The 69,418-nt window shown below is 52.9% G+C and overlaps 3 protein-coding genes and 1 long non-coding RNA gene across 6 annotated transcripts; 1 reads left to right on the top strand and 3 right to left on the bottom strand.

The window, feature by feature from the left end:
* Positions 1-6,220: 6,220 nt before the first annotated feature.
* LOC121480842 lies at positions 6,221-13,564 on the top strand. Of its 3 annotated transcripts, none has more exons than XR_005985111.1 (3): positions 6,221-6,498; positions 7,645-7,801; positions 9,477-13,564. It is a non-coding gene; the product is annotated as an uncharacterized LOC121480842 (long non-coding RNA). The 3 variants fall into 3 exon arrangements; XR_005985110.1 differs by having other exon boundaries at positions 6,221-6,815; XR_005985112.1 differs by having other exon boundaries at positions 6,221-6,862.
* Positions 13,565-19,998: 6,434 nt separating this feature from the next.
* On the bottom strand, positions 19,999-32,080 carry WNT10A (Wnt family member 10A). Its single transcript, XM_041737764.1, has 4 exons — positions 31,718-32,080; positions 30,439-30,701; positions 23,430-23,809; positions 19,999-21,040 (listed from the first exon to the last, which is right to left on the bottom strand). The coding sequence occupies exons 1-4, from the start codon at positions 31,828-31,830 to the stop codon at positions 20,543-20,545; spliced, it is 1,254 nt and encodes a 417-aa protein (XP_041593698.1). The 5' UTR covers positions 31,831-32,080; the 3' UTR covers positions 19,999-20,542.
* A 6,124-nt stretch (positions 32,081-38,204) lies between these two features.
* On the bottom strand, positions 38,205-51,302 carry WNT6 (Wnt family member 6). The gene is made up of 4 exons (XM_041737559.1): positions 51,127-51,302; positions 41,048-41,268; positions 40,448-40,782; positions 38,205-38,969 (listed from the first exon to the last, which is right to left on the bottom strand). Exons 1-4 carry the CDS (start codon positions 51,204-51,206, stop codon positions 38,508-38,510), a joined length of 1,098 nt encoding a protein of 365 aa, XP_041593493.1. The 5' UTR covers positions 51,207-51,302; the 3' UTR covers positions 38,205-38,507.
* Positions 51,303-65,090: 13,788 nt separating this feature from the next.
* On the bottom strand, positions 65,091-69,153 carry LOC121480566 (receptor activity-modifying protein 2-like). Its single transcript, XM_041737188.1, has 2 exons — positions 69,149-69,153; positions 65,091-65,538 (listed from the first exon to the last, which is right to left on the bottom strand). The coding sequence occupies exons 1-2, from the start codon at positions 69,151-69,153 to the stop codon at positions 65,091-65,093; spliced, it is 453 nt and encodes a 150-aa protein (XP_041593122.1).
* Positions 69,154-69,418: the final 265 nt, after the last annotated feature.

Below are 69,418 nucleotides of genomic sequence, written 5' to 3'. Positions count from 1 at the left end.
CAGGCACTGCAATGGGGACACAATGGGAAGAGAAAAAGCAGACTTAGACCCTCCTATCCTGAGGTTCACTGTCTAATGGGGATGTCAATCAAATAACTCCACCAACAAATTTGTAATTACCAAGATGGTTTTGTGAGAGCATATATCAAAGGAATGCAATCTTCCTGATGAAGTGACATTTGAGCAAGATCAAGACAGGCAGGCACTAGATAAAACATCACAAGCAACCAAAGAACAAAATAGGTAAACTGGACTTCATCAAAATTAAAAATTCTTGTGCTTCAAAGGACACCATCAAGATAGTGAAAAAAAAAAAAAAAAAGAAAAAAGTGAAAACACACCCTGAGCACAGGAAAAAATGTCTGCAAAACATGTATCTGAAAAGAGATTTCCATCTAGAATATATTAATTTAAAAAAACATTTTATTCACTAGTTGAAAGAGTGAGTGTGCACATGAGTGTGGGGAGGAGAAGAGGAAGAGGCAAAGAATCTCAAGCAGACTCCATGCTGAGTACAGAGCCAGACGCAAGGCTCTGATGCCACAACACTGAGATCATGACCTGAGCCAAAATCAAGAGTTGGAGGTTTAACCAACTGAGCCACGTAGGCACCCCTAGAAGACATTTAAGAACTCAATAATAAAAAGACAAATAACTCGGGCAATCCAGGTGGCTCAGCGGTTTGGCGCCTGCCTTCGGCCCAGGACGTGCGTGATCCTGGAGTCCCGGGATCAAGTCCCGCGTTGGGCTGAGTGGAGCCTACTTCTCCCTCTGCCTGTGTCTCTGCTCTCCCTCTCCCTCTCTCTCTCTCTGTGTCTCTCATTAATAAATAAAATCTTAAAAAAAAAAAGACAAATAACTCAATTTAAAAGTGAGCAAAGGATTTGAATAGACATTTATCCAAGGTATACAAATGGCTACTAAGCAAGTATGCTCCAAATCATTTGCACTAAGGAAATGCCTATCAAATCTATAATGAGATACTGCCTCACACCTGAAAGGATGGTCATGATAACCTTTAAACTGGAAAATAACAAGTATTGGTGACTATATTAGTTTGCTAAAGCGGCCATAACAAAGTACCATGAACTGAGTGGCTTAAGCAACAAAAATTTACTACCTTACAGTTTTAGATGTTAAAAGATAAACTGAGGCACCTTAAAAATTTTGAGTTTATTTGAGCAAAAATTGATTTGAATCAATTGGATCTGCAGCATCCAATCTAGCAGATAGAATGGACCCTCTGAGGAGCTGTACAAAATGAAAGGCCCTCATAGACAGAATGCAATGGGAAGAAGGAAGTTACAGCAGCAAAAAGCAGATTGGTTCTAGCAAGGTTCTTTTCCTTTGGGGGATGGCGGAGGTCTATCTAGTGCTGATCAGGTGAGTCCTGATTGGTTTAAGGTTCCATTTCTGCGAGAGCTGAAACTGTAATTAAGTTAAGCCTGTTTGGTTGACATGGGGCTCAGTATAAGTGACTCCACTGTGGGTCTTGCTTTTAACAGAAGCTAGAAGTTCAAGATCAAGGGGTCAGCAGGGCAGCCATGCTCCCTCTAAAGGGGCTGGGAAGGATAGGTCCCAGGCCTCTCTATAGTTTCTGGTAGTTGCTTGGTCTGTGGCAGCCTGACTCCAATCTTCACATGGCATTCTCCTTGTGTGCGAGTCTGTGTAACCAGATTTCTCCTTTTCATAAAAGACTCCTGTCAGGGATCCCTGGGTGGCGCAGCGGTTTGGTGCCTGTCTTTGGCCCAGGGCGCGATCCTGGAGACCCGGGATCGAGTCCCGCGTTGGGCTCCCGGTGCATGGAGCCTGCTTCTCCCTCTGCCTGTGTCTCTGCCTCTCTCTCTCTCTCACTGTGTGCCTATCATAAAAAAAAAAAAAAAAAAAAGACTTCTGTCATATTGGACAAGGGGTCCAATTTACTCCAATATGACCTCATCTTTACTAATTACATATGCAATAACCCTATTTCCAAAGAAGTTCACGTTTTATGAGGGACTCTGGGATTAGGACTTCGGCATACGAATTTTGGAGGGACATAATTCAACCCGTAACACCAAGGATGAGGAGAAATTGGACACTCATACAGTGCTTCTGGGAATGTAAAACGGTACAGCCACTTTGAAAAACAGTCTGGCAGTTTTTCAACATGTTAAACAGAAAGTTACCATATGATCTAGCAATTCCACTCCTAGGTACATATCCAAGGAAATGAAAACATATGTCCATACAAAAAATTATATACAAATATTCATAACAACATAACTCATAAAAGCCAAAAGGTGGAAACAATCCAAATGTCCTTCAATTGATGAATGGATAAACAAAATGTAGTATTATTACATCACAGAATATTATTTGGCAATAAAACAAATGAAGTACTTAAACTTACATGATATGTCAATTATATCTCAATAAAAAAGTTAAATGAGTACTGACACATGACTCAGCATGACAGCATGGATGAACATTGAAAACGTTAAGTGAAAGATGCAGTCATAAGCAACCACATAATGTATGATTCCGTTTATAAGAAATGTCCAGACTTGGCAAATTTGCAGAGGCAGAAAGTACACTGGGTGCTCAGGACTGGGGAATTGTGGAAAGTAGGGGGAAGCGACTTTTAATGGATACAAGGTTTCTTTCTGGAGTAATGAAAATGTTCTGAAATTGTGGTGATGGTTGTTCAACTATACACAATAATTGTGTACAGAATACACAAAGTTTAACTGTGTACTTTCAATGGGTGAATTTTATAGTATGTGATTTTTGTTTATAAAGCTGTTACCAGGGGCACCTGGGTGGCTCAGACGGTTAAGCACCTGCCTTCAGGTCAGGTCACAATATTGGGGTCCTGGGATTGAGCCCCCCAGTCAGGTTCCCTGCTCAGCAAGGAGTCTGCTTCTCCCTCTCCCTCTGCCCCTCACCCTCCACTTGTGCTCATGAGCATGGTCTCTCTCAAATAAAATCTTAGAACAAAAAGCTGTTATTAAAAAAAAAAAAAAAAGAATAAATAAACTTCTCACCATGAAAGAAAAGGAAGAAAGGGGAAGAGCATTCCAGTAAAAAACAATCACCAGAAGGTGAGTTCCAGAATGGCAGCAATTTTTGCCAGTTTTGTTCACTACTGTACTCCCAGTACCAAAACAATGTCTGGTAAATAGGTATAGTATGTATACTCACATATTATTTATAGTATATAGTATAATATAGTTACAAGTGCAAAAGTCTTGCGGCTGGCTCAGTCACTAGAGCATGCAACTCTTGATCTTGGGGTCATGAGTTCAAGTCCCATGTTGGGAGTAGAGCTTACTTTATAAAATAAAAAATAAAAAGCCCTGTATCCGGAAAAGAGCACTGGCCTCTGGAGAAAAAGATCAGTGTGTATATGACTGCAATGACACTGAAGAGGACAGTTGGACCGTGTAGGTCAGAGATTTAGACTCCAATCCTAAAAGCAATGGGGAGCCACTGAAGGATTTTAAGTGGAGGTGGAGCAGATTTACATTTTAAAAGACCCTACCAGTAGCCAGGGAGAGTCGTTTAAGGTAAAGACTGAAAAGTTGGATTTAGCAACACAGAAGTTGTTGGTGACCTTGGACAAAATCAATCCAGGTAGAGACGGGGTGACTAATTTTGGGAACTGGAAAGGAAGTAGAGCTGGCAAAATTATACTACACTTGGTAAGACCTCTCCATATTCACAAGTCTCCAAGGAAACCGACCAAAAATACACTTGGCTTGGGAAATAACAAAAGACATGTTCACATGAATATTCACACACAGCCGGTTCGCCAGCTGATTCTGTTTCTGTTCAAGGATTCCACACTTCTCACCCTGACCCAGAGGAGAACCCATGGCCACAGTTCTTCGTTCTCTCCCACCAGATGCTGGCTCTTCGTTGCTGGGAGTGATGGATATAAGACCACAGAGAAAGCTGCTGTCATCTGAGACTTGGGGGCATTTCAGAGACATAACTTGTCCCCTTTTAGCTTCACTGGGCCTCTCACCCAGACTATGTACAACCCAGAACCCAAGGGCAAGCCAAGTAGACACACTCACAGCCTGTTCACTAAAGACTAAAGGTGACACTTTTGGAATAGGGCACTTGTCCATAGTGGCCAGATGTCTGAACTGAGAACCAAAGAGGCTGGGTTCTAGGTCTCGCTCTGCCAGTCACCAGAGCAAAGCCTTGGGAAAGCAATATAATCTCTCTGGGCTTCCACGTGCTCCTCTCAAATATTAAGAGAATAAACACATGCCCTGCCCTGACCAGAGTGGTTAGGAGATGAGAACTGTGCAAGGGCATATCTAGATTTTGTGGGGCCTGAAGTTTCTATCATTTCGCGGGACCCCTTTAAGAATATAAAATTATAAGAACAAAATTAGGTACGCATCTGAATATATATTTAGAATGAGAAATTACATCAAACTGTAACTGTTAAAAAGGTAATACAAAAAAAAATCAAAAACATTTTTTTAAATTACATATTTGGGGACGCCTGGGTGACTCCTCGTCTGCCTTTGGCTCAGGGTGCAATCCCTGGTCCAGGGGATCGAGATAGAGTCCCACATCAGGTTCCCTGCAGGAAGCCTGCTTCTCCCTCTGCCCGTGTCTCTGCTTCTCTGTGTCTCTCATGAATAAATAAATAAAATCTTAAAAAATAAAATAAAATAAAATCACATATTTGTCAGCGCACCTGGTGGCTCAGTCTGTTGAGCCTTAGACTCTTGGTTTCTGCTCAGGTCATGATCTCAGGTCGTGGGGTCAAGCCTGTGTGGGGCTCACTTTCAGCACAATGTCTGTCTGAGGTCCTCTCCCTTTCCCTCTCCCTCCCCCTCCCCATCTGTCCCTCTCTACCACTCTGTCTCTCAAATAATTTTTTAAAAAAATCACATATCTATCTGTCAAATTAATTGCCTGGTATATCACCATCCATTTTTTCCCCCACTACATTTTTTTTGGGGGGGTTACATATTCTTTAACGGTTTCCTCAAAGATAACAATTTTGTAATGTTCTCTATGGAGAGAACAGGAAAATAATTCAGTCTTTCTCTCTCAGGGTTGATCAAAATTTATTATTGCCAGTTCAAAAAAAAAAAAAAAAAAAAAAAACTTTCAGCATCTCAACTCATTATTTTACAACGGTTCTCAAATTTGGGGAAATCTCTATCAAGTTTCTTTTCTTTATGAGCTAAAGGATTTCAAGGAATTTCACATTTTCTTGTGCATTTACATCTCCTCATTCTTCTGGTGCTGGACACCTAGGAACCAAGGACTTCTGGTACCTTCAGGCCACCATGCTTGTAGGGGGTTAGGAGTGGGGGTTAGGAGTATTCTAGAAGCCGCTCCCACACCAGAAAGGCTAGCAATAACTATATGCACAAACTGAATATATGGATCCCACTTAACTCAAATTAGGAGTATTCTCTACTCCAGGGGCACCTGGGTGGCTCAGTGGTTGAACATCTGCCTTCGGCTCAGGTCGTGACCCCAAGGTCCTGGGATCGAGTCCCGCATCGGGCTCCCTGCAGGGAGCCTGCTTCTCCCTCTGCCTGTGTCTCTGCCTCTCTCTCTCTCTCTCATGAATAAATAAATAAAATCTTAAAGGAAAAAAAAAAAGTATTCTTTACTCCAAAATGCCTAAAAATGCTCATGGCTACTTCAGCGCCCCCAGATAGGGAAGCCGTAGTGAAAAGAGACCACTAGTGGTCTTAACAGATTTGGATTAAAATAGCCTACTGCTTCTAATTTTATAAAAACACGACTTTTTCCATGGCCTTAGAGGGGGCCTGGGTGCGTGAAGGCCCAGGGAGTGGAGGTGCTTTAGCGTCGGGGACAAACGAGCTCCGGGGTCACAGAGTCTCTCCAAAAGGCGGAGCCAGAGGCAGGGAACGTTACTCACGTTTGCAGGGAAGCTCAGCGGCCAGGCCCGCGTGGCTCGCAGCTCGTGGCCGGCCCAGGCTGCGGCCACTGCCAGCCAAACCGCATGCGGAGGTCCCTGCGGACCCACCCGCCCTCCGCGCCCGCTCTGCGGCCCCCACTCGAGGCCCAGAACGGCCGGGACCTCCAGCCCAGCATCCCGCTCCGCCGCGCGCCCGCCGCCGGTTTCAAAACGAGCGCGCTCCCTCGGGCCCGCCCCTCACTTCCGGCCGGGAAGCCCTTTGGTCCCACCGGGTCTCGCGATATCGCGACTCCTCATCCCCGCCCCCCACAGCCCCGGAGAGCGGCGCCCGCCCGTGCCCAGTGCCCCGTGCCCCGCAGGTGACTCTCCCTGGCTGGTGTCTGGGACCAGGGCTCTTCGCCCGGCACGTTTCCCAGCAGCACGGACCCGGCAGTTAAGGCGCACTTAGGTCCATCAGGCCCCCAGCGGAGATCAGGAGCGGAGGGGGGAGGGGGGTCCGCCTTCCCCCCGCTGGGATCAGGAGCCGAGGGGGGTCCGCCCTCCACCTGACCCTGCTCTGGGTCCGCGCATGCGCGGGACGAGGACTCTAAAATGTGAGCGACTGCGGCCCCTGGGCTGCACTGCGCACGCGGTCTGGTTTAGCCCCCACCCCAACCCCGGGAGGAAGGCGTGCTCTCCACCCTCGTTGTAGCGATGGGGAACCTGCAAGGATGTGACCAGTCTGACCGTAAGGCTTCAGTCCTTGGGGAAGCAGTTTGGCAACAGGTTCCTCCGACCCCCGGATGACAGTGCAGCTCAGTGAGAAGGATTCCACCTTTGGGGTCACACCGACTTCGTGTTTGCATGAAAATCGACACCCCTTCCGTGCTGTGGGACCTGGAGCAACTGGCTTAACCTTTCTGACACTCAGGTGATAGATGGGGATAATAATACCTCATGGGATCATGAGGATCGGAGGTATATTCGGTGCCTACTCCCAAATAAGCACTCAATAAATGGAAACTATTGTCCTTGATAATCTTTTTATCCCCTTACGCGTCCTGCAGTGCTCAACGTGTAGGAGATGCTTAATAAACCATTAGTGAATGAGTGAACGAGTGAATGAATGGAGGGAGAAAGGAGTAAGCCAGGCCAGACACCAGGTGGTCCCGGCCTCCAGCCCACTAATCTCCTACCCCCTCCCCCCCTGTGGCTACACCTCAAAGGGCTTGAAGTGGGAAATAACTGTTCATCCTCCTTTTCCCAAACCGTTGTGTGTATGTTCACTTGTTATTAAAGTAGCATACAGAAAAGTGCACAGATCTTAAGTGCGCTTAAGTTCTTATGGTATAGCCAGCTCCCTGATGAAGAAGCAAAACATTACCGGCCCCCAGAATGCCCTTCATGTTTCCTTCTTGTTTTCTTTTTTAATTTTGTTAAGATTTTATTTATTTATTCCTGAGAGACACACAGAGAGAGGCAGAGACAAAGGCAGAGGGAGAAGCAGGCTCCCTGCGGGGAGCCCGATGCGGGACTCGATCCCAGGACCCTGGGATCAGGACCTCCTGAGCCAAAGGCAGACACCCAACCGCTGAGCCGCCCCATGTTTCCTTCTAAGCATATATCCGCCCTAGAGTAACAGTTATCTTGCCTTCTACTAGCAGACATTAGTTTTGCTTGTTTTTGCATGGGATGCACCTGGAATCAGATAGCATGTGTTAATCTGCACCTCTCAGATTTCCATGTCTCCTCACTTCCAGTGGGAGTCCAGGAAGAAGCCGGATGGGGTTGAGTCCCGTGTGATCAGGGCTCCTGCCTGCTGTCACCCATCTCGACATCATGGCTAGCCTCTCTACCTGTTCACTGGCCCAGGATCCCTGTGCCCATGGACTCCTGGCATACCTCTCCCTTTCTGAGGTAAGAAAGCATCTTCTGCTTCCTCTCAGCTCTTTCATAAGGGTTCCCATGGTAGAAATGTGTGTGTCCCTAGTGCCCCCATCTTTGCCATTATACCCCAGATCTTTCCTACTCCATCAGGAAGGCCCTGGGAAAGTGGAGGATGGGAGTGGAGGATGTGGCTCCATACAATATGGAGCCACAATATGGTCATGCCCAGCTTCACACCACTCCGAGTAACACTCCTTCCTCTGCTTTGTTCAGTGTGCCCCTTCCCCCTCCATTTCTCATTCAGGGTGATAAGCTCTCGAGGTCTTTGCTGTTCCTCCCTGCAGTCTAGCATCTGTCACATTCCCTCAGCCCACTAGACATGTTTGTTCCTTCCCTAATCCCAACTGAGGGCATGGTGTTTGTCCTCTTACAAAGGATTCCTGATGCCATTCAGATTGAGGAAGGTGGTTTATGGGTTCTGGGCGTTCTGCCTCGAGGGGGCAGTGTCTCCTAACACCACAAGACAGCCCAGTCCTTAGTCCAGTCAAGAAGCCCCATTACACAGATATTATTATGAAACCCATGTTACATATGAGGAGGGTAAGGTTCAGAGAAGTTTAAGGGATTTGTCCAAAACCATATAGTTCATAACTGATGACAAGTAGACCTCAGGAGTGCCATTTGATGTAGGTCTAGAAGGCTTGGTATCTGCTACCACTCAATGAAACTAAAATGAGACATTTGGATATTTTACATAATTCATATCTAGTCCTTAAAAAACTCCAGGAGAAAGGTTTTTTTTAATTTCCATACGCCAGATATAGAAGCTGAGGTCCAGAGAAATTAATTATTCTGCCCAAGGTCACAGGGATAGAGACAGACTAAGCTAGGATTCAGCCCATCCCATCCCACAAACTGACCTCAAAGCCCGGCTCTTTCCTCTGTGCTCCACCACACTCATCAAAGGGATTCTGGCAAATGCAGATATGAATGGATACATGGATAATATAGAACAGTGGGGACTAGGTATTTACCCAAAGAATACAAAAAATATTAATTCAAAGGGATACATGCACCCTGATGTTTACAGCAGCATTATTTACAACAGCCAATTATGGAAACAGCCCAAGTGTCCATCAACTGAAAAATAGATAAAGAAGATGTCGTGCGCGGAATATTATTCAATCAAAAAAAATAATGAAATCTTGCCATATGTAACAACATAGATGGAGCTGAAAAGTATAATGCTAAGTGAAATAAGTCAGAGAAGGACATATACCATATGATTTCACTTATATGTGGAATTTAAGAAACAAAACAAATGAGCAAAGGGGAAAAAAAGGAGAGAGAGGCAAACCAAGAAACAGACTCTTAACTATAGAGAACAAACTGCTGGTTATCAGAGAGGAGGTGGGTGGGGGAATAGAGGAAGTAAGTGTTGGGGATTAAGGGGCACGCTTGTCATGATGAGCACCAGGTGTTGTATGGAAGTGTTGAATCACTGTATTATACACCTGGAACAAATATTACACTGTATGTTAACTAGCTGGAATTTAAATAAAAGTCTAAAAAAAATAAGACAGTGGGAAAGCATTCCAGAGAGAACAAAACACATACCACAAAGGGACAGTTTTGCTTCTCTATTAATGTGTAACCCCCCACAACTTAGTGGCTTAAAATCACAATTTATTTTTATCTTTCACAGTCCTGTGGTTGACTCCACTCAGCTGGGCGGCTCTCACTGGGAGCCTGCCATGCAGTTGCAGTCAGATGGAAGCAGCAGTCATCTGAAGGCTCATCTGGGCTGGATGTCCAAGGTGGCTTTTTAAAAACAGAAATCTGACACCTCATCTGAACTGGTTGGACCAGATGGGGACTGGCCAGACATTCCTCTCTCTCTAGATAGTCTTTCCATCTGGCTTGCTGAAGTTTTCCTTGTAGATGGTGATCTCAGGTATGCAAACCTCATACATGAGTGGTGGCTGACTTTCCCCACCATGAACATTCCGACAGGCGACCTCCCTTTGGAATTCATGCAGCATCACTTCCACAGCATGCTATGAGTGAAAATAGATCACAGGGATGGCCCAGATTCAAAGGGAGGGGACAATTCATAGGTGAGAGTACAGGAAGCATGCCTGGTTCAATGGGGACCATCTTTGGAGATCAGCTAGTACAGAGGGCCAAGGCGGGAATGATCAACTCAGGAACTGCATGTATTCCTGTCTCAGCAGAAACCGGGGTGCAAAGGAGCAAAACTGGAAGTGATGGCTTGTGACATACCATGGAGGGGTTCAATGACATGCTCCAGAACCTCTGGGGTCTTTAGCTCCCTAGCACCTAAGCCTCCTTCCTTTTTTGGAGGATCCTCCTTAGTGAAGGTGTTAGTGGGAGGTCAGGATCCCCACCCTTGACCCCTGATAGGAAAGTCACAGAACTGTGACGTCAGAAGTATGCCAAATCAATGATCCCACTTGCGACTCTGATCAGTAAGTGACCCAAGGAAGCAGAGGACTGTTTATAATTCATTCTAGTGGCAGCAACAGCCAGTTCTCAGAGTAGAGGCTGTGCAAGAGAGGACCTCCAGAGCCCAGGGGCGGGAGTCCCCTAATCAGACTGCCCTTAAGGCAAGACCTGACAGAGGTTCTGGCTGCTTAGTTCCTCTTGATTCCTGCCTACTTCCTGACACGGATTCTGGAGGCTTCCTGTCAATTTTGTGAGTTTTCTGATATCATTCCAGTAAATTCCTCTTCTACTTAAGTAAACCAGAGTCCATTTCTGTTGTTTGCAATTAAGAACCCTAATCGGCACAAAGACCCATTGAAATCTTTAGCCAGAGGAAATGACATGATCAGAGCACTTTATGGAAGAGAAAAACAGAAAAATCTGATAAGGATGGATTGAAGAGAGAGAAACAGGGATGAGAGAGGCCAGTTGGGAGACCGTTGTGATGTTTGGGGGTGTATGGTGGATTACAATATTGCCAGTGCCAAGGAAGTGGGAGAAATGCAGCTTTTGGCCACTGACTGAATATGGAAAAAAGGAGAGAGGGGAAAATCCACGCTGACAGAGTTTTGAGTCTTAGCAACAAGGAAAATAATAATGTCATAAAGAGAAACAAGCAAGTCAGGGAGAACTAATTTGGAGGGGGAAATATTTCACTCATTTTTTTTTATATATTTCACTCATTTATTCAGTAAATATTAATTGCCTGCTCCATGCCAGGCACTGTTCTAGGCAGTGAGAAGACAGTAGGGAGCAAAACAAAGCTTCAGTCCTAAATTAACAAATAAGTACATGAGATAATGAAACTGCTTTAATAAAGCTTTAGTTTGCGGTGCCATGGACACACAGCAAAACATGTCTAACTGGTAGCAGGACTTTAAGAAAAATCCTAAGAAGCAAGGCTGGGCCTAAAGACAAATTGGTCATCATTCCCATAGACATTCATTCATTCATTCATTTACTTACTTTTATTTATTGAGTACCTCCTATGTACTCGGTACCATTCTTGCCATAGGAAAAACAAAAATAAAAATAAAAGAGGATCTCAGCTCTCGTGGAGTTTCCATTATGGAGTACAAGGCAGATGGTAGACAAGTACACAAATACGTCAAATATGTGATGTGTACTATGAAGGGAAGGGAAAAGTAAGAGGAAGTTTGCTAATTTAGATAGTTTGTTCTAAGCAAAGGCCCCTCTTGTAAGGAGATATTAGAGTGAAGTCTTGAATGAAGAGAGGCAACATCCACATGGTTACCATGGGAAATCTATTTCAGGCAGAGGGAATAATAAGTGCAAAGGCCCTGAGGCAGGACAATTTGGTTTCTTCAAAGAATTGCCAGGAGACCAGTGTGGCTAAACTAAATAGATGAGGGCAGAAGTAGGAGGAGAACAGGTGAACGTGGGAGTGGGAGTGGGAGCCAGATCTTGTAGGGCCTTGCCAGTCATTGCAAATACTTTGGCTCTTGTTCTGAATGAGATAGGAAGACTTTGGAGAATTTTGAGCAGAGGAAGCACGCTACATGACTAACACTTTAAAAGGATTATTCTGGTGGCTGTGTATAGAATAGACTGGGGGTGTGTGAGGGCAGAAGCAGGAAGACCAACTAGGAGACAACTGCAGTCATTCAAGGCAAGAGACCATGGTGGCATGGAGCAGGATGGTAATGATGGAGGAGGGGACAGGATCTACTGATAGATTGGATGTGAGATGTCAGAGAACTAAAGGACTCCAGTGACTCCAGCGCTTTTAATAGGAATCGGTAGAAGAGCAGTTGCCATTTACTGAACAGAGAGGATTGAGAATTATATCTAGAGCTTCAAGATTGCCTCCAGCCAGCCTGCCTGCCTGCCTGCCTGCCTGAATAATTTGCTCCAAAGCCATGATGGGGAGCCAAAGTAAATCACCCATGTGCAGGGAGCTGGGGGAGGACATTCAGCTAGCATAGGTTTTCGAGGCCAAGATGAGAGAAGGTGGAAGTCTACAAGGGGGCAGCAGCAACGGCAAGGAATAAATTATCTACAGAGGGATTAAACAACCCTTCCAACAAGAAGAGAGAAGGAAGTCACAGAAATAGAAAGGGGGTAAATTAGAATAAATCTTGTGATGTTGCATTGGAATTGAAGGTATGGTGTGCGCTCATAGTTTTCTACATAGAGAGATTGAGAGATTGATCGATCAATAGACAGATAGAAATGTATGTGTAAAATTATATATATATTTCCTAGCACTGTCCGTTGAGCAGCCCGAAAGCAGTGATACCCCAAGAGAAATGAGCATACCTAGCACCTAGATCTTAATTTCTGAATATCCCTCCCCATTAAAAAGAACAAAAGTGCCTCAGAGAAATGACTGGTTGCAGGGCTGGAGCAGAGAAAATACAAGATTGGAGCTTCGAACATCTTGTGCCAGAAAATAAGGAAGTGATCAAAGAACCATGGTGGTAGAAGCCAGCTTGGCAGCTGGCCCAATCTGGGAAATTTTTTCAGCACCAAAATAAATAATGATGCAACAAGTAAAACACTCATATCTATAATAATGTTGCCAAAGATGCATAGCCCAAATCTAATGATGAGGAAACAACAGATAAACCCAAACTGAGGGACATTCTGCAGTATAATCGGTCTGCAGTCTTTTCAGTTGTCCCGGTCATTAAAGTAAAGGAAATCTTTGCACTGTGTCAGACTGAAGGACACTGGAAAGACGTGATAACCAAATGTAATGAATAATTCTGGACTGTATCCTTTCATCATTAGGCCAAGTAATGAAAGTCCAATAAGGTCTGGGGGTTAGATGATATGAATGTATCGATGTTAATTTCCTGATCACAAGCATTGTACTGTTATTTAGGATAATGTCCCTTTTTTGTAAGAAATTTGTGATTGGGCATCATGTAGGCAACTTACTCTCAAGTGGCTCAAAGAAGGGGAAAGTTCCTTGTATGTTGTAATTTTTCTGTTATATCAAATAAGAAGAAAAAAGACAAGGAAAGAATGGAGGAAGTCCTTGAGACAGTGGAGAGGGACAGGAGGACCAGCCAGTGCACCAAATGGTAAAATATTTCTAAGGAGAGGACAATTGATGTGCAGTGTTGCAAAGAGATGAGAGAAGATCAAGACTGAGATAAAGGTATTAAACTTACGAAATTTGTTCTGTGTTGTCAATCATGGCAAAGTCTGTCTACGTATGCAGTAGAATGGATTATAAATCCGTTATTTATCGTGAGATTACTGGATGTGCATATGGATTTTTAACAACTTCTTGGCTTCCCTGGGCCTTGGGATTCAGAGGTTGGAAACCTGCTTTCACTACAAACTGTCACAACTTTAAGAAGAAAATCCTAATGACATAATCATATTAGCTCTGGTCAGGAGGCCAGGTCTCCATAATTCCTAGTTTTAGAAACATTCTTTCTTTAGTATATTTCAATGATATAATTGGATCCTCAAAAATATTCTGTATATGGAACTATTATTGTGTTCAAGTAATACATGTTCATTATAAACAAATGAAAATGTAGATGAAAAAGAACAAGTTTTAAACCACCTATAATCCCATCATCCCAAAATAGTTTCCGCTAGCAATTTGCTGCTTGTTTTAGAGGTTTAAAAAAAAAAAAAGATTTTATTTATTCATGACAGAGAAGGAGAGAGGGAGAAGCAGGCTCCATGTAGGGAGCCCGCTGGGGGACTCAATCCTAGGTCTCCGCCTGGGCCGAAGGCGGCGCTAAACCGCTGGGCCACCGGGGCTGCCCTATTTTAGACTTTTAAAATGCAAATCACATCTATAAATCTTTGTTGCACTAAAGGAGGGATCCTGCCCTAGGCTACTTTGTATCTTGCACACACACACACACACACACACGCACACCCATATAGAGCAAACACTGTCTCAGTCACTAAATATGCTTCAACCACCTCAGTTTTAAGGACTGCGAAGAATTCCCCTGAGCAGATGGACGATGATTTATGTAATCATGTCCCTATTTGCGGACTTTACATTGGGCGCAGAGAGAGCGCGCCGCAGAACTTGCCCACGAAGCAAGGACAACTGGACTAGATGGGAAGGCTGGGGGACACCCGGGTCACCGAACAAGGTTTGAAGTACACAGGGACCGAGGAAAGGTCATCGAGGCTGCGGCCGGCAGGAAGCAAAAGCCAAAGGAGTCAGGTTGTGCCCCAGGACAAGGGGCGTGGAATAGGCCGACTCCGAAACCCACGGAGATGAAGCGAGACCCCGGACCCCCGGTCCCCAACCCCCGGCGGCGGCGGCGGCGGCGGCGGCGGCGGCGGCTGAGGCCGGTGCGGGCCCGAAAACTGTGCATCGCCGCTCGTCGCCAACAGAGGGCGCCGGGGCCACAGCAGTGCGCAGTGGGCGGGGCCCAGCTGCCGGCCAGATGTGGGCAGCTGGACCGCGGGAGACGCGAGCTACACCCCGGCCCCTGCAGGCCCGCAGGCAGGGGGGAAAGCGAAGATGGGATGCAGGGGCGAGGGTGGTGGCGGACACCCCACTGTCGCAGGGGGGCCCCAGATTGCCCTCCCCTGTGGGGCAGAAGTGTTGGGGGGAGCCTCCCGCCCAGAAGGGGCGCCGTTCTCTGATTCCCACCGACGTGCGGTACGGGCTGGCAGCCACCCTGGGGCTGGCTCAGCAAGACAGAGCCAGGTCCACTGGGTGGGGCTCCGGGCCAGGGGAGACCCACGCGACTGTCTGCGGCGGGAAGGAGAGCCGGCCTTGAGGGCTTGAGCTTCTTGAGGACGCAGCCCTCGAGTCCAGACGCCCCAACGCGCGCGCACACACACACACACACACACACACCCTCCCTGCGCTCTTTCTGCCCTGAGTGCAGTGTGCATTCAAGAAGAGAGCACCTGGGGGATCCCTGGGTGGCTCGGCGGTTTAGCGCCTGCCTTTGGCCCGGGGCGCGATCCTGGAGTCCCGGGATCGAGTCCCATGTTGGGCTCCCCGCATGGAGCCTGCTTCTCCCTCTGCCTGTATCTCTCTCTCTCTCTCTAATAAATAAAAAATCTTTTAAAAAGAGAGAGAGAGAGCAACTGAGGCACAGCAGGACGGAGCACTGAGTAGACCCCTCCTCCCCGTACTGTCCGGCGCGGAGAAGTCGGGCTGGAGGGCCGCAGTCCCAAGTTCCAGTTAAGGATCCCAGGCTGGGGACAACCCCGAGGACCCCGCCCCCCGGGCCAGCCTGCGGTCCCCACCCGGCCGCTTCCCTGACTCCGGAGTAATCAGCTGCTGCGCGCGGCTGTAATTGACGGTGCAGGCCCGTCTGGCAGAGAGCCGGCGGCCGGCGCAGGGGCGGGCGGGGGGCTTAATTGCAGGCCTTCAGGTCGCAGTCTGGGCTGCAGCTCCGCTCGCGGGGAAAGGGACAGACACTACGCTAGAGCCTGGCCTCAGAGGAGGCTAAAAGACCTCCGAGTCGGTAGTTGGGGATCCCTACCCCGGAAACCGGGGATTTGAGGGGCTTGAACCCCAGGGAGGGTGCGGGGGGGGGGGGAGTGGGACGTCTCCGGGGAGCCAGGCGGAGGGGGCCAGATTCCAAACTCCCCACCCCAACCCCAAGGAGCCCTGGTTCATGTCGTCCGAGACTCCTCCCTCGTTCTGACCCTCCCTCCACCACCACCCCCCGCTCCCCTTTCTGCCGCCCCCGTCACCCCCCCTCTCGTATCCCCAGGGCGCTCCCACCCTGGGGAAGAATGTGCCCTCCTAGCGCACCCTTGCCATGGTAACGGCACACCCCCACCCCCGCGCACCGCAGCGGCCGGGCCTGGCCCGGAGGGCGGCGAGAAAAGGGGGAGTGGGCGCCTCCCAGCCCCGCGGACACACCTCGACTGCCCTGGTTGCCACAGTAACCGGGGGCGTTTCGAAGTGCGCAGCCGCAAAGTGGCACAGGGCTCTCCTCTCGATCCTTCACCCCTCCGAGCCGCCCGCCGAGGACCCCGGCTCCTGGCAGAGGCCGCCGCCCACCCTCCTCCACCCCGCGCGACTTCAAGGACAAAGTCCAGAGAGGGATCGCGGGGCGTTCCAGCTTCCACGCGCCGCGAGCCGAGGGAGCACAGGCGGCCGGAGGACCCAGAGAGCCTGAAACCTGAATTGGGATCCCCTGTCCCCGTCCGTCCCCCTCCCCCAGCGGAGCCTGAGGGGGGGCGCTGGCAGCAGGAAGCCGGGAAGGGCCCCGGAGGCGCGCAGGCCCCACAGTGGAGCGGTGATTACAGGGACCTGTCCCTCCCGCCCCCGGCTCCCACTCTCATTAAGTCATTTTTTCCCCTGTTGGAAAGTCCCCGTGCCTTGAGCACAGGGGTTGGGGCGACCGCAGGCAGCTGCCGGCAACCACATGAGAAGGGGGGGCTCAGAGGGGAGGAGGGGGCCCCGACTCCGGCCTGGACAAACTCCAATGTGGAAGGCCCCCTGCCGGGGGCTAGCTGGGGACGCACTAATTTGGGAGGAGCAGGGCCTGGATGCCGCTGACCTTGCTTCTCGCTCACCAGGGTCCTCCTCCAGCTGCCAGGGCCCCTACCTTTGCCTCTGTCCTTTTCTCAGCCCTGGGACCTTGGGTGACTGGTAAGCAGGATGTCTGGGTTCTGATCCCCACCCGGGTCTGGCTGCCTCTCCCTGACCCTTAATCCTAAGCCTGCCTGCAGATCTGTCCTCATTCTCTGTTAGTGCTCTCCCTCCCTCTTGTTGAGGCCATCCAGGCTCCAGTAGACCATACTATTGTTTCCTCCTGCAAGGACACCTCCAGGGGCCATCAAGGCCAAAGGTGTTGAGAACCAGGACTGTTCCTTGCCCCTCTGATCTATGGCTCACCATGTTTTTATTCCCAGATTGCAACCGTGGTCCTCCCCAAGCACTTTGACAAGTTCTTCCTCCCATCTACCTCCACCACCCCCTATTTCCAATCGGTGCATTGATTCCCACCTCACCCTTCAGCCAGTATGCCTAAGCCTGATGCCCCTCGGGCCCTATCTTCCTGACCTTCATCACTTCCACATGTCCCTTTAGGGCCCTTGCCAAATCCCACATTCCTCTTTTCAACTGACTTCAGACTCCAGTCAGCCTCTGGCCCAGAGAGAGGATGTGGAGCGGGCAACACCTGGTTTGTCCCTTTCCCAACTTTCCCTCTCTTCCTTTATAGGTCAGGCCAGCATAGATTAGTTCGCCTGCTCTTGAGTGGAACATGGCCCTCCCCCTCCACGCAGTGTCCAGCCCCTGCCCCACCCTACCACCCACCCCTCCCTCTGGAGGCAGCATGCTCTGCAATATTCCTGCTCCTACCTCATTATCCCAACCCTGATCCTGTATCTCTCCTCTTCAGTCTCTCCTCCCCCAGCTCTGTCCTCCTTAAGCCTGGAAGGCACAAGAGGATGACACCAAAGCATTAGCAGTGGTGGACCCTGCTGGAGTGGGAGTGACCCCCCAGGCCTTCACTCCCTCCCCCATACACACACCTCTTCTCTCCTCCTCCCTGGGATGGGAGGGAGCAAGGGGGCAGGGAACCCAGCCCCCACAGCTCTCTCCTGGGTGAACAAGAGGAAAGGAATGAGGCAGGTGTGTCTGGCTGCTCCTGCTTACCCCTCCTCCCTGGGGGACTCTTACCCGCCTGCCTGTGGGCCTGTCTTTTGGGGGTTGGGGAGAGAAACCCTGTCCTCCACAGAAGCAGCAGAGCTGAGCACGTGGAAGGCCCTGCTGTCCTAGGCATGTCCAGGAGCTGCTGGGATGCAGGCAGTGGAGAGAGGGAGGCTGAAAGCAAGCCTAGCAGGGGCAAAGCTCCCAACTGTTGAGCATGCAGGAGTATATCATCATGAGAGCCTCCTTTCCTTCTCGCCCCTACCCAGAGGGCTAGGGAAATACGGGGATTTGTGTAGGCTGACAATTGGGAAAAGGAATAAGACTTCATCCATCAAGAAGGTTGCCATTCTGGGTAAACTGAGGTAGGCAGCAGGATCCTGTGAGCAGCAGGAGGTCTGGATGAAGAAGGTGAAGTGTTCTTTCTCTGAGATCCTGACCCTACCTCCGTCTGTACCACCCTCCTGAGGGTCTACTCCAGAAAAACATCAGATCTGAGAGCCAAGGAGAATGCAACCCTGGACCCAGACTGCCAGCTCAGCAGTGTTTTGGGGGTATGGAGAAGGAGGCTTGCTGACTTGCCAAAGGGCACCTGAGCTGGGAATCTGGGGGCACAAGAGGCCTAAGAAGGCTGTCTCTCCACCTCTGGCCTTACCTACATACCCCACCTCCCCTGCATGGACTCAGAGAGACCAAAATCCAGACAGTGAGTCTCCTGGCCCTCCCCCGCCACCCTCCTCCTGGCCGCACCTCCTAGCCCCACCTGCTCCCCGGGGCGCTGGGCTGGCTGGGTTGAGCTGGGTCTTGCCCAGGATTACTCCTCTCAGAGTGCCTGTCTCTGCCGAAGGGTGCTGCTGGGCACCGCCACTCGCCCTGGCTTGTGGCAGAGGGCTTAGGTACAAGGTGGACAGCTAGAGCTCTGGCATCAAGAGCTCCTGAGCCAGCTTCTTGTCAACATCTCATGGCTTCTATCCAGAAAGCACCTTCTCTGGATTGGAAGATGGACTGGCCCCCTACTGTCAGTTTGTCCCCTCTTCATTCAGTTCCCTGTATAGCAATCCATGTGGGAATCAGACCATGACACTCATCTGCTTAAGAGTCTCTGAAGTTTCTCATTCCTCTTAAAGCCCATAACCGCTTACACTGGCCCAGGGGCCATGTGACGTGACTCTTGCCTGCCCTCTGAGTGCCTCTTCTGTGAACCTGCCCTTTGAGTCCTTCACTCCAATCACACTGGCCTCTTTGCTGTTCCTCCAGAGGAGATCTTTCTCACCACGGAGCTTTTGCATTCACACGGTCTCTGCTGGTAAGTCCTTACCCTCAGTCTGTGCATGGCAGTCCCCATTGCCCCAGTTTCAACATGAGTAACACAACTCAGAGAGGTCTTCCCAGACCAACGGCTTTATCTAACAGGGCCACACTCCTACCTATGTGTCTATGAATAAATGAATGGATAAAAAAGATGTAGGCTCTGTGTGTATATATACACAAACATATACACATGCATGCAATGGAATATTATGCAGCTGCAACAAAGGATGAGATCTTGCCATTTGCAACTACACGATGACCCTTGAGGGTATTATGCTAAGTGAAATAAGACTGGGAAAGACAAGCACCATGGGAGTTCACTCATAGGTGGAATCTAAAAAACAAGACAAATGAATATACAAACAAAAAGCAGAATTGGAACTATAAATACAGAGTTCAGAACTGACGGTTGCCTGAGGGAAGGGGGTATGAGGATGGACATATTGGGTGAAGGGGGAGTGGGAGATCCAGGCTCCCAGTTATGGAACGAATTAGTCACAGGAATACAAGGCACAGCATCGGGAATGCAGTCAATGGTATTGTAACAGCATCCGGAGGTGACAGGTGGCAGCTATTATTCGTGGTGAGCACAGCATAATGCATAGACTCGTAGAATCACCATGTCACACACCTGAAACTAATGTAACATTGTGCGTCAACTCAAAAGTTCTTTTTAATGCAAACAAAAAAATAAAGGGGCCCCACTCCCCACAAATCACTCTACATCCAGCACCAGGCTTTATTTTCGTCATGGCACAGAGCATTGTCTGAGAACTTGTTTGTGTATTTATTTGTTTGTTATCCATCTCCCCCAAGCAGAATGTAAACTCCAAGAGGGCAGGTGCTGTGTCTCTCTTATTCACATCTGTAATCCCCAGCACCCATCGTCCCGGCAGGGTGCCAGGCCAGAAGGAGTGCAAAATAAATATTTGTTAAATGAATGAGGAGGGGCACAGGCCCTTGGGTGGGGCACGCGACTGAGGCCTCTACAGAGCCACTTCAGCTCAATTATGTCCGTTTCTTCTTTTCTAATCATCCTCCCCCTGCCCATCGGCTTCCAGGCTTCCACGCACTCCCTCTCTCCGCGGGAAGCGGTGAAGGCAGGAAAGGAGACAGGCCCAGAGGCTGCCTTACCCGCCCTCCGGTATGGGGCAATCCCCAGCCCAACTGAGCTGTCTGCGCCTGGGGCAAGGAGCGGGGAGGCAAATCTGTCCTGGAGCCCACAGAAGTGAGGGGCTGGGTCCAGGCACGACTGGACTGTCCCCTGATTGCGGATCTGCCCCTCAGAGCCCGGAGGCTCCTGTGCGATCAGCTAGTCCAAACTCCTCTCCCAGGAGCCTGGGCGACGCTGCCGGGCCCAGAGGGCAAGGCCCCTCCGCTCACTTGCACACGCTGACCCACTCGGTGATGCGGCACTCCTCGCACACCACGAAGCAGCACCAGTGGAAGCGGCAGTGGCAGCGCTCGCTGCGCGTCTGGCGCAGGATGTTGTGGCCGCGGCCGCAGCACATGCTGCCGCAGCCGTCGGGGCCCGCGCTGCTCTTGTTGCACAGGCGGCCCACGGTGCCCGCCGAGTCCAGGCGCGGCTCGCGCTCGCAGAAGTCGGGCGACTTCTCGAAGTAGACCAGGTCGGCGGGGCTGGCGCGGCGCCGCGGGCCGGGGGCGCCGGGGGCGGGCGAGGGCGCCCCCGCGGGGCCGGGCTCCAGCTGGCCGCCGTTGCGGTTGTGCGGCCGGATGAGCGTGGCGCGGTGGAAGCGGCTGCGCAGCAGCGCCCCCACCGCGCGGAACTCCGGCGTCACCTGCCAGCACGTCTTGAGCTGGCAGCTGCCCGACGTGCCGTGGCACTTGCACTTCCGCCGCATGTTCTCCATCACCGCCTGCGGAGGGAGGCACGGCGAGGGGTGACGCCGCGGCCAGCCCGCGGCCCTCCTCCCAGCGCGGACACCGGCCTTCGAGAATCTCTCCTCGGAGACTTCAGAACCCGACTCCCACCCAGGCCCCGAGCAGGCGGGGAGGGGCGGAGCGGGGTAGGGGTGGGGGCGCCCAGGCCGGAGAGGACCCCCCTGCCCTCCTGCTGCTCTCCCATCCGCCCCCCGCCAGGCCGGCCCGGGGGAATTCCCTCCTCCCCCACCCCTCTCCTTTCCCAGCAGCTGCAGGGGGCCCTTGGGGCTGGAGGCGCTTGCTTCCTGAGGGGGGATCCCAGATCCTCAGGGAAATTCCCTCTCCTTCCATCCCTCAGGTGGGGGCCAGGAGCAGGGGGGTGCTGGCCCCACTATATCCCATCCCCAAAGCCTCTGGCCTTGATCCAGGCAGGAGTGGGGGCTGCGGGGAGTCTGAGAAAACCCCTTTCCTCCTCTCCTCTGGGCCCTGCAGCCCCTTGCAGGGAGCCCAAGGAGGGAACAGAGCTGGGGAGCCTCCTCCTTCCCCCATTATACTGGCTGGGGCTTATTCTGCCCCATGCTGAATGCCACGGTTCCTCCTAGGGGGTACTGAGACCAAGGGGAGCCCTAAGGCTCTCTACCTGAATAGGGAATGGGACCAGCCCCAGAGGGCCAGATCCCCAGCCCAGGGGAAGTGAGAAGGCCCCAAGCCTCCAAGGGAGGTAGTTACAGGAACACAACCTACCAACCCCCTGCACAGCCCTCAACCAGCTCTAGAATCTCCTCCCAAAGCACACTTTGACATTACCCTCACTAGAGACACCAGAAGCAGTTGGCCACATCTTCCTTTCCCCAACTCCACTCCAAAACACACCCTCAGACCAGGAGAGCAATGATCTCTGGCAATGATCCAGCCCTCTCACCTGGGCAGTTAGGGCCACAAGAGAGGGACTCTGTCCCCTGAGTCTTAAAGGGCTCCTTGGCTTGTGGGTGCAGCCCATGGTGTCAGCACCATGGAGGAACCAGCCCAAGGCCTCCCCTGGTAACAACTCCAGGACATTTGCTTCCCACAGGCAGCAGCCATTAATTAGCCAGTTTAACAAGGAGGAGGCGGCAGGGTTGGTATGGGCTGGGATAGTATGGAAGCTTGGGAAAAGAGCTGCGTGAACGGGGCAGGGCTGGGTGGAAGCTGGATGTGACCTGAGGGTGGAAATGCCTCAGTTTACTTCATCCCTAAGTCAAGAGGGGAAGAGCTGAATAGCTCCAAGTCTTTGTGGAAAGAGAAGACAAACTGCCTAGGCTGACAGGCCAGGAGAAAGGGGAGTGAGGAGGAGCAGGTGTCAGCCTGAGCGAGGCAGGCCTGAAGGCAGGCCAAGCAGGTCTGAGAGAAGGGATGGTGGGGGGGCTGAACAGCCAGGGAAGGAGGGTGCCGAGCTCCCACGATGAGGGATAGGGGGGCATCTTAGCGGAGGCGTGCACATAGTGCAGACAACACTCAGCCACCTGGTGATGAATCCTGCCTCTACCACTTCCAGACCAGTTGCACCACCATGGGCAAGCTTCTCTATCTCCCTGTACCTCGGTTTCCATATCTGAACACAAGGCTAATACTAGTACCCTCATAGCTAGTTGTGAGGATTAAATTAGAGGCTACTATGTACTGACATCCTCCAGACAGTGCCTAACACATAGGAAGCACTCAATAAATGCAAGCGATTATTTCTTCCCTTCTCTCTTTTCCTTCCTTCCTTCCTTCCTTCCTTCCTTCCTTCCTTCCTTCCTTAATGAATGACCTTTGATGTAGTATAAACATTCAAGGGTAGGGAGACAAAGGCAACGATGCAAACTATAACACAGGGCCAAGAACCTCCCCTTGCAGGAATCCCTCATTCTGCAAAAAAGGGCTGGGAGAGGAGGTAGAGGGTCACAGCACAGGATAGCGCAGGATAACACAGAATCACAGAACATAGAGCTGGGCGGGGCACGGAGGGGGGGTTGCTGGGCATATTGGGTGATCCAGTTCAACCTTCTTGTTTTATAGGGGAGGTGACAGTGACAGAACAGGGCCAAGGCCCCTGAGGCCCAGACCACAGCCCGGTGGCCCCCTCTATTGCTCACTGCAAAATAATGGGAGGAGCAGGCCACTCAGTGGAGGGGAAGCTGATCCAGGACAAGACTGGTTTCATTCCTGTGTCCCAGGCCTAGTCCAGTGCCTGGCACACAGTAGGTATCCAATGCGTGTTTGGCGACTGGATTAGGTGGGGGCAATGAGATAGTTGCTGAGCTAGGGAGAGTGGTGTGGTCCCCAGAAGAGAGGTAGGCCTGGGGTGTGGGGGGGCTCTAGGCAGAGGGATCTGGAGCAGGCCCAGGCGGGTGGGGCTCTCACCTGTCTCCCAACTCGGTTGTTGTGGAGTCTCATGCGTGCGTGGATGTCTCTGTGAGGCTCCCGGGAGTCCAGAAAGTCCTTAGAGAAGCGCTCCCCGAAGCCCACGTCGGGGCTACAGCCGCCCCACTCCCAGGAGTCCTGCAGGCCGGGGCTGGCAGGGGGCAGGGCCGGGTGTTCTGGGACCCCATGGCTCAAGCCCTTACCACGCTGCAGCGCGTCCAGCTGCAGGCGGTGCAGCTTCCGGCGGAAGGCCTCCTCGTCCCCGCGCCGGGAGGCATCGCAGCCACAGGCCTTCAGTTTGCCCAGGGCACAGGCATTGGACACGGCATGCACGACCCCAGCTGCCGCGATGGCATAGGCGAAGGCGCTCTCGCGAAAACCTGAGGGTGCAGATCCAGGAAATAGGCTCTGGGGGACCTCGATATCTCAACCCTCGGCCCTTCCTGCCCAACCTTCTTCCCATACCAAGGGGAAACCGAGGCCCAATTTTGGGGGGAAGGTCTGGTACAGGGACACAGAAATCACACACCAGATGTCCTGCCTGCACCGTGGGTTGGGGGAGGCCTCCCCCATGGCCCTCAAGTGATATCTGCTGTTTAAAAATAAGCCTGCAGAAAGAAGGCAAAATTTAACCTAAAAAAAAAAAAAAATCACTGGCAATGGACTTCCAGGCTCAGAGGATGTTCATGGGCAGAAGGCTAAGTCAGAGGAGATGGTGTCCTCCTATAGCTCCCAGCCCCAAGATTGCCTGCCCGGTGCCATCCCCTTCGGCCCACTACAGAACCCTCTCTGATGGCCAAGTTCAAGAGGCAGAGAAAAGAGCCAGCAGAGGTTTCCCTTTTCCTGTCCACAGGCATCCCAGAAACTGCTCAGAAAAGGGTACCGCCCAGCCACCCCGCCTGCAGTGGGTCTAGGTCATCTGAAGAGGTTGTTTGAGGAATGCTGGAAGTCAGCCCAGTGCCCTGCAGTAGTGTTGAAAGTTGAGAGGGAAGGGTGAGCTAAGGCAGACACCTTCCTTGGGATGCTACAGGGCATAAAGACCCCGGTGAGCTGTTCGCAGGGGCCCAGGACTGGTCTACACTACTTTTCTCCTTGGTGTTCCCAGCCTGAGCCATCCTCTGGGAAGGTCCTGATAGGTCTGGGCCTCCCTGGCAGAGGGGGAGGCCTGCTTGCAGAGGAGGGTCTGCCTCCTGGACCCACAAGTGGCTTCTTCCTCTGAGAAGGGACCAGCTAGTAGCATTTTCTGGTATAAGTCTCTGACTGGCCTCTGAAACCGGAAGAGTGTGGCCAGTGGGAGAAGCAGCCAGGAACAATCATAGCCTCTACATGAAGAGGAGAACTCACCTGTGTGGTAGGTACCTGTTGGGGAAGTCCAGACCCCGGCTGGAGACTTAATGGCTTGTAGGAGGCCAGAGATTCAAAGGAAAAACCCCTGGCTCCTTCCACCCTAGCATCAAAGACTGGAAGGACATGTTCTGGGAGTTCCCACAGACCTCAGAGAGCCAACCAGGACTGGACAGAGACCCTAGCCCAATCCTGCCTCTCCCCACCCCCGTGCTCACCCTATCACAGGGTCCTGTCTTCCTGTCCTTGCCTAACCCCACCCCTGCCCAAAGACAAGACATGTAGTAGTTAAAAATATGAACTCTGAAGCCAAACTGTCTGTGTTCAAATCTTAGCTCTTCCACTTACTGACTCTTAATAGCTACATGACCTTGACCAAGTGACTTGACCTCTGTGCCTCTGTCTTCTCCTTTATGAGATTGCTATTATCTGCTGCATTATTGTCCCAAGAATTAAATTAGTAAATTTAAAGTATTCAGAAGAGTACCTTACTCACAGAAAGTACTGCACATACATTAGCTATTTTGATAAGTTCTTCCTCTGTCTCACTCCACTCACTACAGCTGCAGTGTCAGGCCATGGGTTATTGTCTCCCCCAATCAGGGACAGAGCCCAGCAGCTCATGACCCACTTTAGAATATATCACACAAGCCACAGAAACCCACGAAGCAGGCCGTCCTTGTCTATCTTCTCTCTCCAGCTTGTGGCATCTCAGGACCTTTTCTGTAAGGAGCCCAGCTAAGAGCAGACAAAAAGGGATGAGGATTGGGCTGGAGCCTTTTAAGGGCATGTCGGGAATTGGTGGGAGCTGCAGAGGAGTAGACACTGACATGGGAGGTGGGGCCCAGGGGAAAGGAGGGCAGACCCAAGTCCCTGGGGAGTGCACCCTGTGTTCATCCCCTGCCTTTTAGCTCTGGAACTCTGAGCACTCCCCCTATTGCTGGGGGGGGGGGTCACCAGCCCACTGCTAGGACAAATAGCAATACTCAGACTTCCAGAAGCATCCCAGGCCTCAGAAATCATCTCCACCCCCCCCATATACCTACACACAGTACAAAAGGGAGATGCCCGAGGTCACAGGGGTTATGTAGCAAACCCAACCCCAGTTCTCTCAGCTCCCAGGCCTGGCAACTTCCTATTAAAAGACATTCAGCTCTAGGGAAGATATGCTCCTGAGTAAGAACCCCAGGTAGCCCAGCTCCCAGTTCCTATGACCCTATCTACACATGGCATCCAGAAAGAGCAAGAGGCTGGTCAAGGGGGATGTGCTAGGCCAACCACCATCTTCCAGATTCTGTTATATTCAGAGGCAGGCCCAGAGGAATCTGGAAAAATGTAGTTCACAGTCTACAGAGACTACCTGTCCTAGGCAGCTAAAGACACCATGCCATGGCCTCTGGCAGTTGTCACAGCCACGTGTAGGGGCGACTGGCCAGGGCTTGTGTGACTACCCTCTGCTCCAAGCATCCAGGATTCAGAGAAGTCCAGCCTACTGGGTCTGCCCCCAGCTCCCACTCAGGGCCCCAGTTTCGGTCCTGGCCCCGACTGTCTGGGGCAGACGCAGGCACTGTGCCATCTGGCCAGCTGGAGGGGGAGAGGGGTGGGGCCATGGCCAGCTGGGCTGCCTGGAGCATGGAGGGAGGGGGGGGCTTGTTAAGACGCACAATTAGCCGTCCTGCCTTTGATCTGGGACAGGGACTGCCAGCATCTAAGTGGAGTCAGCTGCTGCTCCAGGCCGCAGCCAACGGCCAGGATGGGGCTGGGGGAGGAGGTCTGGAGGGCAGGGGAGCTTGGAGGAGAGAGGATTCAGGAGCCAGAGGGGAACAAGGAGGGGTCAGGGAAGCTTGAGCCCCGCCTATTTGAATCAAAGAGGGAGGGAAGGGGAGAGATCTGTTCTCCATCCCCTCCATGCAAATAATCTGTGCATGCTTATGTGCCTGGGCTGAGAGAGAGAGAGAGTTGTGTGCATGTGGGAACGCTTAGGGATGACACTGGAAGTGGCTACACGTTTGCACAAACAAAGGTAGGTGTGTGTGTGTGTGTGTGTGTGTGTGTGTGTGTGTGCGCTTTTGTGTATACATGTCAGTTTCATTTCTTGGGCCACTCCTCCATTGTACACTCACTCTGGACATACGTGGGAGCTCATGGTGGCCTGGGAGCCTAGGAGGCAGCAGGGCAGGGGTTGAGTGCAAGTCAGCAGGCCTACATTTGAGTCCTGTCTCTACAGCTCCCTTTTAAGTCCCTGTGTGATTAATGGCAAGTTACCCAACCTCTCTCAGCTTCATCTGTAAAATGAGGATATTAATAGGGCCCATTGCATAGGGGTTGTTTGAGAATCTTAAAGTATAGATAAAGTGCTTTAGAACAGTGTCAGACAAACAGCAAGTACTTAATACGTATTAGCTAATTTATTGAGGGCTACTAGAATAATGGAACTTTAGGTGATCCTGGGACATGACTCCCTGAGCCTCTGTCTCCCTGAGTGCCACCACTCACCCCAAGCCTGGAGACCAAGGCCTAAAACCAAGACTCCTCAAGAATGAATGTAAAAGGGAGGTGGGAGAAGAAAGAGCCAGGGCCTTGGAAAACAGAGGCTGGACTCTCAAACTGTGGGCTTCCATTGGGCTGAGAGCCTGGCCTGCTGCAGGGCCTCATGCCCCCTCTTTCCATCCATTCCAGATGGGTCTGGGCCTTAGGAGAGGGCATTACCAACGCGTGTGGGCGCTCCTAGGACCTGCTGCTTGAATCTACTACACTTGCCTCCACCAGCCTCTCCTTGGCTCCTCCATCCCCTTCTACTCCATTGCCCCTGTATCAGGAATGAGAGAAGGATGGGTGCTCTAGTCCTCACAATGAGGGACTCCCCTCTTGATCTGCTGCCTAGCACCTCACCCACACAGATACCAACTGTCTGTGTCCTCAGAACAAAACCCTGGGGATATCATTGCCCTACCCACCGAGGTTCCAGCACCCTGTCATGCCCTCTCCTGGGCTGGGTAAAGCCCTAGTATATGCCCTGCCACTCCAGGTGCTCATGCACCCTTCCCTTCTACACTGGAACCCCATCCCTTCACCCAGTCCATTTCAGGGGGGATGCCAGGACAAGTGGATGGCAGTAGCAGCATTAAGATGGAAGGCCCAGGGACCACCTCCTCCCAACCATCTCTGAATTTTAAACATGTCAGAATGCACCTTTAAGAGAACCCCAGTGACAGTCTGTGTTGGAAGAGGGGTCAGTGCCCTATATTCCACTTGGGGGAAACCACCTGACCCCACATGAAACAAATCACAACTTGAAAAGAGGAGGGACTGAAGGAAGGACCCAGTCCAGGGTCTGGCTGCAACCAAGAGTGGTCCCAGTGGTCCCGTAGAATTCAAATGTAGCTAGTCCTTGAGGTGATGGGCTGGGAAATAACCCCCCACTCCCCCCCGACGGTGAAGGGTAAACCCAGACATGGAGTAAGGGAAGGGCTGTCGTGATGTCCCGGGGAGGAAGAAAGTGGCAATTTCTTCCAGAAGCCCAGAGTCCAGTCCGAGGACGGAGAGGTGGAAAATGGGCTGTCGCAATGCGGGAGCAGAAGCCACATCGGTAGGACAGTGTTCCAAGGCCAAAGGAAGGAGCCAGCACCCCCTCCCCACACCCCCCCTGCTGCCAGAGCCCAGGAGCCGCTGCCCCGCCCCTGCCCCGCGCTGGGCACCGCCCCGCCCCGGCTAGCCCCAGCAAGTCTCCCCCCTCCACCCCTAACCTCCCCCCCACCAGTCCCCCCAGCTCACCTCCCGCTTATTAAACTGCAGGTGAACCCGGGAGCGCCTGGCGCCAGGCCAACCCCGCGCGCTTCCACCTTCCACCGCTCTCGGAACTCACCCCTGAGCTTCCACGACCCCACGCTCTCCACCGGGCCACACGGGCCTCACGCGGGCAAAGAAATCGGGACGCGTGGGTTCACTCTATCTAGAGGGGACAGGAGGCCCAGAGGGGAAGAGGGGACACCGTGGCCGGAAAGAGGGCTCAAGAGCTTGCCTTGCCTTGCCTCACCCTGAGCGGCGGGGGCGAGAACCCCAGCACCTGTCCGACCCCCCCCCCAGCCCCGCGAGCAGAACCCAAAGCAAGGGCTCCGGGGGACCCTCCCCGCGGGGGGCGCGAGCGTGGGAGGAAACACCCGGGGCGTCGGAGAGCGCGCAGGTCACTTAGAGACCCGGAGGGCGAGCTCCGGGACGGCGGGGCCAGCGCAGGAGAGAGACACGGGCCGGTCCCGTGGCGTGGGCGAGCGCGGGCGGCGGGGCCGGGCCGGGCGGGGGCGAGGCCGGGCGGGGCAGGGCGGGGCGCCGGGCCGGGGTCTGCGGGGCCGGCGGGGCTCGGTGCTGCGGGGCGGGTGGGGCGGGCGCGCGCGGGGCGGGCGCGGGGGCAGGGGCGGAGGCGGGGGCGGGGGCACCCCTTGGAGAGCCGCGCGGCTCGGCCGGGAGCTGTCTGCCGCGGCCCGCGGGGATTAGTTCGCGGCTGCATGCCGCCACACGCGTCGGGCTGGGCTCGGCCGGGTAGAAACAGCGCCCCGGGCGCGCGGGGGAGCGAGGGGGGAGGGTGCGCGGGGGCGGGGCGGGCGGCCTGGGGCTGGGCTGGGGGAGGCTGCCGTGGCCCCTGACTTGGGGCCCCCCCGGGGATGCGAGGAGGGGTCCCGGTGGAAAGGGAAAGCCCTCATTTTGCCGAGTTCTTTCTGAAATTAGGGTCCCTTAGAGTGACTCTCCCAGAAGCCTCTGGGCCCCAAGGCCACAGGGTATAGGGGTACCCCTCCTCCACTGTCAACCGAGAACAGGACAAGTCCCAAGGAGCCAGGTCCCCACACCGTCCCACTCAGGCAGCTAAGACGAAAGATGAATAACTCCCATCTTCCCCCAAAGACCTGAGTCAAGGCCTAAGATACCAGGGCAGGAGGTGGGTGTGAACAGAAACGGGTGACAAAACCTCCTGCCATCTCCAGCCCAAGCTACTCTGGGGGTTGTCAGGGTGGGCCCTGGGTCACCCAGAAGTCGCAGAGAGAGGACAGGGAGTGGGCTGCGGCTTCTCTGGGCTGTGAGGGGAAGAGGGATTGGCAGAGCTGTCAGGCCTGCTGGGCAGGAGGCATGCACACACCCAGTGCCTCTGATTCAGAGAAGGTTTTCGGGGGCGGCGGGAATGACACAGAGGCTGGTGGTGTACCCTGCCCGGAAGAGCTTCTGCAGAAGTACAGACATTTTACCTGCCCAGGCTTCCCTCACCTATACAGTTTGGCAAAAGTCCTTCATGCTGACTCTGGACACCTTATCACAGGCTCTCCATCCTAAATGCTGTGTACTAGGTAGAGTGTAAATCGAAGAAGGTGACAGATGTGGCTATTTCCCGGGCCTGAGACATACAGTGTCAATGACAGGGCAGGGTAACCCAGGAATTGACTCTCAGGTGTGGAACCTACTACCCTCAGCCCATGCAGCCCAGGTGGGAGACACATCTGCCCCATTTGTCTGCCCCATTTTGCCCCATGGACTGTCCAAGACCAGAAAAGAGTAGCGCGGCTGGTAGATGGGCACCTGAGGAGGTTGCCAGTTTGAGGGAGTGGGTTGGGAATGGCTGGTTTTGGGGGTGGAGGTGTGCTGGAGGGGTGGGCAGAAGGGTAAGGCAGGGGGCAGCTACCTCTGCTGAAGATGGGACTCTCGTAGGGGATCTTGTTGCGAGTCTCCAGACTGGAGCAGTTCCAGCGCTGGTCCCGGAACTGGTGCTGGCACTCATGGATGGCGATCTGGATGCCCTGGATGGCTGAGGCAGCCACGTCTGGGTGGCGCACACACACTTCCATCTGCCTCCTGCTCAGGCCCGGCAACGTTAGGCACACCGTGTTGGCATTGAGCACAGGCTCCGGGGGGAGGCGGAGGCCCAGAATGTCGTTGGGTGCAGACCTGAAGGCAGTGGGGGAGTAGGTGTGGGGGAGTAGGTGTGGGGGAGGGCCCCCATTTAGCAATTTACACTCTGTCCCAAAGGCCATAATCCATCTGTTCCAATCTTTGCTTCTAAAGGTTGGGCCTATAGGTATATTCCTAAAGCATTCTCCTGTCCTTGCTCCCCTCATCATCATTTCCTAGAACAGCACAGGCCCAGCTGCACACCCACCCAGGTTGACGTGTAAATGCACACACATCTGAAATGCCTGCACACATAGTATTTCATAAGTACATCCTGAGGCATAGATGCTCACCTACGTTCCCCAGGAGACCACTCCCAAAGCCTGTTTCAGATAGTCACATTCACACAGACACACTTCTGCACACATTGAGGTGGCCCAGGAACACTTACACAACATGCACACTTCAGACATAGTTATACACACATACACAAAGACGCTCGCGAGCATGCACATGTGCTCATCCTAGTGTACATCAACCCATAAGCTCTCAGTCACACATATGTGCACACACAGACTGCTGTTTACAACATAACTTGCAGGGTTCACACACACACACACACACACACACACACGCACGGAGAACCCTTCCAGCTGCAGTGTCTCAGTGACCCCACCTGAACTACTCCCTTCCAGTCTCCAACCCATGGCCCCTCCTGGGAGTGATCTCCAAGGTGGAGCAAGGCGGTGGAGCTTTCTCCTGGGTGTGCGGGTGCATTCCCTCAGCTGGTGTGGCCTCCAGGCTGGCACTTGTCCCCCCCACACACACACACACACACACACACTTCCTCTTCTAGTAGCCTTCACTTTTCTGGGCACTGACTGCCTCCTCTCCCTGGACTGCCCAGATTGTCACATCCTATGAGGGCAGTGTCTTTCATTGGGTCCAGCACTTTCCTGCGACACTGTCCCTCCCTCCTTCCAGGGTCCCCTGCCCCAGCAGGAGCGCCAGAGGCCCCCCGCGGCTGGGGGTCCCAGCTCTCCAGGAGGGCGGGGCGTGAGGTGAGGGCTCACCTGGGCACGGCGGCAGCCAGCAGCAGTAGGAAGAACAGGAGCGCGCAGAGCGCGGGCCGCGGCTGGGGCCGAGGTCGGAGCCGCAGCCGGGGGCAAGGGTGGGTGCTGCCCATGGCGCGCGGGCCGTCACGGGCCAGGAGTGGGGGGCTCACAGCCCGGCGGGACCGGTGAGCCAGGGGCGACGGCGCATGTTCCGCGGGGGTCGGGGCGGCTGCGACACACAGCTCCGACTCGGGTCACGGCTCCGGGAGCAGACGGCGCCCGCCTCCCCGCTCCATGGGGCAGCGCCCCCGGGCACCGCCCTCGGGGTGGGGGGGCGGGCGGGCGCACCGGGCACCTCCTGGCACAGGGGTCCAGGGAATTTCCCGAGGCCCCCCTGCGACAACTCCCGGTGCCTCTCGAGGGTAGGGGGGGCCCCGGAGGTGCTGCGGGCTGGGGACGAGAGGCTGGGGTGCCAGGGAGCCCCCCAGAGCAGCGCCGCGAGCTTGCGCTTCCGAGAGCGTGCGAGGCGGGCGGGGGATGGGGGGGTGGGGGGGGCGGCGCTGTCTGTGCCCGGCCCCACCGCCCAGAGAGTGAGTGACTGTCCCGGCTCGGGAGCTGCCGCCTCCCCTTCCCCCCCCCCCCCCAGTGTCTCAGGGCTCTACCCTAGGTGACGTCACGACAGGGGGGGTGGAGGCGTGCACGGGTCCCGAGGCCACTGCGTCCGCTCCGGACTCCGGGAGGGAGCGGCGGTGCGGAGGGCGGGGGAGGGAGAGGTGTCGGGGGTCTGTGTGCGCGTGCACGTGGAGGTGCCAGTGCCGGGGCGCTGGTTTGTGTAACACGCTGTGGGTTACGGCAGAGTGTGTGTGTCTGGCCGAGACACAGCTGCCGGAGCGGTCCTCCCCAATATACACACCTGCAGGGGCTGGAGGGGAGGGGCTGGCCCCCCTGCTTGCCTCTCCCACCTCAGGAGGGACTTCCCAGGCTTGGCTGGTGCGGCAGGTGTGGGGGGTCCTGTAAGGGGGTTTGGCAGCCTCTGGATTTTGCTCTTCTTCCCTATGTGACCTTAAACAGGTGTTTGGTGCTCCCTGAGCCACCCTCTGCCCCTTTGTGAAATGAGGTCATACTGAAGCCCACCTCATCTACAGTGAGCCTGTGAAGGAAAAGGTGCTGAGACTCTGTAAACCTTTGTTTGGGAGCAGAGCTCCCTGGGGTGACACACCCTAGGAGAGGAATTAGTGAGCCTTTTCTCCCAAAAGTGTGCTTTGGGGGGGTCATCTTTTGTCCCCTTTTATTTCACAAGAAAATAATGAGGCTCAGAGAGGGCCATGACTTACTCAAGGTTACACAGCAAATTAGTTGAAGAGCTGTAACTGAGGCCCGTTCTCTTGACCCTGAGCACAGCAGCAAGGGCCCCAACCCTGAGCGTTGCTTGCCTGGGTCTTTCTGCAGAGGCTCCAGATCTTGCCCTGGCCCTGCTACCTGTACTTGGTTCTCTGGGAGCCACCCAAAACCAGTCTCCTGACTCAGGCCCCCTCCTCTCTGGGGTTCCTTCACATCCTCCCGCTCCAGCTGAACATTGAACTCATCTCAATACGCGGTGAGTATACTAGACCCAGGCAAGGGCCTGAGAAACCAGATGGTTGGGGACAGAGGCTCTGGCTTCTGTTTCTGATTCTAACTTGGGCCCTTAGCATCCTCCTCTGTAAAATGGGCACAAGTCTTCCACTCTACATACACACACCTCCCTCCCAACCTCATTGTCCTCTCCTGGTTTAAGGACAAATGCTGGGCTCTGAGACAAAAGGGGCCCATTCCTGGAATTGCCCATCCCTAGGGAATTGGAGAGGGGTGGGGCCTTCCCTGTCCCCAGACTGTCAGGTGGTGGGGGCAGCCTGAGCAACAGCAGGCTGACGGCATCCTCCCCCCCCCCATTCCCCCCATCTCTGCCGGCAGCCACCGCAGCTGTCAGGAATTAAGGGCTTGAGGCTGCGGGGGGTGGGGGTGGGGCAATGGGGGGGGGGAGCAGTCTGGCCGGACAGCAGGAAAACAGCCGGGGGCAGGAAGCAGTCTGCGTCAGCCAGAGCGGCGTCTGACCCTGGCTGCCCCCTGCCCACCCCGCTCTCCTTCGCCCTGCTGATGGGACAGAGATGGCTTGGGCTAGAGTTGGAAAGAGTATGGGGAAGGATAGGGCAGGACCAGGCTCAGCAGAGGGCATCACAAGGACAAGCCAGGCTGGGGAATTATGTGGCCATTGGCTGTTGGGGAAATTGAGGCCCAAAAAGGATTAGGAAGAGGCCCAAGGTGGAACAGGGAATGTGTTCATGACCTCCTTACTCCCCGGTTAGTGCTCATACTAGCCCTTCCATGCCTGGTGCATCATATGTAAGCCATCATGGGGAATACTGGTTCTGGGGCTCATGCAGCTGAACCAGCCTGTCCAGGGGCTGGGCCTAGGGGCTTACATTTCTAGCTGGTATCTCAAGTGATTTTTGTGAGGACCACATTTGGGAAATTCTGCTGCGCTGCTGTGAAGGGCTGATGTTTTTTTCCTTTGACCTGCCTCTGCTGAGAGGTCTCTTTGCTCCCCACCTCACTCTACTGCTCATGAAATAGAGAGGTGTAAAAGAGAGGGAGCAGGAGCTCTTTCTTTGAAAACCCCAGGAGGAAAATAATGGTTCTCAAGTCCTGTTTACACTGGGGGGTAGTTCTGGCCCAACATCAGGAGGGTCTCAAAGTGCCCAAGCCTGGGGCACCTCTCAGTACAGGGAGGAGAGGGCATATGGAGGCACACAACCTTGGCGTATGTGGGGATGAGGCCCAGAAAGAGTGTCTGCGACTGGAGCTCCAGTCCCAAATGACCCCTGCCATGGGCAAACCCCTATCAGCAGCCCCCAGTCCCCACCCTGGCCCTGCCCTGGGCCCTGGCCCTCAGCCCAACCCCAGCCCCCGCAGCCGCCAGCTGAGACCACAATTATAGGGGCCACTGGGGGTGGGGGGAGCACCAGGGATGAAAGGCAGCTCCGAGAATGGTTCCAGCTGTGGCAACTCTGGAGGAGGTTGCAGGGAAAGGGAGGGTGTGGGGAGGCACCAGGGTGCGAACAGGTGGGACCCTCATGGCCCCAGCCCAGACCAGGCCAGGCTCTGTCCCGAGGTTCTGCAGAAGTCTATCTTGGTGAAGAGGAGAGGGAAGGAGCCCCACACCAGTGAAGCTCTTTGTCTTATTCTTCCGGCTGCAGAGACCAGCGCCTCTCAGCAAGGTAAGGGGGGATAACTTGCTCCTTTGGTCCTCAAACTCCCAGTATGTTTGGTCATCAGCAGGAAGGGGAAATGAGCCCTTGGCCTCCGGGTGATCACGGGCTTTCCAGCAGCTTCCCCACCCATCTGCCTGCATTCTGGCTGTTCCTGATGTGGTCATGCACACATCTGGGGCGCCTCTGTGCTCTTCCTCCATCTCCCCGGTACCACATGTCCCCCACCACCCCGCCAGCAGGGAACCTTCATGGCTCAGACTGTGCCTGGGGCTGAGCAGCTGAGTGAGCAAGGGGGTGGTGGTGATGGGGCATTTCTGAGCTCTGTGCCCATCCTTCTTCCAAGGCAGCAGTGCAAGAGCACAGAGCTATCTCTGAGCTTAGAGATGACCAAGATAATGGCCAAAATAGTGAGGTGCGCACCCTTCACAGAAGGTGTTTCCAGACTCCTGCGGGGCTTGGCCACAGAAGAGGGACCGCTAGCACACAACTAGCAGTTTGAAGAGGGTAATGCCCTCTTACAAGGTACCAGAAGCTATCAGACAGCTTCTGTTTTTGATGGGAAACTGAGGCTCAGAGAGACGAACTACCTTGATCAAGGTCAAGCTAGCATAGTAGGCCTTTTTTTTCCCCCCACCGAATCATGCTACTTCCTCTGAATTCCTTTTCACCTGATTGGGGCGGTGTCAGTTCAAGCTGCTGCCTCAGTTTCCTTCTGTGGCATCATGGAGGAGTCCAGCATCACCCACTCTCCACCACTCCCCAGGACCTGGTGATAGAGAAGGGGAGGCAAGCGTCCCAGCCCCAGGTCCGGGTCAGCTCAGAGGTCCCAGACAGTCTGGAACCCCAGCAGCTTGACCCAAGCTGTCCCTGGGTCTCCCTGCTTCCTTTCATCCCACCCTCTCCTGCCCCCCCTCCCTCTCTGAGCTCCCCAGATGTCTTGCAGGTCCTGTTGGGCCCTGTTAACAGGGAAGTTGGGTTCTGTGCACCCTCTTGTGGTCTCCGAGGGAAGTGCAGGAGTTACTTTGTTTATTTATTTATTTATTTATTTATTTATTTATTTATTTATTTATTTATTTATTTTATTGAACCCAGCTCTGGGGAAGGCAGAGCTGTGAATATAAACCCCACCCTTAGGGAACTTAATTTCTCCTCCATGTGGCCCATGATGCCAATTCCATTCTCCCCCTTGAGAGGTTATTCAAACCCCTTCAAGTAGAGAGGTCCTGAGTTCAGATTCTCCACAACTCTTCCCTGAAGCCCAGGCATTTGACCTAAAGGAGCCAGGAGGAGGCAGGAACTCAGATGCCCTTTCCTTCCCACTGCGGCCTGATACCCTCCTCTCTGTAGTGGTCTTGATGTGATTCTTGAGGGCTGAACCAGGCGAGGTCAAGGGGGAATGCAGAAGCATTGTGGGGAGGGAGGCCAGATGCACTGGAAGCCATGGTTAATGTCTCTTACATCCAGGACAAGTTCCCCCTTTCTTCTTTTCATTTGAAAAACTGTCATCTCCTCCTTGTGCCCCCAATACCTGTGGTCTCCAGGAGGCTGGTGCCAGCCCCAGTCTTGGTAATACATCTTCCTGGATGTATTGGTTTGGGGATGGGCAAGTGACCCAAGCTGACCAAATCAGGGTCTTCCTTAGGACTTTTGCTGGGAAAGCCATTCTTTTTTAGACCACCAGCTCTAAGAATGTGGACATAGGGCTGACATATAGAGCAAGTCTATCAGCAGCAGGAGATACTGAGGACAGTATGACAAGAGGAGCAGAGATAAGCTAGAAACTATAGACTTGGGGATGGTGGTGAGGGAAGAAGACAGGGGAGTAAGACCTATGACATCACTTGGCCCTCTGAGTTCAGTTGTGCTTGAATTCAGTCTTACCCCTGGACTTCCCAGGTAAACAATTCCCTTTTTAATTATCTTTCCAATAATTCATTCCTTTGGCCTAAGCTAGTTTGACTTGGGTATCTTCTCAGGGTCTGCCCTGAGAGCATCAGCTCTCTATCCTCAATCCCACAGTAACTGCCATTTATTAAATATAAGCTTGACATAAATCATTGTGCCAAATTTTGTGTTAAGTGCTTTCCACATCTCATTTATGAGGAGAGCCTCTTAAACTGTCCAGCCCAGTCACATCAGGAGGTGGCCAAGTGGATGACTACAGCCAATAGTTCAGCCATAAGGGGCAGAGCCACCAAGCTGAGTTCTGGCAAATTTCTAACCTGCTGGATCCTGACAAATAATTAGTTTGGGGTTGTTTGTTATGCAACAATGGATAACTGAAACACAACCGTGTTCCCATTGTACAGCTAGAGACACTGAGGCTAACCTGCCTGTAACCTTCTAAGCAGCTACAATAGCAGCAGCTTCAAACCCAGAGTGCCTGAATCCAAAACTCATGCTTTGCCTACATAACCAGGTGGGGCAGTCATTGTCCACTGCAGTGGTTGGGCTGTGGGAAGATTGGGGGCCCTGAATCCCAGCCATTTGGCTATGCCCTCCCCCATCCTCTGGATTTAGTTCTGAAGAATCCAGAATCCCAAACCTTTCTTCTCTGTCACTTCAGCCTCAACATCAGCTTGCTGAGAAAGAACCAGAAGGAAGGAAATGTGATTGGGTGCCAAGAGAAACCTTGGGACAACTTTGCTTCACCCCCCTCTGAGTGTGATTAAGAAATGCTGTTCTGGACAGTCTTTTGAACACTAAGGTGGTGAAGTTAGTTTTGATGGTAACAAAGTCTGGTGTTACTAATAACATAGTTTCATCACATTCTACAGTTGATAAAGTGCTTTAATCCTACGGGCTTGGGTGGCCCTAAACATCTACCCTCGAATTCCCCAGGGGTCACAGAAACAGAAGAGCAGGTAAAGGTGTCACAGTCCCCTAGAGTTAAGATGAGGGATGATCTGAGAGCTGAATACACTACCAGAGGCTTCTGGTCTTCTTTTCCTAAACCTGTTCAGTCTGTTCCTTTGAGGAGAGATGGCTTAGGTCTTCCCCCTGCTTGCAGATCCAGGCTGGAGAGATGCGACAAGGGTGACTCTTCACCACCTTGCCAGGAGAGCCTAATCCAATAGATGGGAAGATATAGGGACCTAAGAATGACCCCTGAGATGCTAGTTTTGTCAAAGCCATCTTCCTTTACACACCTCTTGGGAAGCCTGGCCCCATGGCAGCCCCAAGCTCCCCTCCCAAACTGTGGGCCCAGTCCTATGGGTTTAAATACCTTTATTGATACTAAACTCACCCACCCACCCCGAGGCCAACAGTTCTAAGGAGTCCTGCATCCAGAGGCCTAGAGCCTGGCTCTTTGGTTTCCATCAGCGGCCAAAGCGGGAGGGCGACTGCATAGTCTCCCCCACAGCAGTCCCAGAGCGCTCCCTCCCGGAGGGAGGAGGGGTAACCGGGTGCCCTGGGCCTTCACCTCCAGCCCCGCCGCCTCTCAGTTTCCGGAGGCCTGGGAGAAGCTGGGCAGGGTCCCCGCTGGGGTCCGGAGGTCCCGCAGACGCCGAGGGGCGCGCAGTTCGGGGCGCGGCGGGGAGGGGGCCGGCGGCGCGTCAGAGGCAGAGGCTGAGCTCCTTGCGCACGCGGCAGCGGTGGCACTGCACGACGCAGCACCAGTGGAAGCGGCACAGGCAGTTCTCCTCGAGCTGCACGCTCTCCTGGCGGTGCCCGCGGCCGCAGCACAGCAGGTCGCAGCCGCTGAGGTCCGGGGCGCTGCTGTTGCACGCGCGGCCTCGCGTGCCCGGAGAGCCGGTGCGCCGGTTGGGCGCGCAGAAGTCGGGCGAGTCGGCTGCGTAGAGGAGGTCGGCGCGGCCCGGCGGCTTCAGGGTGCGGACGGCGGGCAGCAGGGCCTTGCCGTCGTTGGTTCCCATGACGCGCGAGGCGCCGTGGAAGCGCTCGAGCAGCCGCGCGCCCACCTCGCGGAACGGGGGCAGCTTCTGCCAGCAGGTTCGCAGCGCGCACGAGCCCGACAGCCCGTGGCACTTGCACTCGGTGCGCGTGTGGCTCCGCACGGCCTGCGGGGAGCGAAGGAGCGGCCGATGGGGACAGAGGGGAGGGGTGCGTGGTTTGGGAAGGCCCGCCCAGAGGACCGACCCAGAGTAAGGTGGGGAGCATGGGGTGGAAGGAAGAGAGGAAGGAGTAGAGGGCAAGGTGGACAGGATCCCGGAGAAGGAAAAATGATAAAAATGGAAGAGTAACAGAAGTGGGGGTGGGGTGGGAGGGGGCGCAGTGTGTAGCACAGAGGGGAGGGTTTGCAGCTGTCGGGCTCTACAACTCCTGCCAACCCGGCCGGCCCCCCTCCTTGTTGCCCCACGGGCCCCAGGCAGGGCTGAGCAGAGCCGCAGAGCCGCAGAGCCGCAGAGCGGGCCTCCTGGGCGTCTGCCCCTGCCACCCCTCCCCAACTCTCTCTGACAGGTATGTGGGCCTGTCTGGACATTCCTCTCTGGGTCCCCTCTTACCCCTTGCCTGATGCCTCAGGCCTGAACCCTGGAGGACACCGGATGTGTGTAGGGTGTCCCTAGAGCACCCTAGAACTGAAGCATAGGGTGCGGGAGGGGCTCCTGTCAATGCATTCCCGGGAGCTGGAAGCCAGAACTCCTGCCCCTTATTTGCTACAACCTCACTAGAGATTTATGGTGTCAGATGACCCAGGAAGATCATCTCTGGAAGCTCAGAGTCCAGAGGCCAACCTAATCTACAGACTTGTGTGCCCCCCCCTCCCCTTCCCAGGCCTGTCTCCTTTCTCACATCCCCTCCTGGAAACATCTGACCCGGACAGCTCTTATCCCTAAACTGGAGCTCCTGGGGCCCTCCTTCTTGCGGAGAGAAGGGGAGAGGCTGCCAGCGTCCCAAGCAGGGCCTACTCTGGGCTTGGTGGGCAGCCAGTTGGCAAGGTACTCAGGTTCGGTCACAGCTTTCTTGGCTCCTGCCTGACTCCCTCTTACCTTCACCAATATCTACTTTTTGTCTTTCACACCTTTCCAAGCCCGCCCCCACCTCCTCAGGCCTGTTCTAGCCCCTTGCCAAGCCTCCCTCACTTCTCCTGACTCCTCCACATCCAGACCCCATGCCTTTGCCCCAACTTCTCTTTTCTTTCATCTTCAGCTTTTGTCACCCTCCTCTGTCCCTGCCCTGGCAGCCGGCTCTCAACATACCCCAAGCTTTGCCCCATCTGCTGGCTCTTGGAGGTAGCTAAAGGCCCCAAGTTCTCTTCCCTGGGTGTCTCCTTCTCACCCTGCCCATTAGACCACCAGCTCCAGGCCCTCCCAGGCGTCTCAAGGGACTCCTTGTTCTCAGCTGGGCACCTTACCTCCCACGTGCCCGTCCATGCCCCCAGCCCATCTTCCCAAGTGGTCCTTTTCTGCCAAGCCGGCTCTCCTTCACATACGCCCTCCATCACCCCTCCACTTCCTCACACTTCCACAGATATGCTCCCACAGACCTCACCATCACCCACACCCACCCTGACTCACACACCCCTGCCCACACTCACCAGACGGCCTGCCTCATTGTTGTGAAGTTGCACCAATGCACGGATGTCTCCACGACCCCGCTTGTGCCGGGCATCCATAAAGAGCCTTGATTTCTCGTCCCCGAAGTCCACGTCGTCGCCACAGCCTCCCCACTCCCAGGTGGCGCTGCCATCGGGGGAGCCGGAGGGCCCCGGGGGCCCCGGGGTGCCAGGCAGGCCAGGGGGCCTGGGCGGGGCCCGGCCGCGGGGCGCCTGGCAGCCGCACTGCAGCAGCTCCCCCATGGAGCAGGCCTGCGTGACCGCGTGGCTGGCGCCCGCAGCCGTGATGGCAAACACAAAGGCCGTCTCCCGGATGTCTGCGGGTGCAGGGAGGGGGCAGTCAGCAGGCAGCACCCAGGCTTTGAGGGCGGGTCCCCCCAGGACGGAGAGGGGTGCTGGGTGCGTGGTGGCGCACGGTGCTGCATGCGGTGGGCAAGGCGGCCTGGCTGGGAGACAGAGTCAGGGCAGGGTGCTCACAGGCCCCTGGGACAGATGGGGGCTCAGGCAGTCTCCCCACACACACCCCCCTCTGATCCCCTAGTGAAGAAAAAGCAGCCCCCTGGGTGCTTGGCCCACACTGACCCTGCTGCAGGATGCGCCCGAAGGCCTTGCTGTGGCTGGAACAGTTCCAGCGGCGGAAACGGAACTGGAACTGGCACTCTCGCACCCCAAGCCGGGCGCCCCGGGCTAGCTCCGCCACCACTTCTGGCTCAGCCTGGCACAGCTCAGCCTGCCGCCCTGCCAGCCGCCGCGCTTTCCTGCAGATGCTGGTAGGGTCCATGACCAGGGGGCTGCCCACCGCCCTGGAAAGCAACGAACAGCAGGGCCAAGGAATGACTCAGAGGGCTTGGGGGGAGGGGGGAGGGGGAGGGGGGAGCGGGGGAGGGAGACCGCCAGGTCAGCCCAGGGCTAAGAGCTGGGGATGTGCTTCTTCTCTCGCCCCACTCCAGCTGCATTTGAGATTGTCCTAACTGGTTCTCTAACCATTCCATGTCCCCCCTTAACTAGATTTTAGACTGGAATTGCTATCGGGCAAGGATTCGGTCTTGTCCTTCTGGGCACATCTTCATTCATAAATCCTTATAGGAATTTGACTCAAGGTGAAGGCACCTGGCACCGGCCTGCCGCAAAAGGGAGACAAGGAAGAAATTAACAGGAGGAAGATCACAAAAACTGTCGAAGTAAAAAACAGTATGAATCATAAAGCAATACAAAGAAAAGTAGGCAAAAGTTGTATCAAAGAAGGATCTGGCATTAGTTGGACAAGCTGGATCTGTCAGCTGAACAGCCCTGGGGCTAGCAAGCAGGGGCAATCCCATGGATGTAGAAGGCTGCAAGATTTTAGAATGGCTAGGGAAGGGAAGCTCTGAAGGCAGTCACACTCCCTCTGTAGCTCAGTTTGTCCTTCTGTAATATGGGAAGGTTGGGCTTTGATCTCTCAGGTGGGCCCTCACGCTGTGATATCCTCTGTCTCTCTGAACTGGAGAGCAGGAGGAAATAGCTGGGGACCGAGGTGCTGAAGCATTAATGTGAAGTAAGTGACACTGACCCTTCTGTTCTGGGGTCTGTGACATTTTCAGAGCAGCAGGGCAGCAAGCCAAGCCCTGACGCCACTGGCTGTGACATAACTGGTTTGGGGAAAGGGAAGGCCGTTTGGCTTGGCGGGTCAAGACCTCACGGGAAGTTCTGTACACTTTCAGAAATCCTTCCGTTCCTAGCCTTTGTTTCACCTAAGAAGAGAGCTGTTATTTGGTTTCCATGTATCAGACCCTTGAAGGTTAAGGTTTTATTTTATTTATTTTATTTTTTTTATTTTTAAGGTTTTCACTCTTGAGTGGAGCTGCTTTTTTTTTTTTTTTAAAGATTTTATTTATTTAATCACGAGAGACACAGAGATAGCAGCAGAGACCTAGGCATAAGGAGAAGCAGGCTCCCTGCGGGAGGGAGCCCGATGCAGATCTCAATCACAGGACCGCAGGATTATGACCTGAGCCAAAGGCAGATGTTCAACCACTGAGCCACCCAGTTGCCCCTTGAGTGGAACTACTTTAATGAGATTGCTCTTGAAGGCTTAGCTGGGATCCCCGTGCTTGCTGTAGGAATGAGTGCTTGGAGTACTTGGATCTGAGAGTCACTTGAGATCACACAAAAAAGCCTTCAGCAGAGAGCAGGAAAAGACTCCTTGGGTGGGGCTAAGTGGCACCAGGAGATAGAAAATGTAGAGGAAACTGGTAGATAGGTGCCAAAGGTCACAGTGGCCTACTTTCGTGCCCATCGCTGCTCCCCCTCTGTCCCCGTGTGCTCTGCAAGTACAGGCTGCCCAGGCTTGTTCTGGCCCCACAACATGAGATGTAATGGGCTTGAACAGCAGTGAGTGGAATCTAGGTCTTAAGGTAGAACTTCTCAATGCTGGGGAGAAAGATGCTTGAGGAGAGAGTTGTAGGAAGATGTGTAAGATGGATCCTATAAGGTCTCCTACTCTCCTCCCCACACCACCACCAGACCCCACCCTATCAGATCATTGTCAGCCCCCTCAACCCGTTTCCTGGAGCCAAGATCCTTTTCTCAGTGAAGAGACCTCCTTGCAGTCCAGGCCCTCCTTCCTCCACGCTTAAGACCTACTCATCACTGCATTCCAACCACAGCCTGGGAAGGTCCAGCTTCCACCTTTTCCCAACCCAAGAGAAGTGGTGGATAGAGCAGTGGGCAATGCGTCACAGGTATGGTAGGGCAGCCCAAGCTGTTTCCCAGTGGCCCAATGACTTTGAAGAGTGGATGGGCCTCTATCTATCTATCTATCTATCTATCTATCTATCTATCTATCATCTATCTACCTATCTATTATCTCTCTATCCATCTATCCATCCCCGTATCATCTATCCAAACTCCATCCACTTATCCACCTCATTACAATAAGATTTGAGGCTGCTTCCAGCAGGGTTGTATAGGGTCAGTAGATAAGACTATGCACACCTTGGGAATTAGAAGTGGCATTTTCTTTTCCTTCCATGGCAGATTTTTAGGTGCTTAATTCATATTTCCCCCAATTTTTATTATGAAAGTTTGCATATTATGAATGATTGCTATAATACTACAATGAACACCATTTAATACATGTTTTTGAATGAATGAGTGAGCCACCTAAGAAGAATGTCCCCACTCACCAAGGCCAGGCCCCTATCTATTTGTGATTCCCAGACCCCTAATTAGCTCCCCCCCCACACATCCCTACACTGGATGCAAAGACAGGCAAGCAGACCTTCCCATGGCTGTCCAGCTCCTTTCCTGCCACCTGCATGTCTAGGCCACCACCTGGGAGTCTGGGGCTCTGCAAACTCATCTTTCTACCCCACCCCCATGCCACTAAGCTCCCCAGTCTCCCCTCCCCAACCCTGCCCTCTGCTAACTCCCTACTTTCCCAAGGTTGACTGGCCTTATCCTCTCAAGGTTACTCTGACCCCATCCCTCTCCTCTCCCTCCTCCTACCCTAGGGAAGCAAGAGAGGGTGGGGGGGGGGTATGCAGGGAGAAAAGCAAAAAGCCCCCTGACCTTGTCTGCTTGCCAGGGGCTAGAGATAGAAGGAGCAGGAAGGGTAGGGCCCTCCAGGAGGTGGGGCCAGCCATTTGCAGGGTTGAGGGGCTGCCCCAGAGTCAGTTGCTGGTCTGGGTCTGGCTCCCCAGGCTGGCTGGCTGGCTGCCTGGGAACAAAGCTTGTTTACAAGCTGGTCAGGAGGAGGGATGGGCAGTAGTAGCAGCTAGAATCCCAAGGGACCAGCTTGCTCCCTGCCCTCCCGTCCTCGCTCCCATCCCCAAGTCACAGGAAAGAAAACTCCGGAAGAAGAGTAGCAGGGGGGCGTTGGACAAAGCATCAAGCCTCATTTCTATACCCTGGTCTCTGTTAATTCTGGGTAAGCTGAGCCACTGTGGGCAAGTTGGTCCCTCTCTGGGCTTCAGAAACAGGAGGAGGTAGCATGAGAAGCTCCCTTTATCCCCCCTACTGTTAACACTTGACTTCACATCAAAAACCAACTCCTCCATCTCCCCTCTTCCTTTACCCTCTTTTCTTCCCTTCTGCTTCCTTAGGGAATCAGCTCTTTTTTGGCCTTTGAGTCAGCATTGGCCTGGGGGCAGCCCAGGGAAGATGTGCCCATTTGGGAGCATCTGCCTGTTTGGGGGACTGGAGCACAGTCATGGTAAGAAATATATAATACATAGTATGTAGAATCTGAGATCCTAATCAAATAGCCATTCCTGGGCATAGAAAGACATGAGGCTAGCCCTAAAAGAAATCAGTATGCAGACAAGAAGGGACAAGCCTAGGGTTGGCCATTTTAACTGGCTTGGCTTGTGCCAAGATCTCCTTCCCAGGGACCTTGATTGGTAGAGTCAAGTGAGGTGGCATTAGGGGCCAGCCAGTTCCAACTGGCAACATCTGTAGATCTAAGCCCTGGGGGCCCCAGGTTCTGGCCTAACCTACCTTTCCATCTCCAGATTCAGAAAGCCAAAGGAATGCCAGAGGTCACCTAGTCCTACCCTACCACCTTCCCTCCCTTCATTATACAGATGAACATGAAGGAGGGAGTTGACTGACCCTGGGAGGGAGGTCACTCAGTGGAGGGATCCTTACCGCAAGAAATTTAGGTGAATATTTTTGAAACCAAAGGAGCTGGAGGGAAATGACCACATGAGGTATCAGAAAACCTCAGATGACCCCACATGCCCTCTTCCACACAGCCCTTCCTTACTCTTAGCAGTGTTGGCTAACTCTGCATCCAGATTACACCTTAAACTTTTGGGACTCAGAGCCACCCCCTCCCAACCCCTAAGTCAGCAAAATCAGACCCAGCATATCTCGAAGCTCACTTCACTAGCCCCAAGGAGCCACCCCACCACCACCACATCGCCTCAGGTGTCGCTTATTTGGGGGTGCTTGTTGTCCTGCCTGTGGCATAACTATTTTGTCTTGTTTTCTCATCTTATCTCTCTCCCCTTAGATTGAAGACATACTAAAGACAAAGATGTCACGAGGAAGCATAACATCATCAAGAGAGCACCTTCAGACTTTGGGGAGGCTGAGCCTGGGGTTTGCATCTGGGCTCTGCCATTTGCCTGGTTGGCATTTAATATTTGTTGAATGAATGAGACCTCACCTTCTGAGCCTCAGTTTCCACAACTGTAAAATGGAAATAAATGATACCTGACTGCTTCTCTGGTGCACAGGAAAAGAGCCTGTCCAGAGAATGAGACCCAGCAAGTGGGTTTTGTCTTCCTGGTCATACACCCATATTCATCTCTTGGACCTGCCCTGTGCGGGGCAAGCAGTAGGAGTGCAGGCAGTGTTTGTGGGTTGGTGAGAACAGCCTCTTCTCCAATGCTCTGCCCTTATGGCTCAGCTTCAATCCCTGTGTTTCATCCTCCCTTGCCTGCCCGGCCCCTGGACCAGAAGCCCCCCTCCAGGACCCTCCCCTTCCCCAGAGAGAACTACTGGATGGGTTTTTGAGGCCAAGGAGATCACAGACCATTTTGATGTCCAGCCTCTGCTGAAGGGCCTCATGGCCAACCCCCCCATTTCCTCACCCTCACCCCCAGGGTCTCTAGTCTGACCCCCACCTCCTAGAAGCCAGCAGAGGGAGCCCTGAGCCCTGGGGCTGTGGGTGGGGGCTGCATGGGGGTGGGGGAGGTGGGTGGTGGAGAAGGGGCAAAAAAATGTTGCCTGACGGCTGCTGAGGCGGCTGGGCCCGGGCCTGTGCCCGCCCGCCTGTCCTGTCCTGCTCTGTCTAACTCCATAATTACTGCTCCCCCTCCCCCAGTCCCTTCCCCCACCCCAAACACCACATCAAAGCCAGTGATGCCCCAGCTCCATTAACCCCTGCCTCCCCACCACCCACCAGACACCCCATTCCAGCCCTCTCCCACGCTGGCCCAATTTGGTTCCCTCTGCCCTGTGCTGGACACTGCACTCCCACCTCCTCACCCGGTGATCCTTCTCATAGCTCCTTGGAGACGCAGGGGCTCTCCCTTCCCTTATGGGACTTCGTCAGTCAGTCGAGGGGGCTCCTGTCAGTCAGGGCTGGGGGACAGAGGAGTGGCACACTGAGCCCCCCACTGCATCCTCTGAGGACAACCTGTCACGTGCCTCTGCTCTCCCATCCTGAGGTGGGGAGTAGCCATGTGGCAGTGGGGATGGGGAGCAGAAGGTGCCTGTGGAAGGCCCTCTACCCCCTTCCTGACCCCCGCCCTCGCTGCACACAGGGGCGAGGTACACAGCTGGAGGTGGACTCCCAGCTCTAGCCCTCGCTGCCTGCGTTCTGGGTGGCCTCAGGCAAGTCCCCTCTTGTCCCCCGACTTCGCTGGACTCTTAACCAGAAGGGAGAAGACTGGCTTAGATGATCTCCAAGTCCTTTCTAGATCTAACTTCTGGCTTCAATGAAGGGCTTGAGCCAGAGGAACCAGCTTTGGACGCCAGGTGGAAAACAGAAGATCCCTCCCAGCGACCTTTCCCTCCCTCAGCTCCTCCTCAGGCGGCCGTGGGGGGGGGGGGGGGGAAGCACCCACGGTCTCACCGCACCCTCCCCGCAGGGAGGAGGACGCGGGCTAGAGGGCGCTCTGCCCAGCCCCCGGGGACAGGCTGCTGAGTGCCCCAGCGCCTCCTGTTCCCTGGCCGGGCGCCCTGCTGCCAGCCTGACCACGCCGGCTTCCCGCCCCGCCCTCGCCTCATCCCCTCCACAGCTGCATTTCTCCATCAAAGTACACATTCTGGAATCCCCCTCGCTGGGCCCTGGTGATCAAACCTCCCACTGACCTCCCCCCACCAACTCCTGGCTTCCGATGAGAACGGGGCAGGAGGGGCCCGCCCCCCCCACCAGGAAATGTCACAGTGCCAGGACTCTGGTGGGCTTAGGGCATGCTCTGGCCCAGATCGAGCCAGCCTCCTTTTGCCCCTGCCCTTTTCTGCTCACAGCCTCATTGTCTCCCTCCAGGGGAAGCTGCCAAGGCGGGAGGCCTGGAGAGGGGTACTGGGTGGCCACCCCACCCCCATTCTCCACCCCACCCTGAGCTTGACGGGGGCCAGCCACAGGACTGGCCACAAAGGGTCAGATAAAGACACCATGGAAGGGGATGGCCAAACCCAGCCTGGAGGGGGGGGGGTCTCAGCTGGAAAACCTGGGTGTCAGGAAGAAGCCTGAGTCCTTTCCCTGACTCCCTGTGGGGCAGAGATGAGGCTGTCCTCGGGCCTCCAGGCCTGGTTCCTGGGTTCCTGTTTCTTTTCCATAACGGGGTGGGGTGGGAGGGGGAAGGCAAGATGAGATGGGGGAAGGGAGGGAAACTGGGTGCTGTTTTGCTCATAGAACAAGGGGGAGGGTTGGTTTCTTTCATAGAAAATATAAAACAGAAAGAGGAAGAGAGAAGGGACATTGATTTGGCTATTCTGTGAGAGTGAGCTATTTTCCACATCCACTGATTGAAGGCATAAATAAAGATGGGTCAGACATTGAGAAGAACTTCCTGGGGGAGGGTGGGAAGGGCTCGGAGAGCAGGCTGGAAGGGGTGGGAGCTGGTGACCAGGAAGCTGCAGACTTTCCCTCTCTGCCTCTCTCTCAAAATGGGATCTGTCGGGGCCAGAGCGCAGGCTGGATGGCCTGGAGGCAGTGGGCTGGACGAGATGACCTCAAGAGAGCCTGGCCAATGTCCTGGAATCTGGGATTCTGCGATTTACAAAGATATGGTTACAGATGGGAGAGAGACAGACAGAGAGGCCGGAGGCAGAGTTTAGAAAGCATGCATTGCATGGAGGGGGAAGGAGGAGGAGGGGGAAAAAAGGGAACTTTTCTGGAACCCAGAGCCAAGTACCTGAGCCTATTCCAGTACCTGGATCACTCCCCTAAAGGACCCTCCTTTCCTAATCAGGACAGGCCAGTCACTCAGAGTTCCCAGGATCCCCTCTGTTCCTAGCCTGGCTGCTACTAGAATGTCAGAGTGGACTCCAAGGGGCTGCTGCTTTCCTGTCTAGTGCTAGAGCTCTGGCCTGGCTAGCATTCTCTGAGAAGCAGGATAAAGAGAGCCATCAAGCAGGTCCTAGACATCAGAGAACAGCCTGGAAGCTCCTGGCTTGATAAAGGTCTTAGTCAAAGTAAAGCTGGGGTAGGGGGGCAGCGCAGGGGCGAGGGGTGGGCAAGGAGTGGCAGGAGCCTCAGGTCACTGGGGATGCTGGGTCCAGCCCTCTAGCCCAAGCCAGATCTTAGAGAGCAATGGTGGGGTGGGGTAGGGACAAGAGAACAAGCAAGTAGAGTCAAAGATCCTGAGAAAGGAATCTGGGCTCAGACCAAAGGAATGAAGTGTCAGAGACAGAGGAGAGCAAGGGGGCCAGTGCAGGTGGGAGAGGCAGGTTCTTTCTGAGAAGCAGCTGAGAGAGGCAGTTGCCGGACACCTTATCACCCCAGCCCCTCACTCTTCACCCCGCTTCCCCTGCAGCTGCAGCCATGAAGGCCCCTGTGTTCTCCTACACCTGCCCTCCTCACCTCCTCCCCCACTCTCTGCTTCCCCAGCTCCAGGGTCAGTCTCCCAGAGACCAGGTCTCTCCCCCTTTGGCTTGTCACCCACACAGCAGCCCCTCCTGAACCAAGGAACCCCCACAGACACAAGTTTCAGAAAGCGGAATTGACCAATTCAGCAGCACTCCACAAAACTTCCCCGGCACCTTCAGCCTCCAGGGCCCAAAGGCAACAGCTCTGCCCTCCAGGAGCAGGGAAGAAGGACCACAGAGGGGAAGTGAAGTGCAGCAACTGGCCTGGTTGCCCAATGCGTGGGGTGCAGTGGGAGCACACAGAAGGCAGAGGAGGAAATACAAAGAGACGGCGGTAGGGAGGATGTGGTATTCTACTTGGAAGGATGGCAATGGTTTGGAGACAAGGAAAAGTAGAGGGAGGGCAAGGACCACCAGGGAGAGACGCCTGTCTCCATACCTTGAGAAAGGGCAAAATTAGGAAATATGAGTCTGGGAAACAAGGTAGAGATCCCTTGACAAATTTTGCTTGGGACTCTGGATTTTAAACTTAAATTAATCCTCCGTTTCACCCCTACAGATTCTAGTCTGGAGAACCCGCAGCGTGGAAGAGGGGACTTAACATTTACAGAGCACCTCCCAACGTCAGATCATTTTGTAGGTCCTCCCGCCTAATCCTCCTATCCAGCCGCAGATAGGGGGGCTGTCTCCCAATTTTACAGTTGCGGCGTTGAGGCGCAGAGAGAAGTGACTTATCCAAGGTCACAGACTTAACAAATGGCCGAGACTGGATCTCAGGTCTATTGCAAAACTGATACTATTTTTTTTTTTGATACTATTATTATCCTAAATTATCCTAAGCCAGGATCGAAGGTCGCAAGTCCTCTGGCCGGGACCTGGGTCATCCTCGATTTGCTCCCTCACTGACACCCCCGAGGGACTTCTCTCCCGCATCACGAAGGAGGGATCGCCGCCAGCGGCTCGCTGTGTGGGCATCCAGCTCCCTATCTCCCTGCAGGAGAGGGATCTGCCTGCCCCACCCCTCCTTCCAAATCGGGGTGGGGGAGGAGTGGAGGGTCGAGAATCCAGCCAATGATGTGGCGCTATGCAAATAGACAAGACTCTGCTCTCTTAGGATTGGCTGATGCATCAGCGATCCCGTCCAAGTCCCTCCTCTTTAAACACCCAGCTATTCCGGGCGGGTCTTTGCAGCTCTGGAGAGACAGGGACGGGGGAAAAAAAGGCTGCGGGATCCGGATCTCCGAGAGGTCCCGGCCCGGCACCCACTTTCCCAGTTGCTGTCCAACCCCGAGACTCAAAGTTGCCGAGACCTTAGCTCCACAGGTGTCTGCTCTAGGTAGGGCCGGGTCTGGAGGCCACGTCCCCGAGCCCTGGTTGGCCAGGCCTCCCTCCCTTCCACGGGGACACTTCACGATTCCCAGCACCTACGAAGCTGTATTTTTCATTCCGGACCCTCACGTCTGGAAGGGCCGGGCGCCTGGGTCCCTTTCCTGTCTTTCTTCCTCTTCTTTGCTTCAGGAGGAGGACGTAGAGAAAGCTGGGGTCCTGACTCAGTTTCCCTTTACGTTTTCTTCCCCTCGCCGCTACTGTCCACTTTGAAGGAGCACCCAGAGAGAAGCTGGAGGGTTGTCAGGCAAAAGCAAGGCGGGCCAGAGGCAGCTGTCTGACCCTCCCAGCCTTGTGGCTTCCCACCTTGTTCCTCTCGTTCCCACAAATCCAGTCCTCCTCCCCGAAATCCAGGGCCCTCCTCACACACTCTTTTCTTCGGCTCTGCCTACAGACCTTCCCCACGTGTAGCCGGTAGCTCTTTCCTACCCACGTGCCAGTTCCTTGAGGACCTGGGTTGAGCGCATAACCGGAGGGAGTAGGGGGAGGATGGGGAAGGGTGTGCAGCGCGAGGTAGGAGGAAATACAGCAGAAAGCGCGGAGCGGAGGCTTAGGAACGTGTGAGGGGCAGCTTAGAAGTGGCCCAGGCGGGGCCGGCAGACAGGCGAGCGGCGCACCTCCCGGCACCTCTCCTGCAGCCCCGGGGCTGGGCTCCGCTCGCAGGTAGAGTCCCCCGGTCGGTCCCGAAGCCCCCCGGAAGCTCCCGAGCTCCAGGAGCCGCCCCGGGCCAGCCAGCCCGACGCAGCACTCACCACCACAGTCCACCGACGTGCGCGGGGCACAGGAGCAGCAGCAGCAGCAGCCCGAGCGGGGAGGGCGCGGGCGGCAGCATCGTGAGCGCTCTGCCGCCGGCCGGTGCCGTAGGGGGCGAGGCTGCGGGGCCGGCCGGTGCGCGCGGGGGCGCGGGCTTCACGGCGAGCGCGGCGGCGGCGGCGGCGGCGGCCGGGAGGCGATGGCTCGGGCGGCGGCGGGGGGGCCCATCGCGGGCGAGGAGGGCGCGGCGGAGGCGGAGAGCGGACGGGGCCGCCAGCGCCTGTGTCTCCCGCCGAGCTCGCTCGGGAGAAGAAATCAGAGCCGGGGGCGGGGGTGGGAGGGGAGCAGGGCCCGGGCGGGGGCGGGGGGCAGGGGGGCGGTGGGGTGGCAGTTGCGACAGTCAGGCGGCGGGACTCTCGGGAGGGAGCCGTGCGCCCAGGGGCTGCAGGCGCGGAGCTCCGCGGAGGGCGGGTGCGAGGTCCCGGGGCGGGGCCCGAGCGCGCCCGTGGCTGCGGGACCCGCCAGCCTCGCCCCTTCCCTTCGCCTCTCGCCTCTCGCGGACTGGGAGCCCCCCGCCGCCGCGCAGAGTCGGGGGCAAGGAGAGGCGGGGAAGCAGGGTGGAGAGGAGTGAGGGGGGGAGATGGGGAATGGGGGGCGGGCTGGAAGGGAGACGTTTGACAGGTTTGTTGACTGTAAAGAGAGAAAACTTCCCAGGAATGAGGGAGTTGGGGGGGGCGGTTCGGAGGAGATGCTGGAGCGGGGGCCGGGAGAGGAAGTGCGCCTGGGGCGCTGGGTGCTGCGGGGAGGGGTGCCGACTCGACCGTCGGACCGGGCGGACTCAGGAGGGCTCACCCCCGGCCGGCCCCGCCTTCGCGCTGCACGCCCCTTTCTCAGCCTTTCCTCGAGGAAAGGAGGAAGCCTAGGCCTGCACTCTCGCTCCCTCCCCGGCCACCCCGCCTCTCCTCTGGGAGCCCGCGCTCGGGGGAGGGCTGCGAAGGGGAGATTAGACAGCCAGGGGAACCTCCTAGGGCCTGCGCCCCAGCGCTCGCACGTGTAAGCGAGCGCGAGAGCTGAGATTGCAGACTCGCAAGAGATAAGGAGGGCAGATCTCGCTGCAGCCGGGCCTCGCGTTCCTTCCCCAACTTGGCCGGGGCCAGGAGGGGTGGAAGAGCCAGCTGCAGGTGAGATGGCGTTTATCTGATTCTCTAATGCCACAAAAATGTCTTTGATGCCCCTGCCCACCCCCCCAACTGGGGGGAGATCAAAGGCCTGTGGGGAGGAGGGACAGCTCCATTCATCACGCCAAGCAGTACAGGCAGTGGCTACAGTCCCTGCTCCTCCCCTCCGCCTGCTTGCCCCAGGGGTGCCTAGGGACAGGTGGTGCAGGACATTCCACAGCAAAGGCCAGTCTCCCTATCACCACCATCTAGAATGGCATCACCCTTGGTGGGGGTGTGGGTGTGGATGTCCCAAGTAGTAGAAACTTCAGGCACCCAGAGGAAATCTCTTGTCTTGTCTGGGGTGGAGATAGCACCTGAACTCTGGGAGTGAGGCCATTGCCCAGAGAGATAACATCCTTGGGTGAGCAGAGAGAAGGCAAGATTGAGTCCCCCAGAGAGGGGGGACAAGTGAATAGAGACGAAGCTAGGGGGTTGAGGGGCTGTAACAGAAGACCATAGATGCCTAGCTCAGGGAAGGAGGCAGATCTGGGGAAGGATGGATGAGCAACTGGAGAACAAAAATGGAGAAACTTTGCCCTAGGCGCACAGGGAGGCTCCTAGGTTTGCTGTGAGCCCAACCCCACCGCTGTGGTGTCCAGACTGTGTCAGTGTAATAATCCCCTGTACTGGGTACAGAGAATTTTGGAGAGGAGGCTGGAGCACTCTAGAGATGGGGAAGGGACCCTGGGTAGGTCGCCTGGTAGCTGAGGGAGACAGTGAGGGACATGAGGCCCAAGGGTTGCCCCCTCCCATTTTAGCCTTTCATAGCATCCAGCTGTCACTCATGGCCCCTGTGCCTATTTTGTACACAGTTGCTGTTTCTGCAGGGCAGTGCCGACTCTGGACACTGCACACTCAGAGACATACCCGGGTTGGGTACACACTCAGGCCAGATGGTACTCAACAGGCAGCTGGAGAGCTTTGGGGGTTCCTAAAGGCTGCAGGTGGCCAGTGACCGGACCCCTGGGAACCACTGCCTGGGTTCTGAGTCCCCTACCCACCCCTGCCCCCACCCTGCTACTGTTATTGCAGATTATGAAATGCTCTCCCTATCCTGCATTCTTCTCCGAGGCAAGAATTTTAATGTATTTGTCTTTGTCATCAGGGGACCAGGGCTCTGGGACCGCCCTGCCTCTGCCTGAGGAGGGAGCGCCCCAAATCTAGTCCCTGCTGTCTCCAGACCCCAGCCTCTTTCCATTACCACCCCCTCATGCCCTAACCCTGCCCCTCGCCTCCCTCTCCTAAGACACAGTCTCTCTGTGGGGTGGATAAAAATGATGTTATTGAAACAACAGAATTGGGAGCAGTGGCAGGGAGCAGGGATCAGCGCAGGAAACTGGGGCGTTTGCCAAGAAGCCTTCTCCCCCGCAGGCGGCCTTTCTGCCCCCACCCCCCACCTTTCCTACAAACACACACAGATCGCCCCACCCCTCCTGCAGCACTCTCTCTGGCCAGATCTTAGAGAATATTTGGCCATCCCTGGCTTCCCTAAACCCTCTCCCCTCACCCAGTCCCCTTGCAGAATCTGTTGGCCCAGTAGAGCCTGCAGAAACACCGGGGCAGGGGAGGGGTCTGCTGGAGTCTGTGATGGGACGGCCTGGGCTCTGCTGGCTCTCGGTTGCTGTCTCTGCACCCCCATCTAGAGGTTGGCTGGCATCTGGGCAGAAACCAGAGCAATGACTTCTGCCTTTCTGCGTTCCAAACCTTTAGAGAGATAAGTTCACATGTGTCTGAGGCTTCAGGCCCGCACTCTCACCCTATAAGTCTTTTCATGGACCGGGGCTGGGGGATAGAGACCAAGGTACTAAGAGATGAAGCTGTGTGCACATGTGCACAACCACACACACCCACACCCGAGGGGGAACAGGCGTCCTGATAACCCGACAGAAACCACAGGACACCCTTGCCCCTCCCCGAGACAGTGCTGGATAACTTTCACCCACAGGTACAGATGGACACACAGATGGGTTGGCTCAGGCTGAGACACATGCCTGCCTCCCTAGAGACTACATGCCCATGCACCCCCGCCCCCCAACACACCCCACCTCTGCACAGACTTGCATGTGGAGGAGTGTTCATAGAAGACTGGAGCACAGCAACCCAGAAGGGGGCAGCGTGGGGGGGGTGTTGTCACTCCGATCCCCCCCCTGTCTGTTCTCTGGGCATTCAAGCCCCCTCCACCTCTTCCTCTACTGCTCAGCCTTTAGTTCTGAGAACCTTTTAACTCCACTTTTAGGCCCCGGTGCAAAAGAGAGAGGGGGAAGGAGCCCTGGGATGCCTGGCTGTGGGAGGGGAGAGGGGGGAGGAGCAGAGGTGGAGACTGGGGATGGGGAGAGAGGCAGCTGGAGAGAGATAACATCGGAGTCGCTGCAGGCGAAAGCAGAGCCCTCCGTCTGTAGGATCCTCTCTCCCCGTCTTCCCGTGTCTTTTCCCGTCTCTCCCATCTCCAGAATTCGGTTTCTATTTGTATCTGTCTCTAAATCACTTTCTCTGCTTCTTTGTTTCGCAGAATGACTGAAGCTGCAGGAGCCCAGGAATTTGGGCCTGTGACCCTTCCCCTCCCAGTAACCTCTCATCTCTCTCCCTCCCTCTGCACCGTCTTCCCTCCTCCTCCTCTAGCAAGGGGACCTAACTGCCTACTTCGGGGTGGTGGTGAGACTTGAGAATTCCCAAGGTCCCTGGGTCTCTAGATCCCAGGAGAACCAGGAGAGGAAAGGTTGACCCTCTAGAGAGATGGAGGGAAGGAGAAAGAAAAAAGGGACGCCTTCCTCTCCCTTCCATACCCCTGTATTGTCTAGCTCCACTCCAGTCCGCTCCAGCCCATCAGAAGTGAGGGCAGTGCGCTTTCCAGCCAAGGTGGGGGGAGCTCAAATGCCCAGTTTCCACATCAGCCTCTTGGATCCCTGCCTCACAGGCCAGGTTTCCTCTGAGACTCCCTTTGGACCTTTGTCCAAGGGAACCTCCCACGCCCCCCAGGTTCTCCACTCAGCCTACCTGCACCACATCTCCCATATCTCCCAAATCTCCCAATCCTACCTATGCCCCAAATTTCCAATCACCCCATCAATCAAAGGGAGAAAGAACTGAAGGGGGTGGTCAGCAGAGGCTCTGAGGAGGGAGAGGGGAAGGGGAAAGGGAGCAGGGGCTGAGAGGGAGGGGCTGCTCGCCCACCAGGACTGGGCTGGGAACAGCCAGAGAACATTTGTTTCCACTTAGCTCAGCTCCAGTGGCCCCGAGTGGGAGTGGCTGGACCCAGGAGCCTCCCAGCCGTCCCAGTCCAGGCCTGGCTCCTGCATTAGGGCCTGGGGGTAGGCAGAAGGACCCTGGCACGGCCTCAGGTGTTCTGGGAGGAGCCTCCACCCTCTTCTCCATTCTTCTCCAGGGGACACCCCCCTATGCCCACTGCTTAGGCTCCCACCTCTTAGGGAATCCGGGCTTTCAGTCTTGATCTGTTTCTCCTAATTGTGTTGATGTCTGCTGGCTCTCTCTCCCTGGGCAGCCACATTCTTAATTGACCACCTACTATGTGTCAGGCACCCAGCTCTGTAGTGGAGAAACAATGGTGAGCAAGAGCAGACCTAACCCCTATCCTAATGGAGCTTTTGGTCATTACTCATATCATCTTACAAACAAATGGAAAACCGCAACCTTGACCTGTGTTGTCCAGGAGAAGGGAGGGGCTTGAGGCTCTGGCTGCAGGGGAGGGGTGGATTGGCCACCTCCCTGAAGGAGGAGCAGGCTTCCCTGAGGAGAGAATGCTCCCACCGAGATACAAAAATAAGTTGAGGTTAACTGGAAGACACAAGAGAAGGAAGAGCATTTCAGGCCGAGGAACAGCCTTTGTGAAAGCCCTGCTAGGGCGTGGGGAAGGGCTGGGGTCACTGAATCAAGGTTGGCATGGGTTGAAAGAAAGCAAAAAGCAGCCTAGTGGGAGATGAGGCTTGAGAGACTTTGGGGGATCAAACCAAGTAAAGCCTTCCAGGCATAGAAGAGAATGTTTTTCTTATTTTAAAAGCAAAGGGAATTCTACGAGACAGATACACTGCAAGAGGGAAGAAAAAGAGTTGACGGGTATGTGTGGGGGGGAGACCCTCTAGATTACAGGAGAACTAACAGGCATGTAAACAAAAACCCAAACAGACAAAGTTGAACCACAGTAGTTAGTGACGTGTGGTTGAATAACAAAAATAAGTGGATGCCTACCATGAAAGTGGAGATAGGAAGTTCCCCAGAGGTGGGGTGGGGTGGGGGAAGAAGCAGTTCTATTTTGAGGAGCACAAGGAATGGGACGGCTGATAAGGTTCTGTCTCCTTTCATGGCAGTGGGTTCCAAGGGTGTTCAATTGTACATTTGTTCTGTGCTCTTTTCCGTATTTGTTAACAATAAAAGAGTTAAGGTAAAAAACCACTCCCTTTGGGCCTGGTACAGGAAGCCAATGCAGAGATTTCCCCCTCCCTGGGACAGTGAGTGGCATGGTCAGTTCTACATCGTGAAAAAATAGCTCTGGCCACAGTGTGAAGGGGAGATTGCCAGAGACCCAGAGCAGAAGCTGGAAGGCCAGCTCGGAGGCTCTGTGGTGGCCCAGGTGAAAAGCCATAGCAGCCTGGAGCTGGATGAAGGGCAGAGATGATGGATAGAGAGGACAGTCCTAGTCAGTGTGGAGGAGGTAGGGTCAGGTGGACTTGGAGGGAGGTTCAGAAAGGGGACGAGGAAGAGGGAGTTGGCAAAGGCGCCTCTGGGATGTTTCACTGGCCTCGCAGGATGAACGGTGGCTTGTCTGCTCAGCTAAGGAACACGTGGCGGAAGACCAGCATTAGGCAAGCCTGGCTGGGGAGTTTGGGACATGAATTAGAGATGCTTCTGAAACATTCACTGTCATGTAACAGTTGGATATATGGCTCTGGAGCTCAGAGGGGAGGCCCGGGGCTGAGTCATCCTGGTGTAGGGTGTAATTAAGCCAGCACAGGGCCAGGATCACCCAGGAGAGAGCGCAGAGGGAGAGGAGGCTCCGTGAATATTTAATGGCTGAGGAAGGGGGAAGAGGCCGAAGAGGAGTCCGGGGAAGGCCTCCAGAAGTGCAAGAGGAAAAAAAGCATTGTGGTTTCAGGGAAACCAAGGAAGGAGAGCACTTGGAGATGGGGGAAGTAAGTGGGCAGCCGTATCAACCATTTGTGAGAGGTCAGAAAATGTGTCTGTAGAACACAGGAGGGAAACCATGGAATCAGCTAAACCTCAGGCTGATTTTGCCAAAGTGCCATTTTCTTGCTGTCACATTGGCTCAGCCTCACTTACAAAGTCAAGTGCACACCCCTTAGCTCGGCATGCAGGTCCCACCAGGGTTTGTCTCCTTCTCCACTCCCAATCTCACCTTCCTTTTTGTCCTCCACCTGAACTCCAGCCTCACCGTGGCCCTCGGTCAGGCTCCAAGGCCTGGCCTCCCCTCCACACTCTGCTCACCTGCCTCCAAGCCCCAGCAGGCCCAGTTCTGCCCTTTCTCCAGGATTCCACCCACCTATTATGGGAGGCAATCTCTTCGATTCTCATGAACTCGTAGCACTTTGAACCTTTCTTTTTTTTATAGAAAGAACAGCATTTAGAGTTGATTTTGTCTACATATCATTCCTCCACTTGCTTATGAACTGTTGGTGTTTTTTTGCAGGGCATGTACCATGTCTGACTTGCAGTGGATACTTCATAAACTTGAGTTCTTTGGAACTCTGAAAGCCTGAAAGATTCACTGCAGGGCCAGGCAAAGGCAGACCAAGGACAGGTGGTGTCAGCTTCTCACCAAAATCAGGTCTTCTGAACTCAGGTGGGAAACTGGGCCCCAGGGGGAGAACCCAGAGGATTTTTATTTTTATTTTTATTTTTTTAGAATTTCACTGTTGTTTTTTTTAACACTTTTTTTTAACACTTTTTTTTTTTTTTAAAGATTTTATTTATTTACTCATAGAGACAGGGAGAGAGAGAGGGGCAGAGACACAGGCAGAGGGAGAAGCAGGCTCCATGCAGAGAGCCTGACGTGGGACTCGATCCAGGGTCTCCAGGATCACGCCCTGGGCTGCAGGCGACAGCTAAACTGCTGTGCCACTGGGGCTACCCCCCAGAGGATTTTTTAAAATATCCCCTCTCCTGGGGCAAACACACAGCCTACCCCACAGCCCACCATTAACAAGGCAGTGCCTTCTCAGGGAGCCTAGCACAGAGTCACAGCACCATCTCCTGGCAAGATGAGACACTGTTCCTCAAGAGAAAATACTTTCTGAAAGGTCCTCTCCATAGTAGAAGAAGGCAGATTAAAAATTAGAACCAGGGGGACACCTGGGTGGCTCAGCGGTTGAGCATCTACCTTTGGCGCAGGGTGTGATCCTGGAGTCCTGGGATCGAGTCCCGCATCAGGCTCTCTGCGTCTGTGTCTCTCATGGATAAAATCTTTTTTTTAAACATATATTTTTAAATTTTTATTTATTCAGAGAGAGACAGAGAGAGGCAGAGACACAGGCAGAGGGAGAAGTAGGCTCCATGCAGGGAGCCCGACGCGGGACTCGATCCCAGGTCTCCAGAATCACACCCGGGGCTGCAGGCGGCGCTAAACCGCTGCGCCACCGGGGCTGCCCTAAATAAAATCTTTAAAAAAATAAAATAAAAATTAGAACCTGGAAGACCATCAACCTGTTAAATTGACACCAAAAAATTTAGAAAGTATAAAACTCAAAGCTGGGAGAGGTGTGGAGAAACCTTTGCATATTGCAAGTTGACCAGGTTTCCCCGAGGGCATGCCAACAAGACTGATCATATATATACCCTACATGATTTCACTTTGGAGTGATACCCAGTGTAAGTTATTTAAGACAAAAAAAAAAAAAAAGGAAACTATGCAAACAAATATAACGACCTTTTCTGTATTAGTGGAGCGCTCAAAGCTTACACGGTGCCTAGCTAGCAGCAGGGTGTGCTGACCGCACCATAAGATACTGCTCAGGCATTAAAATGACAAATGTTCGTTGCACTGATGCAGGGAACAGCCTCTATAAAATAAATGCTAAGTTACAAAAAAGAGCACCCAGAATGTTAATTTCATTTGTAAAGTAGAGACAGTGCATGCAGCAAAAAGAATTGGAAGAGGATTAAAGATCTTACAAGGAGTTGAGGTTATTCAACGGTGAAGAAACGTTTTGAGTTTTGGGGCTATTTATTTACTCTCTGGTGGAAGTTTGTTCTTCTGATAGACTTCAGCTATTCAGTAAAAAGAAATCAAATAAGGAAAGGACTGGTTAAGAAAATGTCCGAAGCTCATGGGGCTGGGTAATGTCCCTTGGGGGACAGTCAGGGTCAGAGACCTTCCCTGAGGCTTTTCTCCAGAACTTTCCACATGCTGGCATAGGAGCTTGTATATAACATGTGTTCAGTAGATGTGTGTGGAGCCTCTGAATGGGAATGATGCCGTGCCCGAACACCAGCCAACTTGCTCAGTGCCATTCTCTCCCTCCCTTGAGCACCTTTCGGCCCTTATATCTTCAAGTTATTTGTCCTGATTCAATGAGAGCTAGATCCTGCCTCGAGACTGTCACAGAACCCATAGCTTGACTTGCCTACTGCCTTCAGTGCCTCTGTCCAAAATGGATCTAGGACTGGCCAAGAGGGAGGTCCCAACAAGCTGGATAATTCTCACACTTTGGATTCATAGCTAGCATCATTTCATAAGATCTAGAGGCGTGCCTCCTTTGTCCTGGCCACAGGAAATAGATACGTCACCGATTGGGCCCTCCAGAGACTGGAGATGGCCTTTGGGGTGCAAGGGGTTTATCTGGAAAGGATGGAGGCGGAAGCAGGATTGGGCAGAGGGAGAAGTGGGGCGGTGACTCGGGCTCAGCTAAGCCTCCATCGCAGGAGCTGTCACCTCTGGAGGGAGTTTTGCCACCAGAGTGTCCCTCAGGGAATGAAATGGCCAGACCTTTATATCCCTGTGTCACTAGGTAGCCAGATATGTGGGCAGCCCTGAGAAAGGAAGAGCGTGTTCTCTGCAGCTGACTCTGAAGGAGCCCATTCCCCATGACTGGGCAGATCCTTCTGTGAAGGGAAGCCTGGGTGGTGCATCCCTGTGTTCACTATGGGACATTTGGCAGATGAAGAACTGAGGCCAAGATCATAGGCATTGAGTGACAGAGCTAGGAGTCCAGCTTGTGTTTCTGGTGGACCCTTACCCCCTTACCCCCACCTGTTTCTGAGTACCCCACAATGCACACCCCACTCCCGGCATTGAAAAGGGCTCCCGGGCAGCCTTGGTGGTGCAGTGGTTTAGCGCTACCTGCAGCCCAGGGCGTGATCCTGGAGACCCAGGATCGAGTCCCACGGCAGGCTCTCTGCATGGAGCCTGCTTCTCCCTCTGCCGGCGTCTCTTCCTCTCTCTCTCTCTCTGCATCTCTATGAATAAATAAATAAAATATTTTTTTAAAAAAGAAAAGGGCTCCCTTGGAGAAAATGTTACTGAATGGCCCGTTAGTGATCAGAAGGGACCAAAGGATATCTGGCAGAGTCAATGGCATTCCTCAGGGTATCAGGAAAATAGAACCTGGAATGTTCCTCTTAGCCACTTTCATCTCCTCCCTCTGCCCCCACCTCTTTGGACTTCTGGCACACACGTCCTCTTGTGCCCCGAGCCCCACATGCCAGGATACTGCACTTTGCTGGGTCACAACACAGCCTAGCCCACTCCCCTCATACATCCTCTGTCTGCCTCCTCCTGCATGGATCGGGCGGGGGGGGGGGTGTCCCTCCCGTTCTCATCTCTTCACCATAGCTTGGCATTGTTTTACTTTTAATTTCAAGAAACAACCTTAATTTCAAGGTCACATGAGTTGGCTTTAGAAAGAGTGTGATCAAAATCAGCTCAGCCATCTGCCAGCGGTTGGACAACTAATAACCCTGCCTGTGCCTCACCTTCCCTGAGGTAAGACTCCCCACCTCATAGAGCTGTCATGAGGATTCAATAATATAGTGAAGACACAGCAAAAGTCAGGACCTGAAAGAGGCCGGGCTCTCATTCACTAGTAATGGTTATTTTTTAAATAAAGAATTCAGGGTGAGGTTCAGGTCTTCTTTGCCAAATGAAGACAACAAGGATTCAAAAACAATTCCTAAGGAATCAGATGCATCTATGGGTCATCATCCAGGAGAAGGGTAATGCATGTCCTTGGACTTTGAAGTTTAAAGGAGACAGTTGAAAGAAAAGCATGAAGTAAAAGTGGGGTCTAGGTAGTATGTGGATATCCATGAAAGGACCTACAAATAATGGTGTAAGGGGAGGCACGGGCTCTGCTTAGGGCCTTATGAAACCTTATCCACGCTGAGGGGAATAATGAGGCTTCCCAGAGAGGACAGGTGGAAGCCAGGAGGGCCACTGCCCTAGAACACAGCAGAAGACAAGTGCAGCTGAGCAGGGGTCCCCTGCCTGATGGAGAGTTCCTTAGAGCTCCCAGGGATGTGTGGATGGCCGACCCCCTGGTTGGGGGAGTCCAGTCCAGGGTCTCCCATGTCTTCATTGCTTCCAACAATAGTGTGCAGGAGACCGGAAGGTGGGTCGGAAGGCATAAATCTGGTCCTAGGAGCTGGTTTGCTTTGTGTTCTTGAGCCAGTCGCTTCCCCACTTGCGGCTTCAGTTTCCCCATGTGCAGTGGGGGCTGGGAATGAATGATTCTGGACACAAGGCACAGCCCTTGAACAATTGTGGCGAATCCTCAGTGCCAGCAGAGGGCGCAAGACCCCAGGAGAGATTGGAGGCTCCCTTAGGACCATCCAGTAGAGGGGCTCAGGGAGCCACAGGGAGGCAGAGAAAGTGACAGCCTCAAATAGAGATGCGGTACCCTAGAGACTGCCTGCAGGGACCGGCTGCTCAGAGAAAGACCTCTGCGTAAGGACGGGGCGGGCGGTGTCCCGGCCTTGCTCTGGGCTCATGGCAATTAGAAACCAACCTTCCCTGCGTGGTTGGCTGGGGGTTGAAGATCTCTCCCCTCACCCCTCTCCTTCCAAAAATATTTTTAAATACTTGCAGAAAAGAAATGTAGCAGCATGGGAAAGTATCCTGTTCTATAGACGATTCAAAATGCATCATTCTTACTTCATCTAAATTCAAAATGCATTTGCCACCTCGAGATGTTTAAACAAGACAACTCATTAGCGCATTACTGGTAATGGTAAAACAACAAAACAAAAAACCCTAGAAACAACCTAAAATGTTCATCAATAGGAAAATAATAACCTATATTGTAACAAATACCATAAAATATAAGCTCTCGGCATACATACACTGACGGGGTCAAGACGTAGAATTCATGAAGCAGACGAGAACAGCGCACCAGGATAAATTCTATAAATGGGTAAACTTCTGGAAGGAAACACAAGGAACTGTTAACAGGCGCTACCTTTGGAATAATGGGAAAAGGAAGATTTGATTTTCAGTTTTAGACCTCCCTATATAAAATAAGGAATTTTCAAACAACGTGAGTTGTGTGTATAATTATTATTTTAAATGTCCATAGGGATTATCTGGTGGGACGATTATTGACCTTTTTTGTATGTTTTTATCTTTATGCTTTACATTTTTTAAAAACAAAAATGTTTTACTGAAATCAATATTACACTGGACGCTAACTAACTGGAATTTAAATAAACACTTGAAGAGAGAAAACCCGTTGTGTTATTTTGAATTAGTGACATAAGACTCAAAAAGTCAGGGCAATATAACAAAGTATGCATGGAGAAATCTTATTCCTACCCTGTTCTCATCTACCCTATCCATCGGCCCATCTTCTGCTAAACCCTATGGGTAACTACCATTTTTTTTTTTTTTTTTTTTTACCTTTTGATCCTCTTCACCCATTTCTTCCACCTCCACCCCCACCTCTGGCAGTCACCAACCTGTTCTCTGTATCTATGAATTCGGTTTTGGTTTGTTTTACATTTCCCATATAGGAGAGATCATATGGTACTTGTCCTTTTCTGTCTGACTTATTTCACTTAGTGCAGTGCCCTCAAAGTCCATCCATGTTGTTGTAAATACCAAGAATTCTTTAAAAAACAAAACAAAACACGAATAAGGGGTGCCTGGGTGGCTCGGTTGGTTGAGTGTCCGATTCTTGGTTTTGTACTGTCAAAAGGTCATGATCTCAGGGTCCTGGGATGGAGTCTTACTCTGGGCTCTGTGCTCAGCAGGGAGTCTGCTTGAGGTTCTCTCTCTGCCTCAACTTCTTCTGCCCCTCCCCCCACTCATGAATGCTGTCTGTCTAAAATAAATAAATAAATCTTTTTAAAAACCTGAATAATATTCCATTTGTATATATACCACATTTCTTTTTTCTTTTTTTTTATTAAAGATTTTATTTATTTATTCATGATAGTCAGAGAGAGAGAGGCAGAGACACAGGCAGAGGGAGAAGCAGGCTCCATGCAGGGAGCCTGACGTGGGACTTGATCCTGGGTCTCCAGGATAGCGCCCTTGGCCAAAGGCAGGCGCTAAACCGCTGCACCACCCAGGGATCCCTATACCACATTTCTTTATCTGTTCATCTATCGACAGACACTTAAGTTGTTTCCATCTCTTGGCCATTGTGAATAATGCTGCAATGAATATGGGGGGTGCCTTTTTGAGTTAGTGTTTTTGTTTTCTTCAGACAAGTACCCAGAAGTGGAGTCGCTAGATCATGAGATGATTCCACTTTTTATTTTTATTTTTTATTTTTTATTTTTATGATAGTCACAGAGAGAGAGAGAGAGGCAGAGACATAGGCAGAGGGAGAAGCAGGCTCCATGCACCGGGAGCCCGATGTGGGATTCGATCCCGGGTCTCCAGGATTGCGCCCTGGGCCAAAGGCAGGCGCCAAACCGCTGCGCCACCCAGGGATCCCTGATTCCACTTTTTAAAATATTTTTTGGGGGAATCCCTGGGTGGCTCAGTGGTTTAGCTCCTGCCTTCGGTCCAGGGTGTGATCCTGGAGTCCTGGGATCAAGTCCCACATCGGGCTCCCTGCATGGAGCCTGCTTCTCCCTCTGCCTGTGTCTCTGCCAGTCTCTCTCTCTCTCTCTCTCTGTCTCTCATGAATAAATAAATAAAATCTTAAAAAAAATAAAATTTTTTTTTATTTATTCATGATACACAGAGAGAGGCAGAGACACAGGCAGAGGGAGAAGCAGGCTCCCTTTGGGAAGCCCTATCTGGGACTCAATCCCAGGATCCTGGGATCACGACCTGAGCCAAAGGCAGATGCCCAACCACTGAACCACCCAGGTTCCCTGAGATTATTACATCTTTGACTCCATAGTGTTTTCCACAGTGGCTGCACCAGTTTACATTCTCACTGACCTCGCCAATACCTGTTATTTCTTGTCCTTTTGATGACAGCTTTTCTAACAGGTGTGAGGTGATATCTCATTGTGATTTCGATTTGCATTTCCCTGATGATGAGTGATGTTGAGCATCTTTTCATGTTGGCCAACTGGATCTCTTCTTTGGAAAAATGTCTAGTCAGATTTTCTATCCATTTTTATTTTTATTTTATTTTTATTTTTTGACAGTACAAAAAACCACTTTTATTTAGAAGAGTGCAGAACTTGTGCTGTGACATCACTAGGTTTCCAAGGATCTGTGGTGGGAATGGGAGTGAGAGAAGGAGGCAGGGAGGGGAAGAGAGACCTGGTGGTGGCGCGGAAAAGGAGTAAAATGGCTTCCAAGAAAAGCTCATACCACTCTAGGCCTGGGCTTCATTGTCTTTACTCCTCCACACCACAAGGGTGATGAGGAAGGGGATGAGGTAGATGGGGGCTATGATCATGGCCAGGAGTACATCCTCTGGGGGTGCTGATAAGGTGGGCTGCACCAGGGAGCAGTTGGTAAAGTGGATCTGGTGAGTCTCAAAGATGACCCCTTCTGCCCAGGGATTGGGGAAGCCCAGGCCAAATGCTTCTGGAAAATTCTCCCAGCAATACTGTAGGTCGCCATAAGGCCTGCTAATCATGGCCCAGTCGCACCAGTCCTTGGGGATAGAGTCCATCTGCTCCTTATAAGATTGCCAGCAAAATCGGACACTGGTTTCATAGTCAGCTATCTTGTTCCCTTCTAACTTCAAGCTGCCTTCAGTGGGAAGAAGCTGAGCCAGGGACTCCTGGGGCCTTAGGACAGTGAAGTGGAGCCGAGGACTGTCCAAGGACAGCGCTGTCCCACCCGCACCCCGGGGCCCTGTGTCGGCCTCCTCTGTCCATTTTAAAAAAATAGGATTGTTTGTATTTTTGCTATTGAGTTATATGAGTTCTTTATATATTTTGGGTATTAGCACCTTATTGTGCTAATATATTGTGCTATATATTGCCATATATAATTTGGAGATATTTTCTCCCATTTGATAGGTTGCCTTTTCATTTTGTTGGTTTCCTTTGCTATGCGGAGCTTTTTAATTTGATATAGTCCCAATTATTTATTTTTGCTTTTGCTTTTAGTGTCAGGATAAAGAGAAATAATCACCAAGACCCACGTCAAAGAGCTTACCATCTATGTTTTCTTCTAGAAGCTTTATGACTTCAGGTTTTACATTCAAATCTTTAATCTATTTTGAGTTAATTTTTGTGTATGGTATGAGATAGAAGTCCAGTTTCATTCTTTTGCATGTGGCTGTCCAGTTTTCCCAACACCATTTATTGAAGAGACTGTCCTTTTTCCATTGTACATTCTTGGCTTATTTTTTGTAAATAAGTTGACTCAATATATGTGGGTTTATTTCTGGGCTTTCTAGTCTGTTCCGTTGATCTACATGTCTGTTTTTATATCAATACCATACTTATTTCATTACTATAGCTTTATAATATCATTTGAAATCAGGTGGTGTCATGCCTCCAGCTTTGTTCTTTCTCAGTTTGCTTTGGCTATTTGGGATCTTCTGTGGTTTCACACAAATTTTAAGATTATTTGTTCTATTTCTGTGAAAAAGGCCATTGGGATTTTGATAGGTATTTCATTGAATCTATCGATTGCTTTTGAGTAGTATAGACAATTTAGCAATATTGATTCTCCCAATCCATGAATACAGAATATCTTTCTATTTATTTGTGTCTCTTCAATTTCTTTCATTAATGTCTTGTAGTTTTCAGTATACAGGTCTTTCATCTCCTTGGTTAAATTTATTTCTAAGTATTTTATTATTTTTGATGCAACTACAAGTGAGAATGTTTTCTTATTTTCTCTTTCTGATAGCTCATTATTAGTGTCTAGAAACATAACAGATTTTTGTGTATTGATTTTGTATATTGCGACTTTGCTGAATCCATTTGTTACTTGTAACAGTTTTTTTTTATGATGTCTATAGGGTTTTCTCATATGTAATATCATGCCATTATGCCAAATAGTGACCATTTTATTTTTTTCCTTTCCGATTTGGATGCCTTTTATTTCTTCTTCTTGTCTAATTGCTCTGGCTAGGGCTTCTAGTACTATCTTGAATAAAACAGGTGAGAGTGGCATCCTTGTCTTGTTCCTGATCTTAGAAGAAAAGGTTTTTAAAAAAAGAAGAAGAAGAAAAGGTTTTAGTTTTTCATCACTGGGTATGTTAGCTGTGTGTTTGCCATATATGGCATATATGGTTTATATGGTATATACGATATATAACATACCTTTATTACGTTAAGGTATGTTCTCTCCAAATCAGCTTTATTGAGGATTTTTTTAAAGATTTTATTTATCTATTCATGAGAGACACACACACAGAGAGAGAGAGAGAGAGAGAGAGAGAGAGGCAGAGACACAGGCAGAGGGAGAAGCAGGCTCCATGCAGGGAGCCCGATGTGGGATCCGATCTCGAGACTCCAGGATCACACCCTGGGGCCAAAGGCAGGCACTAAACCGCTGAGCCACCCAGGGATTCCCCTGAGAATTTTTATTATAAATAGATGTTGAATTTTGTCAGAGGTTTTCCTGCATCTACTAAGATGATCATGTGATTTTTTATCCTTCATTTTGTTAATATGGTGTATCATTGACTGATTTGTGGATGTTGAACCACCCTTGTATCCCCGGAATAAACTCCACTTGATCATGGTATATGATCCTTTTAATGTATTATTTGTGAGTAACCACTTTTACCATTTCCTGTAATCCCACCGGTGTTTCTCTGTGTAGAATCAAGCATATAAATGTATATTCTATCCCTCTTTCACATACAAAAGGTAATATATTATGTACACTGTTGCATCTTGCTTTTTCCATTTAGCACTGTCCTGGATATCTTTCTCTATCATTAAAATATCTCCTATCTTTCTCTTCCCTCCATTTCATGTGAGTAGTTAGTGCTATAAATTTCCCTCTCAGGACTGCTTTACGGGGATGTGGAAATCAAGGCTTAAAGAAAATAAGCGATTTGCTGGTAGTCACACTACTAGTGTGGCAACATCTCTTGGCTGGGCAGAGCAGGGGCTCTGTTGAAACCCAGTCTCTTCTCAAAGGTTCTCTGTGGCTTCTAGATAAACTAGGGCATTTTATTTATTTTTTTAAAAGATTTTATTTATTTATTCATGAGAGACACAGAGAAAGGCAGAGGGAGAAGCAGGCTCCCTGTGGGGAGCCTGCTGTGGGACTCAATCCTGGATTTTGGGATCATGCCCTGAGCCAAAGTCAGATGCTCAACAACTGAGCCACCCAGTCATCCCAAACTAGGGCATTTTTAAAATTTTTATTTATTTATTCGAGGGAGAGAGAGAGAGAGAGGCAGAGACACAGGCAGAGGGAGAAGCAGGCTCCATGCTGGGAGCCTGACATGGGACTGGATCCTGGCATTCCAGGATCAGGCCCTGGGCTGAAGGCGGCGCTAAACCTCTGAGCCACCTGGGCTGCCCCCCAAACTAGGGCATTTTGGATAAGATACCCACTTAAGTTTGCATGCTACCCAAGGCCTCTGTAGAAGAGAACTTGAACCTGGCCTAATTTTGTCATTAAAACATGTATAGCTATTGGACTGGGCTTTTCTGAAAAAGATAAGACTGGGAGGGAGGGAGGGAGGGAGGGAGGCAGAGAGAGAGAGAGAGAGAGAGAGAGAGAATAAGACCACTAATGGGTTCCTGAGATAAATCACTGTGTGTGAAAGAAATCTGGTAGGGGGCAGCAGAGTCAAGATGTTGGAGGACGCTATGACTCCAGGCAAGGAGTGGTGACACACATGACCATAATCTAGTACCCCCTCCATCCCCTGAGATTCTGGAAAGGAGAAGACTGTGGTGCAAGGAAATGAAGAGTGTTACTTGGGTTTTGAAATAGCTAATCTGAAGAAGTAGGTGGAAAGTTTCTGTTGGCCAAAGAGAAGGAAAGAAGCCACAGAGGTCTGTGGTCAGAGGAGTAAGAAAATGACACAGGTGGTGGTGTAGACAGTAGGGTGGCCTTAGTCAACAAACAGAGAATGACTGTGCAGAGGGCAGCATGGCAGTGGGACGGCAGCCCAGCATGATAGCCCAAACTATGTGCAGAACATGTTCAAACTCCTAGAAGGAATTGATGGGGGAGGGGGTTAGTCCCAGGGGAAAATAGCAGCTAATCAAAAAGATATCACTTTGAGCTGCAGAATTTTGGCATATTAGCTGCAAATGTGACACATTTATTGGGATCAGCAGCTGGAGTATGAATAATACACAGCTTTCACTGGTTTATTTTTGTCACCGTTTTATTTGAAATCGGCATCACAACCTGCATAGCAGACGTTATTGTTCCCATTTAATACACGCAGACACTAGAGTTAGAGTTTTCCAAGCTCACACAACAAGAAGCGCTCACCTCATTCCTTGACCCACTTTCTTTTAAATACAGATGCACATTTCTGATGTGATGGAGAGGCAGGCACATCTCCCAGGGATCCTGGGTTTGCCCCTGGATATGTAGCTGGATGAAGTGTGGGTGATACTTTTTTCAGTATGTCTGTATGACTATTGGGCAGCCAGTGGGGAGGGCTGTAGTATGGTTGATCTATAATAGCCATGCCACTCCTCCTTATTTTGTGGTGGCCACACACCTGGGAGAATTGGTCTCAGCCAAGGATGAGCCCGG

Source organism: Vulpes lagopus, chromosome 22 (genome assembly GCF_018345385.1).
Source record: "Vulpes lagopus strain Blue_001 chromosome 22, ASM1834538v1, whole genome shotgun sequence".
NCBI classification, from domain to species: Eukaryota; Metazoa; Chordata; class Mammalia; order Carnivora; family Canidae; genus Vulpes; species Vulpes lagopus.
Note: the sequence above shows the minus strand (reverse complement) of the source record. Positions and strands in the feature narration are given on the sequence as shown.

Coding starts and splice junctions, on each gene's coding strand:
- WNT10A (XM_041737764.1), bottom strand. CDS start 31,830: ATGGGCAGCACCCACCCTTGCCCCCGGCTGCGGCTCCGACCTCGGCCC. Junction 23,810..30,438: donor GAGTCCCATCTTCAGCAGAG/GTAGCTGCCCCC, acceptor CTGCACCCTCAG/GTTTTCGCGAGAGCGCCTTC. Junction 21,041..23,429: donor ACAACCGAGTTGGGAGACAG/GTGAGAGCCCCA, acceptor CTCCCTCCGCAG/GCGGTGATGGAGAACATGCG.
- WNT6 (XM_041737559.1), bottom strand. CDS start 51,206: ATGCTGCCGCCCGCGCCCTCCCCGCTCGGGCTGCTGCTGCTGCTGCTC. Junction 41,269..51,126: donor CACGTCGGTGGACTGTGGTG/GTGAGTGCTGCG, acceptor GTTGCTTTCCAG/GGCGGTGGGCAGCCCCCTGG. Junction 38,970..40,447: donor ACAATGAGGCAGGCCGTCTG/GTGAGTGTGGGC, acceptor CGCTCCCCGCAG/GCCGTGCGGAGCCACACGCG.